The 70781-nt window shown below is 47.7% G+C and overlaps 5 protein-coding genes across 5 annotated transcripts; 2 read left to right on the forward strand and 3 right to left on the reverse strand.

Moving 5' to 3' along the window:
• Positions 1-2580: 2580 nt before the first annotated feature.
• On the forward strand, positions 2581-3123 carry LOC123182314 (histone H4). Its single transcript, XM_044594838.1, has one exon. The coding sequence runs from the start codon at positions 2649-2651 to the stop codon at positions 2958-2960; it is 312 nt and encodes a 103-aa protein (XP_044450773.1). The 5' UTR covers positions 2581-2648; the 3' UTR covers positions 2961-3123.
• Positions 3124-4274: 1151 nt separating this feature from the next.
• Positions 4275-5761, reverse strand: LOC123170683 (uncharacterized protein At4g08330, chloroplastic). The gene is made up of 2 exons (XM_044588491.1): positions 5493-5761; positions 4275-4876 (listed from the first exon to the last, which is right to left on the reverse strand). The coding sequence occupies exons 1-2, from the start codon at positions 5540-5542 to the stop codon at positions 4477-4479; spliced, it is 450 nt and encodes a 149-aa protein (XP_044444426.1). The 5' UTR covers positions 5543-5761; the 3' UTR covers positions 4275-4476.
• A 28823-nt stretch (positions 5762-34584) lies between these two features.
• Positions 34585-37180, forward strand: LOC123182317 (CTD nuclear envelope phosphatase 1 homolog). Its single transcript, XM_044594842.1, has 6 exons — positions 34585-34992; positions 35371-35499; positions 35604-35724; positions 35797-35878; positions 36451-36604; positions 36694-37180. Exons 1-6 carry the CDS (start codon positions 34717-34719, stop codon positions 36826-36828), a joined length of 897 nt encoding a protein of 298 aa, XP_044450777.1. The 5' UTR covers positions 34585-34716; the 3' UTR covers positions 36829-37180.
• Positions 37181-37579: 399 nt separating this feature from the next.
• LOC123182315 (cyclin-dependent kinase 11.1) lies at positions 37580-43011 on the reverse strand. Its single transcript, XM_044594839.1, has 8 exons — positions 42589-43011; positions 41766-42344; positions 41116-41416; positions 40748-41027; positions 40406-40513; positions 39857-40135; positions 39037-39180; positions 37580-38050 (listed from the first exon to the last, which is right to left on the reverse strand). The coding sequence occupies exons 1-8, from the start codon at positions 42845-42847 to the stop codon at positions 37874-37876; spliced, it is 2127 nt and encodes a 708-aa protein (XP_044450774.1). The 5' UTR covers positions 42848-43011; the 3' UTR covers positions 37580-37873.
• A 1868-nt stretch (positions 43012-44879) lies between these two features.
• LOC123182316 (calcium-dependent protein kinase 16) lies at positions 44880-50426 on the reverse strand. Its single transcript, XM_044594841.1, has 7 exons — positions 49591-50426; positions 47871-48014; positions 47641-47793; positions 46554-46669; positions 46277-46444; positions 45423-45653; positions 44880-45328 (listed from the first exon to the last, which is right to left on the reverse strand). The coding sequence occupies exons 1-7, from the start codon at positions 50276-50278 to the stop codon at positions 45179-45181; spliced, it is 1650 nt and encodes a 549-aa protein (XP_044450776.1). The 5' UTR covers positions 50279-50426; the 3' UTR covers positions 44880-45178.
• Positions 50427-70781: the final 20355 nt, after the last annotated feature.

Genomic DNA, 70781 nt, shown 5'->3' on the forward strand with positions numbered 1-70781 from the left:
ATCAACGATCAAGAACGGCCAACCAAGAGAACGCCGTCACCCGTAAGGGAGCCCATGTTTTCTAGTGAAGGCACCAGTTCGGGTCCGAGATGGAACCGTGGAAGAGAGCTAGGTAGCAGGACTTGGCGGAGTACTGTCCGGAGTTAATCCATCGCTATCTCAGCTCTTTGGGCTGGTCGGAGTGATGTACACGACTAAGACGCCGCCATAACCCCACATATTGGACCAAGGCAACTTGGTCAACGACGCCATGAATATCATGGACCCAGGCTCTCCCCCAAGGAGCCCTTGGCACACTGAACGTTCTCTTTGATGTCGCTTCAGGACCCGGTCAAAGATCAAAGGGGCATATTCTGCAATAGACTTCCAAGCGAGCCATGGGTCTGTCCAGAAGTGGCAAGAGTTGTCGTTGCCCAGCAACTAGGAAGTGGAGGCACGAAATATTTGCAATGCCTCCGGATCAGAGGGGAGGTGAAGATGACTCAAGCTCTAGTATTTCTAGCAACCAACAACCAGGAAGTTCATCTTACAGTCAAGGTAGTCGAGCTCTTGTATTTCTCACATACCATGATTTCTTGAAACAAATTGAAGTCTGATGGTTATTTGCTTCACTTAACTCGCTCAAAGCTGACGCCCTCTCTATGTGACTTATAGGAGCTCCTATCATTCACCTACCTGTAGAAGATATGCCCTAGAGGCAATAATAGTTATTATTTATCTCCAAATTTATAACTACAATGATTCTTGAGTCCGCAATAACCACGAGGCTCGAAGGGAAACTCACGTGCATGTGTGGAATAATAAAATAGATAAATAGATTCTTAGTCTCGTCTCTAAGACTAGCTGTGTTCCTTCCAGATGTTGTTCTGGATCGTATATTGGAAGCGACCACTGCGGCGGCGACGACTATCATCAAAAGCGATGAACATGTCCCACCAGTTCGAGACCCCATGGTTGGGGGGGCGTGAGGTTGGTCACTAGAGCCTCCCCAACTAGTCTAGATATGGGCGTGGGAGCAAACTGCGACAATGAAAGGGTAGTCCTTGCCGAAGTGGGTCGCCGTTTATAGCCCCATGCAGAGTGGACATCGTGTGTCTTGCAACCAACCCCTGATGAGCATGTAGGCAGTAAGGATCGTCCCGTGGAGCATGGGTCATGAGAATAACTTGCACTTCGGCTCTGCGTGCGCCTCCCAAATCTTGGTTGAGGAGAACTTGGGGGAAGGAGCCCTGAAACTGAGTTGTGTATGCCGAAGCGGAGGATTAGATGCCGTTGGCGGTCCAGTTCCAGGTGATGGTGTCCTCTTGTTTCAGACTCAACGTAATCTAGGGGAGCAACGTCCAAAGGGCAATTGAACTGGAGTAACTGAGCCGGAGAGTGCAACCGGGCCGCCGACCTGATCCGGTTCTCCTCATAGAACTCCTCCATCGTCCTATGCTTCCTGGTGGCGATCTTGTAAAGCCCGGGAGCCATGGTATGCAGAGACTGTTTTCTCATGAGTCGTCATGCCAAAACGCAAATTTCCCGCTATCACCTAGTGAAATGGTGCTAGCGGCCATTGTTAGCGCCATGTCCGCAAAGGCAACGTAGAACCCGCCCATGGCCGATTAGGGTTGGTCCACTGGAGCTAAGGCCAACATGACCTCAGAGCTTGGCCGATAAGAGTCGGTCCACTGGAGCCAAAGCCGGCGCAAAATGTGAGCTCGGTTGAACCTCTCAAGATCCATGACCCCAAACCCCCCAGAGCCTTAGGCCAGCAGAGCGACCGCTAGTTGACCAGAGAGTGGCCACTGGATGCATCCTCGGAGTCATCGCCACACCAGATGAAGTTGCGAGCTTGTGATTTTCCCAGGTAAGCAGTGGGAGCGCCGTGAGGTGATATGCTACAACTACGGACAATACGGTTTTGGCTAGGGACACCTTCCAGCCCTTCTAGCCAGGCAAGCTGCACGCGGCCTTGTTTAGGAGCGGTTGGAGGTCGGTCCTCCTAAGCCGCCTCGTGTGGAGAGGGAAATGCTTTCACATCTAATATTATTTTATTTTATAAGTTTTGGAAATGTCACACGAAAAGAAAAAAAAGAAAAAAACAGTCTTGGGAAAAAGGAAACATATAAATAAAAAAGAAGTTTGGATCGCCATCACACTCATCAAGAATCACGGTTCATGGAGCATCGTGTTGCTCCAATGTGCCAAGCAGTGAAACTGCACCAAAAAGAGGTTTGGATTGATTCTCCTGCATACCACGTCTCGCGCTGAATTTCAGCCAACCTTCTTCATATCTCCAATCAAAGCACTCGGTCTAAATCCAGAAAGTTGGTTCATAACTTAAAATCAGGAAAGTTCTCACAAAAGGAAGGAAAGCCACAACCCACAGCCAAAAAATTCGAGCTGCCGCCCCACCTCTGACCCGGCCCGCCAAGCCACAGGTCCAAGCTCCCCGCCACGTCATCGATCCGCGGCATCTCTCTCGCGGATCCTCATCTTGACCGTCCACTGCATCCGCATCGAACGGCAGGCACACGCCTCCTCCAACCTCTCTCCCCTTTAAAGCACCCCTCGCCCCTTTCCGCAAATCACATTACCAACCACCACCGCTCCTCCAACCCCACATTAGCTCATCAGCAGCTCGAAGAGGATCGTCGGCGACCATGTCCGGGCGCGGCAAGGGAGGCAAGGGGCTCGGCAAGGGCGGCGCCAAGCGCCACAGGAAGGTGCTGCGCGACAACATCCAGGGCATCACCAAGCCGGCGATCCGGAGGCTCGCTCGGAGGGGCGGCGTGAAGCGCATCTCGGGGCTCATCTACGAGGAGACCCGCGGCGTGCTCAAGATCTTCCTCGAGAACGTCATCCGCGACGCCGTCACCTACACCGAGCACGCCCGCCGCAAGACCGTCACCGCCATGGACGTCGTCTACGCCCTCAAGCGCCAGGGCCGCACCCTCTACGGCTTCGGCGGCTAGGCTCGTCCTCGCCCCCCCTCCTGCAGATCCCCAAAGTTTGATGATACCGCGACTTGTCTAGTTCTCTGTATGCTCTGTAGTTCGAACTGAATCGTGGAACAAAGTTATTCGCATATGTTGCTGGAAATCAAACCCCTGTCTGTGCAAATACCGTGTTTCTGAATTTTGTCTCGCTGGTGGCCTGCTGCATCTCTGTTGTGTGCGATTGCTGTTTCTTCTGTGATGCAAACTTGTGTGCGCTTATGAGCTAGATTTTACCAGTAGACCTTCACGAATTGTACTTGGTTGCGCAAGAATTGTTTATGGCTGAATCATGAACATCCGAATTGGTGTTCCTTCTGTTGTGCAGCGCTGTAATTGAGATGGAATTTGTCTGCATATCATACATCCAGTCTTAGATTGATTTGTTATGCTCAGCAGAGTTGCAGCTGTGCAAAAATTATTCTGAAACTCTCACAGCTACCGATTCATGATGTGGTTACTGTTAACTGCTACTGTAAGTTAATCAGAATCATCATTTCTGCGTTATCTCTCTCGATTTCTAGTTACTCAGAAACCTTTCCAATTGCTTGAACGGTGATTCCATGTGCAGACTTTGCTAGTAATACACATACGCGAAACCCCCTTCTGCAGTGGCAGCAACAACTACATCCTTCAGAGGAATTGGCCGTCTTCATTTTGCTATCTCAAAGGAGGATGTGGATGAGTTTACAGTGACAATGATTCACTGCAAATCCTGCGGAAATCAGTTACCTGATGTGTTCAAGGCCAGTGCTTTAGTATGTCTCATTCACTGTATTCAAACGATTTCCATTTGTGAGGTGTCAACAAAAAGTGAAAAACTGAACAATGAAAACAAAGGAAGGGGTGCAATGATGCATTGGATCTCTTATGAATTACATTTAGATATCCAAACCAGCTCAAATAACGGAGTAATAATCTGTCCTGAGAAGACATGATGCAGATTACAAAACCATCATCCAGTCAGAACAGCGATGTAAAAGGTACACCAAGTTAGATTGATATTGGTATTCACACGAATTAGTGGTCCTTCTTGTTGTTTGGCTTTGAAGTATATTTGTGTATAAAAGAAGTCGTTCTATTAGAACATAAACTGAAGATACATCATTTTGATAGACAATATTCACAGTATCTCAATATATTTTTCCCTTCGACGCCAACAGCTTTGGCCCCCTCCCACATGAACAACTTCAGGAACGCCTTTATGAGACTGAATGCCTGATACAGGGAGATGACTGAATATGGCAAACATGTTGCAAACACGCTGAAGAGATAGACACACAAGCACCGACGTAGACAACAAAAAGACCCTCTCAGTTTGTACTATCAACACAACCAAAATTTGGCACTTTTGTTTAAAGTATACATGTACACAGAGTAGAGCTACAGAGATGGCAAGTTCCCTTGAAAAGCTCCGATTCACAACATCCCAGTCCGGCACAGAGTAGAGCAACCATGCTTTTCAAGGCACACAATACATCAGTTCAGATTGCTGTCATTGAGAGAATGGAACACCGGAGTCGTCGGATGAGGGCTGTAGTGCATTGATCTTGATAACATATTTCTTTCGACTAGACATGCTGCTGACCTCTGAGCTCGCGAGTGTGTCATCTAAGGTATCATACAAGGCAGAGTCCTTGTCGTCATAAGCGTTACCGATATGGCCACTGCACTTGCGGCAGAGCAATCGTGTTCTCTTTCTGAAGAAGCCCCAGGAACGACTCGAGCGGAAGTATGGCGTGCAGCTCACCTCGTCGGTTTGCGTGAACCGGCTCTCGTCGATCGCGAAGAATGAGACGACACCTTTCCTGATCTGCTTCCCGTACTTTGATCCAATGTTGGCCGTGTTCCGTGTGGAGGAGCTCAAATTCAGTGCATAGCCACAGTATCCACAGCTGGCAAGAAGGAACAAACAACACACATCATTGAACTGGACATATAGACGCTTTACAAACCTGAAAGCCATAAACGACAACGCGGTGTTCCCTCTACGCCTTCACAAGTTTAAAATTCAAATTATGTCGTACAGTGCTTATTTATTCGTTTCTAGTCAGTTATCAATGTGTAACTTCATCAGTCAATTTTAATCTGCACCCAAAACATTGCATCCATTTCCTCTTGTGTAATTCTAGTGTTTCTCAGAGATCATGATCTCTTGGAAGAAACAGAGGGCCAATGATAGATGATCCACTTCACTTTGTCGAAACCGGCACGCTCTCTCTATGATCAATCTATTTGGAGTCCCTAGCCAGCAGCCGCCCATAACTAATAACTATAATAAAGAAGCAAAGGATTCAGTATCCATCTGAACCCAGCAACACCGTAACAGTATTCTGAAATTGATCTTGCTGGACAGTAGTACAGACTTCTGACAACAAACACCGCAAGAAGTTACGGCTCCTCCGAGCAAGACCAATCTAGGTTCTGCATCCTATGGTTGTTTGACTCTGGGTTCCTGACCCAAATTAAGCAAGCAGCGGGGAGAGGGCCACCGGAAGGAAGTTGGCGAACCTGTAGGCGACGTCTTTGGCGGAGTAGCAGCCGTCGAGGGCCCTCGCCATGCTCCCCGAGTCCTGGTCGATTTGGGAAAGTGCCCGGGACGGGAGGGAGGGAGGGAGAAGGGAGAAGAGGGGGGCTCTGCTCTTTTGATTGGGGGCTGGCCGGGACGGCGAAGCGGGCAACGGTCTCCGCGGAGGGCAGGCAGGTACGGCGACCGCGCCGCGCTGGTTTTCTTTCTTTTTCTCCTTTTCTTCGTGCCCTTTGGCGCACGTCGTGGCGGGGCGGATGGTGGGTGGATTGATGATGGGGCGTTGCTCTCGCGTCGTTGTTGCCATGCCAGCGCCGTGATTGATTGCTGCCGCGTCTGTGATGCGATCGTGTGAAGGCTGGTGGTGCCTCGTTCGTTGTGTTTGCGTGTTTGCCGAACGTTGCGCCTGTCTCTGTTCAAACTTCAAAATCTTCAGTGGCAGGCAGTGCTTGGTCAATATGGATGTGTTCAGTAGCCCGCATCCGCCCTAATAACTAGGCTCGTACGGGAATAAAGTGTCCTATTTGGTTATCTGGGCTTAGTCCTGGCCATCTCCGGCCCGGCCCTGTCGGCCCACCCAGGCCCGGCCCTAAAATCCAGGGCCTAGGCCCGATGGGCTTGCCCGTGGGCCGGGCTTGGGCCTGAGTTTTGAGCCCACCAGCAGGGCCTGGACGGGCTTGGGCTTGGTATATTGGCATTTTATAAGGAAGAGGCCTAGCCCACGGCCCTAAGCCCTAAGGGCTTTTCAGGGCTTTTTATCAGATGGGCCGGGCTTGGACTTGAAAAGTAGGCCCGATGGTAGGGCCTGGGAGGGCCTGGGCCTCAGTTTTCTGCCATGGGCTTTTTTGGCCCGGCCCAAGCCCGTCCCGGCCCGGCCCATGGCCAGGTATGACTGGGCTGCATCAAATTCTTGCATAGTACGGAACTTAAAGTACTCCTTAGCCTGGCCTGATAGAAACGGCCGAATCGACCGTTTCTAGCGATCCAGGTTGAGGAGATCCATATCGAGGGCACATGGGTGGGTCGAGATGCACGAGGGGATGCAAGGATGCGTACACGATGTACGCGGTTTCTTCTTCTATCTTCAGTAAGCTCCTTCTTAATCCTCTTTCTTCCGCCGCATAGGTGCCTTTGCGGCGGAGGCAGAGTGCCTGAACAGCTCCTACGCCATCAGCAGCACGACGAGGCCGAGCTGACGTAGTAGATCCTGACGCGCTTCGCCTCTAAGCTGGGCATCACGTTCGAGTTCACCGCCGTCGCGTTCGACCCCTTCAGCCCCTCGCCATCCCAAGCCTATCGGCGGTGCCCGATGAGACCGTTGTCATGCACATAACAGTCGACACAGAAACCTGCAGGCCGACGACGGCCTCCCTCCACGCCGTGAAGCAGCTTCAGCCAGCCATCGTCGTGTGCGGCGATCACGGCTGCGACCGCGCCGACCTACGGCTCTCGAGCCACGCGCTCAACATCGTCCGCTCATGCACCGCGCTCAACGACCTGCAGAAGAGCGCGACGACGTAATACATGCCGGTGGCGGCCAGTCCACCACCCTCTTCTGCTGCTGGTTGTTCCCCTTCCCTGCTCGGTATCTATCGACCATTGATGAGCTCCAGGGACTCTGCTCGCCACGGCGGTGGGAGGCTTGCTCGTCGACCCGAAGAGGTCGGCGTTCCACACGTGCAAGCCCGAGGCAGTGGACTGTCGCCTCGACGCCGAGTCCGATGGCGGCGCGACGTACTAGTTCCTTGTGTCCTCGTCATCGTTCATTGCAATCGCCATGGCACTGTGTGTTATGGTTAGCTGTTAAGTCTTAATCATATCCCATGCATGCAACCAAACAACATGCACTAGTATGAGCACAGCCAATGCGAGCAACCAAAACACAACGCGTAGAGGCGTTGCTCTGATGCAGAAAGAGGGGATGCATGCAACCAATCAATATGCAGATGATGTTGTTTTGCCTGCATATGCTTAGCCAGACCCAACTGAGACAAGTATGCAAAAGGGCAAAAAAGATGTAGGTAACCAAACGCATCCCATGTGTGTCCACACGCAGTATGTTGTGCTGCTGCGCTCTGTTTTTTTAGTGATGCTTCAGAGAAACTAGCACCGGTTTCTGCGATAAATCGCGTGTGCACATGCGGCCACGCGAGGTCGTTATCTGCACCACTCGTCCCCACGTGATTCGTGCTAGCGCAATACAACGTTGCCGTATAATCTCCCCTTGGCAGCGTACACCAGCTGGTATAGCGCTCGTATTCGCGTCTGCGCCACAGTAAAGGCCCACATGGCAGCCTGTAGTGACAACGGCTAGCAGCACCAGGCGGGAGCGAGACACGCAGATGCATTTATTGCACGGGACATGGCCATTCGAAGCTGCTCCCCTTCTCCATTCCTCACAGCTTAGCTGGGCTTGCAAATCATGTGTTCGTCCACGTCCCGTAGTAGTTCATGTTGGGGAACGTAGTAATTTCAAAAAATTTCCTACGCACACACACAGGATCATGGTGATGCATAGAAACGAGAGGCGAGAGTGTTGTCCACGTACCCTCGTAGACCAAAAGCGGAAGCATTAGCACAACGCGGTTGATGTAGTCGTACGTCTTCACGATCTGAACGATCCAAGTACCGAACGTACGGCACCTCCGAGTTCAGCACACATTCAGCTCGATGACGTCCCGCGAACTCCGATCCAGCAGAGCTTCACGGGAGAGTTCCGTTAGCACGACGGTGTGGTGACGGTGATGATGTTGCTACCGGCGCAGGGCTTCGCCTAAGCACCGCTACGATATGACCGAGGTGGAATATGGTGGAGGGGGGCACCGCACACGGCTGGAATAGATCAATCGATCAACTTGTGTGTCTAGAGGTGCCCCCTGCCCCCGTATATAAAGGACCAGGGGGAGGAGGCGGCCAGCCAGGAGGAGGGCGCGCCAGGAAGGAGTCCTACTCCCACCGGGAGTAGGACTCCTTCTTTTCCTAGTTGGAGTAGGAGGGGGAAAAGAAGGGAAGGAGAGAGGAGGAAGGAAAGGGGGGCGCCCCCCTCCTTGTCCAATTCGGACTAGAGGGGGAGGGGGCGCGCGGCCTGCCCTAGCCGCCCCTCCTCTTCTCCACTAAGGCCCATCTTGGCCCATTAAACTCCCCGGGGGTTCCGGTAACCCCCCGGTACTCCGGTATATGTTCGAAACTCCCCGAAACCATTCCGGTGTCCGAACATAGTCGTCCAATATATCGATCTTTACGTCTCGACCATTTCGAGACTCCTCGTCATGTCCGTGATCATATCCGGGACTCCGAACTACCTTCGGTACATCAAAACACAAAACTCATAATACCGATCATCATCTAACTTTAAGCGTGCGGACCCTACGGGTTCGAGAACTATGTAGACATGACCGAGACACGTCTCCGGTCAATAACCAATAGCGGAACCTGGATGCTCATATTGGCTCCTACATATTCTACGAAGATCTTTATCGGTCAAACCGCATAACAACATACGTTGTTCCCTTTGTCATCGGTATGTTACTTGCCCGAGATTCGATCGTCGGTATCTCAATACCTAGTTCAATCTTGTTACCGGCAAGTCTCTTTACTCGTTCTGTAATACATCATCCCGCAACTAACTCATTAGTTACAATGCTTGCAAGGCTTATAGTGATGTGCATTACTGAGTGGGCCCAGAGATACCTCTCCGACAATCGGAGTGACAAATCCTAATCTCGAAATACGCCAACCCAACAAGTACCTTTGGAGACACCTGTAGAGCATCTTTATAATCACCCAGTTACGTTGTGACGTTTGGTAGCACACAAAGTGTTCCTCCGGTAAACGGGAGTTGCATAATCTCATAGTCATAGGAACATGTATAAGTCATGAAGAAAGCAATAGCAACATACTAAACGATCAAGTGCTAAGCTAACGGAATGGGTCAAGTCAATCACATCATTCTCCTAATGATGTGATCTCGTTAATCAAATGACAACTCATGTCTATGGCTAGGAAACATAACCATATTTGATCAACGAGCTAGTCTAGTAGAGGCATACTAGTGACACTCTGTTTGTCTATGTATTCACACATGTATTATGTTTCCGGTTAATACAATTCTAGCATGAATAATAAACATTTATCATGATATGAGGAAATAAATAATAACTTTATTATTGTCTCTAGGGCATATTTCCTTCAGTTCAACACCACCTCCATCTCACCACACGAGCAATAAGATGCCTCCACTCCCTCTCACCGACTACGTGCTCTAGTTTGTCTTCGGGACTGAACTAAACCCCGGCATGGGGTAAGTGTTTCTAAATCCTTTCATGCCTTCTTCTCCAGGGCGTGCTAATCTTTCTTCCTGCTGCAACATGGAGGGTGTAGTTTTTGGAAGTGGGAGAACGAGTACATGCAGTACTTCAGCGCGCGGTGGGGACATCTGATTTCGCATGCGCCGGTCCATCGCCAAGTCACACTTCTCGAGCAGAACCAGTCATTCCTAAAGAACATTTCCATGCTGTGCCTCTCAAACTTGATGGTCATGGTCACTATGTTCCTCCACAAGTTCTGAAGTATCATTCCGGCTGCATAGGAAGCGCCGTAGTCATAATACATGTGTTCATCTTCTTCTGCTCAGTGCACTTCATGCATCCCGCGCATGGCCTTGGCCAAGAGCTGCCTCCTTAGAACTACGTAGTTTATCCCCTCTGCGTAGGGACTGCCGTTTTCTTTTTCATATGTTCCACTTTTTGCTGGCCGAGCTGCATGTATCACCCAGTACGTTTAGCTTGCTCATGCAGGCTGCGAGCTGGTCTATCAATAAATTATTTAGCCACCTTTGTGGGCCGACGCCCCTGCTGCAATTAGCCTGTCTCTAATCACAAAACGTGTGCAAATACATCGAGCGTAAATGTGCGTACACCAAACAGCAGTGTATGCCATAAATTGCCCAATTGAAGTCATTGCCCAGCTCCCCTGAACCGAATAACAACACCCAGCATGATTACTTCAATTAACACGCACTGCAGCGGAGCAGTTATGACCCACCCCGGACGGGCGTCCCCCGCGGGCCGAATCGCTAATGGATAAGGCTGTATTCCTACGATGATAAATGCGTGCGGGCCCACACGCGTGAGGGTATAATGGGTGTATTCCCATTTCGTAAGAAATTAACATTGTGCAGTATTGGGCGTTGGGGGCAAGATGCTATATTAGATGCCGATAACGACGCGCTGCGGACGCACAAGATAACGGCAGCGCGTGGCCGCATGTCCTCAAAATTCGCGTCGCGGTTTCTGACTTAAACCAGAACCGATGTTCTGCTTCGGGACGGATAGCCCCACCACGCATGGTGCTAGTCAGCATCAGGACTAATTACCTCAATCAATGTTTAAGGACACGTGGCTCCATTACCGTAGCCCGTCCAGATAAGGTATGCCTTGTTTTCGCTTGGCTTGGTTGCGCGTCATTCTCCATGCAATAATTCTCACGATCAAGTGACCCACGTCACGGGATTGCTCCCTTCGCTATACCATCATAGCGTTAGGGGTGGCATAACCCATTAATTTTTGTATAAGAGATACGGGTGAGAGCTTTATCAAAGGGAAAAAGACAAAGTGATTAGAGATATTAGGTGACTTCAGCATGGGGAGTAGCATCTATGATAATCACCATGTTTTTTCTACGGTCAACCCAGGAGCTGATATGTTTAACACCCCCCCACCCTCCACCCGGGGGTCTTCTAAGCATGCGCCGTTGCAAATAAAGAAGCAACCTCAAGGTGGGCCATACGATGAACTGACGCTCAAAGTCGTTACTTGGGTGCTTAGGGTTGTGCTCGTGCAGGGCAACAATGGCGGCGAAGAGGAGCGACACAGAGGTCAAAAGTGAGGGGAGGCAGTCTGGGGATGAAGAGACGATGCAAAGGAAGGGTAAACGTGAAAAGAGGAATGTGGCGGTGACATTGAGGAGCAAGCTAAGCTTTTGGTGTTGAGATCACGCGCCTACTAGCCAACCACCTCCAACGCCGCCAATAGACCTTAGAACACAAGCGGCGATGCCGATACAAACGAGCAAAGACCAGGGAGGCAATGCGAACCAGCAACAACCCACATCAGAGAGAACCCCTCCCCAGACCAACCCGCGCACATGCCATCTGCCGCACAACACAACTAGCTTCATGAACTTGGCCGCTAAGAGCATCTACAACCAGACCACTCATATTTTCACCAAACGTCCGGGCGAGTAGCCCGGTCACGGCTTGGACACGAGAGAGAAGGGGGAAAGGCACCCAACCGGACACCCACATTGTCCTCATATGTCTAGGATGTCCGCAAATCTCCATATCCACGCCATATCTATATCTATACTGTAATGCCATAGCTGTAATGCCATTGTTCGACCAAAAATCTATACCCACAATTTAATCCCCACAATAGGAAGCAAAAGAACACTTCTCCAGCAGTCAAAGAGTAGCAAATACAATGAGAGTGCAAATACCAGATAGCAATAGCAGAGTGCAGATAGCATCAACCTTTTCTTCTAGGCTGTTTGAATCTTTGGCATTGATTTGGTTAAAAGAAATGGAATAGGGAGTGGAGCGAACAGGTTGATTGAGTGGCAGTTTTTGTTCAACAAATAATTTTATAGGTCCTCGAATATATGTTTTTGGACGCAAGTCCATGTATGTGTTTATTCATTTTCACAAATGCGGCAATGGCCTTTTCTAGTGTCTATAAACTTGTCATGACCAACAGGTGCATAGAGTTTTGTCGTAGCTTTTTCAAAATAAGAATATCGATCTCACATGAAGTGATCTTTGTCTCTTGTAGGATACTGGGATGTGCCTGCAAGTTCATTATGGTCCAAAGGAAGAGCGAATGCAGTGGTTGAAATATTGCCGATGGAGAGCATCGTCGAGGCCGACCATATGTGTCATCGCCATCACTCCTCCACGAGCCAGTGACTCCGACTTCACCAAAACAAACCACTGACGAGCCCGCACTGCAACAATCTGCATGAAGCCTGCATTGACCTATGCCAAACAGTTGGCCACCAAGAGTAACGACGAGACAACTCCGACTTAGATGACAATCAAGTGCAGAAGAAAAATGAAAATCTTGCACCGACAAAGACCTCACGAAGACCAGTGAACACCCGTCATCATTGTTGCCCATGCCCCACAAAGGCAGCTCTGACTGCATGATGAAAGAGACCATGAGGAGACCAGACAGACACGCCGGAAAGAGCCAACTACCAAGACCCTGCCACGACCCTACACCACACGCCACCAACATCGTCACCAAACAAGTCACCATACCGAAAGGTAGGAGAGCCGTCAACCTCACAACCATGCGAAACAAGCTGTCGCAGATCCACAATGCCCACCGGCTCCAATACTATGCCTTTAAGAAGGGAGCGATACAAAGCATCACCATCGTCCGCTTGACATGAGCTAGGGTTTCCCCAAGAGCCGAGGGAAGGGGGAAGGCAAGCTCACAACTATGCCCCCAATAGGAAAACGGTGCCCACAGGTGTTATCATCACCGACTCCTACCACAACCGGAGCAGGGCACTTGCCCCAAGCAGATCATCCACTCCACTTCCCAGTGAAGGCCAATGGACCCTGCAACCCGTCACTAGCCTGCTCTCCACACCAGTGTTGGGGAACGCAGTAATTTCAAAAAAATTCCTACGCACACGCAAGATCATGGTGATGCATAGCAACAAGAGGGGAGAGTGTTGTCTACGTACCCTCGTAGACCGTAAGCGGAAGCGTTATGACAACGCGGTTGATGTAGTCATATGTCTTCACGATCGACCGATCCTAGCACCGAAGGTACGACACCTCCGCGATCTGCACACGTTCAGTTCGGTGACGTCCCACGAACTCACGATCCAGTAGTGTGTCGAGGGAGAGCTTCGCTAGCACGACGGCGTGATGACGGTGATGATGAAGCTACCGGCGCAGGGCTTCGCCTAAGCACTACGACGATATGACCGAGGTGGATTATGGTGGAGGGGGGCACCGCACACGGCTAAGAGATCAATGATCAACTTGTGTGTCTATGGGGTGCCCCCTCCCCCGTATATAAAGGAGTGGAGGAGGGGGAGGGTCGGCCCTCCTATGGCGCGCCCCATGGGGAGTCCTACTCCCACCGGGAGTAGGATTCCCCCCTTCCCTAGTTGGACTAGGAGTGGAAGGAAGGGGGAGGAAGGAGGAAGGAAGGGGGGGGGGGGCGGCCCCCTCCCAATTCAGATTGGGCTTGGGGGGCGCGCCCCCTCCTTTGCTCCATTCTCCTCTCTCCCACTATGGCCCAATAAGGCATGTATACCTCCCGGGGGGTTCCGGTAACCTCCCGGCACTCTGGTTTTCTCCGAAATCACCCAGAACACTTCCGGTGTCCGAATATAGCCGTCCAATATATCGATCTTTATGTCTCGACCATTTCGAGACTCCTAGTCATGTTCGTGATCATATCCGGGACTCCGAACTACCTTCAATACATCAAAGCACATAAACTCATAATACCGATCGTCACAGAACGTTAAGCGTGCGGACCCTACGGGTTTGAGAACTATGTAGACATGACCGAGACACGTCTCCGGTCAATAATCAATAGCGGAACCTGGATGCTCATATTGGCTCCCACATATTCTACGAAGATCTTTATCGGTCAAACGCATAACAACATACGTTGTTCCCTTTGTCATCGGTATGTTACTTGCTCGAGATTCGATCGTCGGTATCTCAATACCTAGTTCAACCTCATTACCGGCAAGTCTCTTTACTCGTTCCGTAATGAATCATCCCGCAACTAACTCATTAGTTTCATTGCTTGCAAGGCTTATAGTGATGTGCATTACCGAGAGGGCCCAGAGATACCTCTCTGACAATCGAAGTGACAAATCCTAATCTTGATCTATGCCAACTCAACAAGTACCATCGGAGACACCTGTAGAGCACCTTTATGATAACCCAGTTACGTTGTGACGTTTGGTAGCACACAAAGTGTTCCTCTGGTATTCGGGAATTGCATAATCTCATAGTCATAGGAACATGTGTAAGTTATGAAGAAAGCAATAGCAACAAACTAAACGATCATAGTGCTAAGCTAAAGGATGGGTCATGTCAATCACATCATTCTCTAATGATGTGATCCCGTTCATCAAATGACAACTCATGTCAATGGCTAGGAAACTTAACCATCTTTGATCAACGAGCTAGTAAGTAGAGGCATACTAGTGACATTCTGTTTGTCTATGTATTCACACATGTACTAAGTTTCCGGTTAATTCAATTCTAGCATGAATAATAAACATTTATCATGATATAAGGAAATAAATAATAACTTTATTATTGCCTCTAGGGCATATTTCCTTCAACCAGGCCTAGGGACATTCGGTCACCGTCGCCGCATCACAGCCACCGCACCTCGCGAAGCAGGCGGACAAGGCCACAACAGATACCCCGAAGGCCGCCCGAATCCGGCCATGCTTGGCCAGATCCGGCAACCACCAACCTCCCCACTGGCACAAACAAAGCATCCGCGCTGCCCAGCCGAGTAGAGCTGGAGACCTAGCCGGGGAGCATTGAGACCGGAGTGCCACCAGGCCCAGCAACCGCACTGCCGCGTGGCCACAACAGTTGCCAACCACCAAAAGGTAGGCCATTGCCTGAGATCCAGAGAGCTTCCCATGTTGCAATGGCTCAGGAGAGCCCCACCGCGGTCGTCCGTTGCACGGGCTTAGTCCAACCCCGTCATTTGGCGGCGGGGAGAGGAGGCGGAGGAGAGAGGGGTGGAGCCAGTTGGAAGGCTCTGCCCGAGCCACTCGGAGGCGGCGTGGGGACAAGAGGAACGGGAAATCAAACATAGTTTTTTTTCGAGAGTACGCTAAGGGTGTACCATATTTTTATAGAAGAAAGAAAGACAATTTACAAGAAGATCGCGCGCACTGCGAACAGGGCTCGATCGAATACCGACACCAACACCTACAGCTAAACTAAGGCTACTCTCTCGCTAACTGATCTAAGCCTCCAGCACCAGCCTTCCTCGAGTCCTTAGTTTCTGCGATGATGTGCCCCTTCAGTTGCGTGGGGGACAGCTGCTGAGCGGTCCTACCTAACACCCTGGCATTCCGCTGCTTCCAACGTGACCAGGTTGTCACCATGAATAGGGAGTCAAATCCTCTTCTCTCCCTCCCGTGAAGGGTGTCCCTTCCTAAGGGGTCAGACAAGGAGCTAGGTTCTAAGGGATTTGTTAGAGATACTCTTATCCAAAACTATGACAAGCCCAAGCTGCTCGAGGACGATGCGGGTCTGCCTCTTCGCCGGGCGAGACTCAATGGTCACCGGCGGCCCGATGAACTCCGCATCCGCCTGCGTCTTAATCTCCAGGAAGTTGAGCTCGGGTCGCGGTCGGCCGAGCCTCCACAAGGCAATGCCATAGACACACGCGACCACCTCCGCCGTCTCAAACGTGTAGAGCCAATACAACCGACTGTCACATTGAAACTCAACACTGAAGCGGCTAGATGGCCGCGCCCGAATGCCGCGGTAGTCAGACTAGGCCTTCACGAGTTTCAGCAGCATCGTCCGTGGTGGCGGCCGAATTTGGTGGTGCGGCGCGACAACAGTAGCGGTCTGGCCCAGCGACGATGAAGTAGGAAGATGCGGTGGCAAGACGGTAGCGGTGTGCTACCTCTTGAGCATGCGTTGGTTTTCCCTTGAAGAGGAAAGGGTGATGCAGCAAAGTAGCGTAAGTATTTCCCTCAACTTTTGAGAACCAAGGTATCAATCCAGTAGGAGACTACACGCAAATTGCCTATTACCTGCACAAACAATCAAGAACCTTGCAACCAACGCGATAAAGGGGTTGTCAATCCCTTCACGGTCACTCGCAAAAGTGAGATCTAATAAAGATGGTAAAGTAAATATTTTTGGTATTTTTGTTGTATAGATTGGAAAGTAAAGATTGCAAAATAGTAAACGAGATGCGATGTATATAAAAGAGATGTAATATAATAGGAAAGAGACACGGGGGCCATAGGTTTCACTAGTGGCTTCTCTCAAGATAGCATGTATTACGGTGGGTGAACAAATTACTGCCGAGCAATTGATAGAAAAGCGCATAGTTATGAGAATATCTAGACAATGATCATGAACATAGGCATCACGTCCGTGTCAAGTAGACCGAAACAATTCTGCATCTACTACTATTACTCCACACATCGACCGCTATCCAGCATGCATCTAGAGTATTAAGTTCATAAGAACAGAGTAACACATTAAGCAAGATGACATGATGTAGAGGGATAAACTCAAGCAATATGATATAAACCCCATCTTTTTATCCTCGATGGCAACAATACAATACATGCTTTGCTGCCCCTGCTGTCACTGGGAAAGGACACCGCAACATTGAACCCAAAAGCTAAGCACTTCTCCCATTGCAAGAAAGATCAATCTAGTAGGCCAAACTAAACCGATAATTCGAAGAGACTTGCAAAGATATCAAATCATGCATATAAGAATTCAGAGAAGAACCAAATATTATTCATAGATAAACTTGATCATAAATCCACAATTCATCGGATCTCGGCAAACACACCGCAAAAAGATACTACATCGAATAGATCTCCAAGAACATCGAGGAGAACTTTGTATTGAGAATCAAAGAGAGAGAAGAAGCCATCTAGCCAATAACTATGGACCCGAAGGTCTGTGGTAAACTACTCACACATCATCAGAGAGGCTATGGTGCTGATGTAGAAGCCCTGAAAGATCGTGGATGTCGCCTAGAGGGGGGGTGAATAGGCGCTTTAAAATAATTACGGTTTAGGCTTGAACAAATGCGGAATAAACCTAGCGGTTAATTTGAGAAGCACAAAACCTACAACAACTAGGCTCACCTATGTGCACCAACAACTTATGCTAAGCAAGATAAACAACTAAGTGATAGCAAGATATATGACAAGAAACAATATGGCTATCACAAAGTAAAGTGCATAAGTAAAGGGTTCGGGTAAGAGATAACCGAGACACGCGGAGACGCCGATGTATCCCGAAGTTCACACCCTTGCGGATGCTAATCTCCGTTTGGAGCGGTGTGGAGGCACAATGCTCCCCAAGAAGCCACTAGGGCCACCGTAATCTCCTCACGCCCTCGCACAATGCAAGATGCCGTGATTCCACTAAGGGACCCTTGAGGGCGGTCACCGAACCCGTACAAATGGCAACCCTTGGGGGCGGTCATCGAACCCATACACTTTGGCAACCCTTGGGGGCGGTCACCGGAACCCGTCAAATTGCTTGGGGCGATCTCCACAACCTAATTGGAGACCCCGACGCTTGCCCGGAGCTTTACACCACAATGATTGAGCTCCGGACACCACCAACCGTCTAGGGCGCCCAAGCACCCAAGAGGAACAAGCTCAAGGGCACCAAGCACCCAAGAGTAATAAGCTTCTCAACTTGTAACTTCCACGTATCACCGTGGAGAACTCAAACCGATGCACCAAATGCAATGGAAAGGGCACACGGAGTGCCCAAGTCCTTCTCTCTCAAATCCCACCGAAGCAACTAATGCTAGGGAGGAAAATGAGAGGAAGAACAAGAAGGAGAACACCAAGAACTCCAAGATCTAGATCCAAGGGGTTCCCCTCACATAGAGGAGAAAGTGATTGGTAGAAATGTGGATCTAGATCTCCTCTCTCTTTTCCCTAAAAAACTAGCAAGAATCCATGGAGGGATTGAGAGTTAGCAAGCTCGAAGAAGGTCAACAATGGGGGAAGAACACGAGCTCAAAGGATTAGGTTCATTGGGGAAGAAGACCCCCTTATATAGTGGGGGAAGAAATCCAGCCGTTACCCCCACTTCAGCCCCACAGAGAGCGGTACTACCGCTCGGCCAGCGGTACTACCGCTTGGCCCTATAAGCGGTACTACCGCTCCCCCTCGCGGTACTGCCGCTGGGCCCAGAGCGGTACTACCGCGGTGGCAGGGCGGTACTACCGCAAACGAGCGGTACTACGGCCCCCACTGCCGCGGCTAGTACCGTAAAACCCGACACGAAAAAGACCCCTCGAATCGAGGCGGTACTAGCACGAGACCGCAGCGGTACTACGGCTGGGGGCTACCAGTGGTACTACCGCTCTAGAGTAGTACTACCGCTTGTAGCACTCAAGTGGTACTACCGCTCCGGCCCGCGGTACTACCGCTAGGAAACCAAAACTGCCATAACTTCTGCATATGAGCTCCGAATTGAGCAAACTCAAGCTTGTTGGATTGAGGAAGACAAGTAGCATCAAGGTTATAGTAAGAAGAGGCAGGGGAGGTATGCCAACAAATAGAGGAGTGAAACCTCCAACCGAGAAGAACCGACATAACCTCCAACATCGAAAACATCATAGAAGATGTGAGTGAACTCCGTTTTCGATGAACTCGAGCTTGTCATCAAGATGACCATAAGCTCCAAAACTCACATAGAGAAGAACCAAACAAGAACCAAGAAAGATGATGCAAGGATGCAATGGTTTGAGCTCTCTACGAATGATACGATCAAGCTACTCATCGAGAGCCCCCCTTGATAGTACGGCAATCGATCCTATAACCCGGTCTCCCAACAACCATCATGAGACCGGTAAAATAGAAAACCTATCAAGGGCAAACCTTTGCCTTGCACATGGCCCACTTGAGCTAGATGATGACGATCTTGACTCCCTCAAGTTGGACCACCTTTCTTGGTTGCGTTGGCTCGATGAAGACTAGTTGATTGCTCCCCCATACTCCACTATGGGTGAGCCACTCTTCCGCACATCTTCACAAGTCCATTGTCACCACAATGGACGGCAAGCTTCAAGCATTTGATCTCTTCATGATGCTTCACTTGAACTTGCACACCGCAACATCTTCACAAGTCCATTGTCACCACAATGGATGGCAAGCTTCAAGCATTTGATCTCTTCATGATGCTTCACTTGAACTTGCACACCGCAACCTAACCCCACAAAGAACTCTCACGAAGAACATGGGTTAGTACACAAAGCGTAATTGACAATTCTTACCACACCATGGGATCGCTTGATCCCTCTCGGTACATCTTCTACGCTTTGTGAGTTGATCAAGTTGATTCACTCTTGACTTAGTCTTGATCAACCATGAATCTTTTCAACTCTCTTCATTTGGATGATGTCTTGAAGATATACATGAATGATCACACAATCTTCTTCTCCAAGACATGCTTGCAATAAGCTCAACTCTCACATGACCAATCTTTGGATAATTCCTTAATAACACCTTGGTCACCACATAAACTCCTTGAAACCAACACATGAACTTCAAGAAATGCCTATGGACAAATCCTTCAAATATAACTCAAGGCAACCATTAGTCCATAGAGATTGTCATCAATTACCAAAACCAAACATGGGGGCACCGCATGTTCTTTCAAGTCCTCCGTGATCGATTCCCCCTCCGGCGGAGCGCCGGAAAAGGCCCCAAGATGGGATCTCACGGGTACAGAAGGTTGCGGCGGTGGAAAATTGGTTTCGTGGCTCCCCCTGATGTTTTTTAGGGTATAAGAGTATATATAGGCGGAAGAAATAGGTCGGTGGAGCTCCGTGGGGCCCATGAGGGTGGGGGCGCGCCCTCCTGCCTCGTGACCACCTCGCGGTGTTCCAGACTTCAACTCCAAGTCTTCTGGATTGCGTTTGTTCCAAGAAAGATCCTCACGAAGGTTTCGTTCCGTTTGCTATTCCTTTTCTGCAAAACACTGAAATATGCAAAAAACAGAAACTGGCACTGGGCCTTTGGTTAATAGGTTAGTCCCAAAAATAATATAAAAGAGCATATTAAAACCCATTAAACATCCAAAACATATAATATAATAGCATGGAACAATAAAAAATTATAGATATGTTGGAGACGTATCACGGTGCGGCCGATTGGAGGAAGGGAACGACGGATCCGAGCGGCGGTGTGGTACGTCAACGATGGCGATGGCCGGATCCGGCCAGATTCGGTGGGGCACCGGCGCCGTGGGAGGGTTTGCGGCGTCGGGAGGCTGCGGCAAAATTTCGCATGTGACGGTGGGGCATGCACGCAACTGGCTTTTGGTTTGTTTGGGTTTGTGGCAGCAGCCCACGTGCCGCATACGCACACGGCGCTGCCGCTTTTTTGTCTACCCAAAAAACTATTTGCAACCAATTGTAACAAAGACATTTCTTTTGTTCAAAAGTCCAATAAAACGGTTATGCCCTGGAATAATAGAGTTGTTGTTGGATATGCTCTTACACCATCCAAGTAGTACATCACTACCCAAAGGTTCAGGCCGGATTGTAGGAACTAGCTAGGAAGTGGGTGATACGTTTTTGTATTTCTATGAGAAGAAATACGGCACCCATGATTCCCAGTAGTAAGTCGTCGGCATATCATGCGTAACAAATCCTTATTAATAAGGAATGGCTTTTAAAAGGGGCCAGACCTCTCTCTAACCTCCCTCCGGTCCTTTTTACTCTGCACATTAGATTTCTGTCAAGTCAAACTTTATAAAGTTTGACCAAATTTATGTTAAAGAATACACACATCTACAATACCAAATATATACTATGAAACTACATTTCATAATGAATCTAACAATATTGATTTGACTGTGAATATTGGTATTTTTTCCTATAAGCTTGGTCAAAGTAGAGATAATTTGACTTCGGACAAAACTTATATGCGAACTAAAAAGGACTGGAGGGAGTATGCCTATGAGGTAAGTTTCTAACATCGTGAACCAGATCATCACACTCGTCAAGGTCAGAACGAAGTCTTGTCTGAAAAGAAACGTTACAATAAGCATCAACTTCTTTAACAATGCAGTTTTTGCTAGAATTTTGTCTATTATGGGCCAACCCAATAGCAGTTTTAGAAATTCCTAATAAATCCTAGAGGCCCACGCAGCTCATTCATGCAAGGCAAGAGGTGGAACTAAAGTTTAGTCCCACATTGCTAGTTTAGAGGGAGTTGGACCTCTTTATAAGGGAGGTTCTTTCCCCACATGTATGAGCATGAGAACAAGAGGGACATCCACGTGCGCTCCTCCTCCGCCGCCCGCCTCGCCACGCCTCGGCACGACGCGCCGCGCCGCGGGTTGCGGGAATGAGCCGAGCCGATGTCTAAATTTTTGCCACGCACGACGGGTATACGAAAGGTCACACGGAAGCTGAAAAGTTTTTCGATAGTGGAGTTTGAATGCGAACGGTGCAGCCCTTCGGCTGCTAGCTGTTCGCTTCATCTTCGTCTCTTCATTTCACCTTTCGTCGCTGCCCTCTCACCTCCTTCTCTCGCGCCTATAAAAGGGAGGTCGCTCCTCTCAGAGAGACGCACCAGACCTTCTCCTTCCTCTCGCCACCGGTTCCAATCTCTGAGCTGCTGCTGTCTTCCTCATCCCGGCTTGCGGCGTGCACCGCGAGTCGGGACAGTAGGCCTCCGAAATCGCACCTCTTTGAGTCCTGTACGGGAGAAGGGTGATAAGGTTTTTGGGGAGCGCTCCGCGCGACTACTGACTTCTTCATCACGGACTCCGACGGCTACTTCCCCGACGACGAATTCTTCCGCGACGTCGACAACCTCATCAACGACATGGCTGGAGAGGATGTCGACCCCAAGTCTAGTGCTTCTGCTGCTGTCCCGTACGTGTTCTTCCTCTTTCTATTAGAAGTCCTGCCACAGTTCTTTGCTCTAGCCTCTGCCCTACATATGTTAGGTTCTACTTCATATATGCAACTTCATCTAGTGTCTGTTCTAGATGTGTTTAGCTCAAGTTCATATATGCAGATGCTATTTACCTTCTCTCTGTCAGATTGCATGACTTGCTTTATCTCTGCTATATTAGTCATGCTTTATTCAGCATTTCCGTTAATAAAATCATTCGGTAAATTGCTCATATTTCCAACAATCCAAAAACCTTATTATAGGCAATTCACCCCAAGTGGTTTTGCTGCTTCCATGAGACCTCCTATGTTTGAGGGTATCCACTATAAGAGGTGGTGCGTGAGAGCAGTCTTATGGTTTCAAACCATGAGTTGCTATGACGCCACTCTTGGCAAACCTGAAGGAGAGCTTGATGCTCAACAGGCACAAGCTTTTCAGAAAATGGATACTCTGTTTAAGGCTGCTCTCTTGAGTGTTCTTGGTGAGAACATAGTTGATGCTTATGCGTCAATTGATAATGGAAAAGATATGTGGGATGCACTTGAGGCCAAGTTTGGGGTCTCAGATGCTGGCACTGAGCTGTACATCATGGAGCAGTTCTATGATTACAGGATGACTGAAGAGCGCTCCGTGGTTGAGCAAGCTCATGAGATACAGTCATATGCTAGAGAACTTGAGCACTTCAGTTGTATGCTACCGGACAAGTTTGTTGCCGGAGGTATCATCACTAAGCTTCCTCCTTCGTGGAGGAACTTTGCTACCTTACTGAAGCATAAGAGACAAGAGTTTTCCGTCCCGGATCTCATTGGCACTCTTGATGTGGAAGAAAAGGCGAGAGCAAAGGACACACGTGCTCGAGGTATTGAGGGAGGATCTAGTGCCATTGTGGTACAAAAGCAGAACTTCCAACCCCACAAGTTGAAGAACAAGGGCAAGTTTGATGGTAAAGCAAAGTTTGATGGGAAGAACAAGGCTGTCCAGCACAAGAACTTCAAGAAGAAGAATGACAAGAAGAAAGGTGTCTGTCATGTGTGTGGGGATCCTGATCATTGGGCTCCTAGTTTCCCTAATCGCTATGACAAGCGTCATCCTGGGAAAGGCGGAAAGACCGCTAATGTTGTCATTGGAGACACTGACATGAAGGATGTTGGGTATGGTATATTTCCCACTATTCTTTCAGTATGTCATTCTCCTGATTGGTTGATTGACACGGGTGCTAATGTGCATGTATGCGGTGATATTTCCATGTTTTCGTCTTATCAGACCGCAGGGACTTCAACCGTGCTGATGGGCAACGGTTCAAGTGCTTTTGTTCGTGGTGTTGGCACGGTCGATCTGAAGTTTACTTCGGGGAAGATCGTGCAGCTGAAGAACGTGCATTATGTCCCCTCCGTCAATAAAAATCTTGTTAGCGGATCTCTTCTGTGTAGAGATGGCTACAAGCTTGTCTTTGAGTCGAATAAATTTATAATATCCAAGTATGGAACCTTTGTTGGTAAAGGCTATGAGTCAGGAGGCCTGTTTCGTTTATCCTTATCAGACGTTTGCAATAAAGTTGTTAATCATATTTGCAACAATAGTGAATCAAATGTGTGGCATTCACGTCTTTGTCATGTTAACTTTGGTTGCATGTCGCGACTAGCGAAGTTGAACTTAATCCCTAGTTTCACCACTGTCAAGGGATCCAAGTGTCAAGTGTGTGTGCAAGCTAAGCAACCTCGTAAGTCTCATGTGACTGCGGAAACGAGAAATCTTGCACCACTAGAACTCATACATTCAGATCTATGTGAAATGAATGGTGTTTTGACAAAAGGTGGAAAGAAATATTTCATGACGTTAATTGACGACTCCACTAGATACTGCCGTGTGTATCTTCTGAAATCTAAGGATGAGGCTTTGAACTTTTTCAAGATCTATAAAGCTGAAGTGGAAAACCAACTTGATCGGAAAATCAAGAGGCTTAGGTCCGACCGTGGTGGAGAGTATTTTTCCAATGAATTTGATGCTTTTTGTGCGGAACATGGTATAATCCATGAGAGGACGCCTCCCTATTCACCTCAGTCAAATGGGGTGGCCGAAAGAAAGAACCGTACTCTAACTGATTTGGTTAACGCCATGTTAGACACATCGGGTCTCTCCAAGGCATGGTGGGGGGAGGCGATATTGACGGCATGTTATGTCCTAAACCGAGTTCCCACAAAGAACAAAGAGATAACTCCATTCGAGGAATGGGAGAAGAAAAGGTTAAAACTCTCTTATCTACGAACATGGGGTTGTTTGGCGAAAGTCAATGTTCCAATTCCAAAGAAGCGGAAGCTTGGACCAAAGACTATGGATTGTGTTTTCTTGGGATATGCTTTTCATAGCATTGGCTATAGATTCTTGGTTGTAAGATCTGAGGTACCTGACATGCATGTCGGTACGATCATGGAGTCGAATGATGCGACTTTCTTTGAAGATATCTTTCCCATGAAGGATATGGCTACCTCATCTAATCAGGAGATGCCTAGTTCATCGAATCAGGAACCAGTTACAATTACCAAACCTACAATTTCGATGGAACACTTTGAAAGTCCTGTGGAGGAGAACAATGAAGTTCCTACTAGGAGCAAGAGACAAAGGACTGCAAAATCCTTTGGTGATGATTTTCTTGTGTATCTCATAGATGACACTCCCAGTTCTATTTCAGAGGCCTATGCATCTGAAGATGCTGACTACTGGAAGGAAGCGGTTCGTAGCGAGATGGATTCCATCTTGGCGAATGAAACTTGGGAGATAACTGATCGTCCTTATGGGTGCAAACCTATAGGATGCAAATGGGTATTCAAGAAGAAACTTAGGCCTGATGGTACTATTGAAAAGTACAAGGCTCGGCTCGTGGCTAAGGGTTATACCCAAAAGGAAGGTGAAGACTTCTTTGATACTTACTCACCTGTGGCTCGACTGACCACTATTCGAGTTCTACTTTCACTAGCTGCCTCACATGATCTTCTCGTTCATCAAATGGATGTTAAGACTGCTTTCCTAAATGGAGAGTTGGACGAGGAAATTTATATGGAACAACCAGATGGGTTTGTAATAGATGGTCAGGAAGGGAAAGTGTGCAAGTTGCTGAAGTCTTTGTATGGACTCAAGCAAGCACCCAAACAGTGGCATGAGAAGTTTGAAAGAACTTTAACAGCTGCAGGCTTTGTTGTGAACAAAGCTGACAAATGTGTGTACTATCGCCATGGTGGGGGCGAGGGAGTTATCCTTTGCTTGTATGTTGACGACATACTAATTTTCGGAACAAATCTGAATGTCATCAAGGAGGTCAAGGATTTCCTATCTCGTTGTTTTGAGATGAAGGATTTAGGAGTGGCTGATGTCATTCTGAACATCAAGTTGTTGAGAGACTATGATGGTGGGATTACATTGCTTCAATCTCACTATGTGGAAAAGATCTTGAGTCGCTTTGGCTATAGTGACCGCAAGCCCTCTCCAACACCATATGATGTGAGTGTGTTACTTCGAAGGAATCAAAGAATTGCTAGAGATCAATTGAAGTATTCTCAGATCATTGGCTCGCTTATGTACTTAGCCAGTGCTACAAGACCTGACATCTCTTTTGCTGTTAGCAAACTGAGTCGGTTTGTCTCAAAACTAGGAGATGTGCATTGGAAAGCTCTAGAGAGAGTTTTGCGTTATTTGAAAGGCACTGCAAATTATGGAATTCACTACACTGGGCACCCAAAGGTGCTTGAAGGGTATAGTGACTCAAACTGGATCTCAGATGCTGATGAGATAAAGGCCACGAGCGGATATGTATTCACTCATGGAGGTTGCGCTATTTCTTGGAAGTCTTGCAAGCAGACCATCTTAACGAGGTCAACAATGGAAGCAGAAATCACAACACTAGATACAGCTACGGTCGAAGCAGATTGGCTTCGCCGGCTCTTGAATGACTTGCCGGTTGTTGAGAAACCTGTATCGGGTATCCTTATGAACTGCGACAATCAAACTGTGATCACGAAAGTGAGCAGCTCAAAGGATAACATGAAGTCATCAAGACACGTTCAGAGAAAGTTAAAGTCTGTCAGGAAAATGAGAAACTCCGGAGTTATTGCATTGGATTATATCCAAACGTCTAAAAATCTGGCAGATCCTTTTACTAAGGGTCTATCACATAATGTGATAGATAATGCATCAAGGAAGATGGGTATGAGACCCACAATATGAGCTGTTCACAGTGGTAACCTATTCTTTGTGATCTGAGATCCCGTGAATTAGATGTGGAAGACAAGTTGTTGGTCAACTGAGAGGAGAGTATCCTTACTATTAACAATACCACTCCATGAAGATGCAATACTCTTCTAATCTGCATGGCAGGTTGATGTATATCTTAATGTGTTCTAAGTGGCTCTTTTAAGCAAAGATGTTGTCCCACAGAACATCTTTTGAAGAACACACCTATATGAGTCTGATTGTTAAACGTCGCAATCTATGAGAGTAGGGTTCTCTCTAATAAACTCATGAAAGGTCTCGGAGTATGACGCATAAGCTCCACCCGCGGGGAAGACCCACGGTAGCCATGTATCGGTCAAGGCTTTATGTGAAGCTAGATTCGCAGAAAACTTGCAGTTCAAGGCCCAGTCCACTGTTTAAGTTGCTTACTAGTGTAGCATAGAGTTCTAGGTGGAAGTTCAACTTAACAGTCTCCACTGCAGTACCGGTATATAAAACAGTGTCTTGGAACCAAAGGCAAATTTTGTGTGCCTTTGGGATCTGGTGGGGGATTGCTGGAATTTTGTCTATTATGGGCCAGCCCAATAGCAGTTTCAGAAATTCCTAATAAATCCTAGAGGCCCACACAGCCCATTCGTGCAAGGCAAGAGGTGGAACTAAAGTCCCACATTGCTAGTTTAGAGGGAGTTGGACCTCTTTATAAGGGAGGTTCTTTCCCCACATGTATGAGCATGAGAACAAGACCTCGTCACGACGTGCCACGCCGCGGGTTGCGGGAATGAGCCGAGCCGATGTCTAAATTTTTGCCACGCACAACGGGTATACGAAAGGTCACACAGAAGCTGAAAAGTTTTTACGATAGTGGAGTTTGAATGCGAACGGTGCAGCCCTTCGGCTGCTAGCTGTTCGCTTCATCTTCGTCTCTTCATTTCACCTTCCGTCGCTGCCCTCTCACCTCCTTCTCTCGCGCCTATAAAAGGGAGGTCGCTCCTCTCAGAGAGAGGCACCAGAACTTCTCCTTCCTCTCGCCACCGGTTCCAATCTCTGAGCTGCTGCTGTCTTCCTCATCCCGGCTTGCGGCGTGCACCGCGAGTTGGGACAGTAGGCCTCCGAAATCGCACCTCTTTGAGTCCTGTACGGGAGAAGGGTGATAAGGTTTTTGGGGAGCGCTCCGCGCGACTACTGACTTCTTCATCACGGACTCCGACGGCTACTTCCCCGACGACGACTTCTTCCGCGACGTCGACAACCTCATCAACGACATGGCTGGAGAGGATGTCGACCCCAAGTCCAGTGCTTCTGCTGCTGCTGTCCCGTACGTGTTCTTCCTCTTTCTATTAGAAGTCCTGCCACAGTTCTTTGCTCTAGTCTCTGCCCTACATATGTTAGGTTCTACTTCATATATGCAACTTCATCTAGTGTCTGTTCTAGATGTGTTTAGCTCAAGTTCATATATGCAGATGCTATTTACCTTCTCTCTGTCAGATTGCATGACTTGCTTTATCTCTGCTATATTAGTCATGCTTTATTTAGTATTTCCGTTAATAAAATCATTCGGTAAATTGCTCATATTTCCAACAGTTTTGACCGTGACAAATACTAGTACGTAGTACAAGAAAGAGTAGGAAATTGAAGTTTCAAGGGGGCACCATTAAGCCAAGGACCATCCAGAAGCTTCAGCCTTCACTTCAAGCACCGATCTCTTCTAAATGCGGGGGAGGACAATGTCGCAGCAGGAGTCCTGAGTCAGGAGCTCATCAATGAAATAGCCCGTGAGCATGAATTCTTCGTCGCTGATCCTCTCCCTGATCTCGCGGTGGTCGTTGGAGAGCGGCTCGAGGTACCGGCGAACGTCGGCGCCGGCGCCGGTGAGGCGCAGGTAGAAGGCCCCGAGAGCTCGAAGGTACCTGTGCTCCTCGTTGCTGATGAACCCGACGACGGTCTCCCTGTCGGGCTGCATCTGGAGCATCTTGAGGGCGAGGCACAGGAAGGGGGTCGGCCTGCTGCGACCGTAGGTGCCGCTGACGTGGTCGAGCTCCACGGTCCTGCCGACGAGGGTCTCCGCAGTGAGGCCGAAGCACCGCTCCCTCCAGTAGCTGCTCCGGTAGATGCTGGACCGCACGGTCTTCTCCACCAGCCACTGCAGGTTCGCGGCGATGCGGCGGCGGAGCTCCACGGCCCAGTCGACGGGCGTCTCCGCCGTGAGGCCGGAGAACTGCTCCTCCGTCTCGCTCTCGCTCTCGTAGATGTTGGACCACTTGAGCTTCACCACCAGGGGTTGCGGCTGTGGGTTCGCGCTGTAGGAGACCACGAACCGCGGGGCCGTGCTGTTCGCCATCGTCTCCGGTCGGTTCTCTGCCATCGGCGGCCGAGGCGGCGGGAGTGGGTTTAAGATTGGGATTGGGATTGGGGTTTGCAGGCGATACCCTGGTAGACTACTATTTATAATAGACAGGCCAACCCCGCGGGAGCTTTTGAACCGACCTCGGCACGACCACGAAGTTTTTTGAGACAATTTTAGAACACAAGTTTTTTTAGCATTTTTTTAGCAATAAACTAGGCTTTATTCAATCGTTGGTATTGCTACCAGTATTACAGAAGTATCATGTGGTAGCCCCGACCAAATATGGCGGCCATGATCTAACTTTACAGCATGCCTAGCTAGTTTATGAGGCTCGAAATTCGAGGCTCTAGATTCAAACTTAAAACAGCAAGAATTAAAAGAAGATTGCCATGCAATAATCTCTTTTATGACTGCACCATAGTTTCCGCCTGAATTATCTTTAATATGCTTCACCACCTCTTGACAGTCCGACGCAATCATGAGGTTCTGGAGCCCCAGATCTTCCGCTAGCGATAATCCTTCTCTGCATGCCATAGCTTCGAGAGTAGGCGGATCAACCAGCCCTCTAATAACAAGCACCGAGGACCCCAGGTATTGTCCGTTATTGTTCCTGCACACCGCAACAGCTGCACCAACTCCACGAAAAACAGCAGCGTCAACATTGATCTTAGCAGAATCACCAGTGGCCGGAATCCATTTCCTTGGTGCTGCAGTAACTGGGATGTTCATACGGCTCGGTATTGGATTCTTCTCCTCCTCCAACTCTGATATGAAATGAGTGATGAACATGTATGTGGATAAAGGGCTTTGATTCAGCCCTTCATGGATCAGCTTCCGCCTCGCCCACCATATGGCCCATAGGGTAACTGCTACCTTGGTAAACTTGTCATGTGGAAGTTGTTCGATCATAGTAAATAACCATTTCTTTGCATCATTTTCAGTGTTACTCCGCAGATCATCAATTAGGTCCTGATCCACCAATGACCAAACACGCCGTGCAGCAGTACACTCAAGCAAACTATGCTTCCAAGAGTCCGGAGTTCCACAAATGGCACAAGAGCTGCTTGTGGTCATGTTTCGATGCATTCTGACGTTTTCCGTTGGGATAGATTGACGTGCAAGTCGCCACAAAAAAACTCTGATTTTAGCAGGAACCGTAGTTTTCCATAGCCGTTTCCAATCCGACTTCTCCTCCTAGCGGTTTGACGCACCTGGGCATGAATCCAGCCAATCTTCACGCCTCCTCTTAGTTTCAACAATCATACGATAACACGACCGTACACTGAACACGCCAGATTTCTCAAACATCCAAGACCAGTAGTCCTCCACATTCCTTTGACAAATCGGGATTTAAAAAATTGCTTGTGCATCAAAAGGCAGAAAGACCCGTTTCACTAACTCCATGTTCCAGCGGGCATTACCTGAATCAATAAGTTCAGCAACCATCTACGGCGGGTCAGGCACTCTAGCAACTAGAGGCCTCATTAACTCAGACCGAGGGATCCAGTTAGTGTTCCATATTTCCGTCGATGATCCATCACCGATTCGCCTGATTAGACCCTGGTTCATGATATCCCTTCCTTCCAGAATAGATCTCCAAATCTGAGATGGATGACTCCCAATATTGGCTTCAAGAATCGAGTAATTTGGGAAATACACAGCTTTTAAAATACGAGCGCTAAGGGACTCTGGGGAGACCAAGATCCTCCATGATTGCCGAGCCAATAGAGCCAAATTAAAGAGCTCAAAGTCACGGAAACCAAGGCCGCCCATATACCTCGGCATTGTCATACTGTCCCATGACATCCAGTAGGGTTTCCTCTTCCCTTGTTTGCTTCCCCACCAAAAGGCCCTTATAGCTGAGGTTAACTTCTCACATAACCCTCTTGGCAGTTTGAAGCATGACATTGAAAAGACCAGGATGGCTTGTGCTACGGACTTGATGAGCACATCCTTTCCTGCAGCCGAGAGGGTCTTCTCCATCCAACATCTTATTTTGTTCCATAACCGATCAATAAGGTACTTGAAAGCTCCGTTCTTGGATGAGCCCACATCCGTTGGCAACCCCAAGTATTTCTCGCTAAGTTGTTCATTGGGAACTTGCAAGATTTGTTTTACCTGTTCTCGAACTGTTCTGGACATCCCTTACTGAAAAAGCATGATGATTTTCCCGGTTCACTCTTTGGCCCGAAGCCCTAGCATAGGTTTCCAATAAAAGAGACACTTCTTCCGCCCCTTTCGAATTTGCTTTAAAAAACAATAGGCTGTCATCTGCAAACAACAAGTGGTTTATCGGCGGAGCCGTTGAAGCCACTTTGATTCCTCCTAGATTAGATGACTGAACTCGAGATTTTAAGAGGCACGAAAGGCCCTCTACTGCCAGCAAAAACAAATAGGGTGAAATAGGATCCCCTTGGCGGATACCACGCGAAGGGTTGAACTCTTCTAATTTTTCTCCATTAAACATGACTGAGAAGGAGACAGATGAGACCATCCCCATAACAATATCAACCCAATTCCGACTGAACCCAAGCTTCAACATGATAGCTCTGAGGTAGTCCCACTCGACACGGTCATAGGCCTTCATCATATCCAGTTTTAGTGCACAAGACCGGTGGATCTGAGCTTTATTTCTCTTCATAAAATGAAGGCATTCGTAAGCTGCAATGATATTGTCAGTAATCAATCTGCCCGGAACAAAAGCCGACTGCTCCTCTGAGATGATCTCCGGCAATATTAGCTTCAAGCGATTAGCTATCACTTTTGATGCAACCTTATACAGTACATTACACAAACTAATTGGCCGGAATTGTGTAAGCAAAGTAGGGTTTTTTACCTTCGGGATTAGAACTAGCACTGTATTGCTGATTTCCTTAGCACTCTCCGTACCCGATACAATACCTAGCACCACTCGGGCTACCTCTTCACCGCAGACCTCCCAATGATGTTGAAAGAAATGAGCGGGAAATCCATCGGGGACAGGAGCCTTTGTCGGTGCCATTTGAAATAACGCGATTTTTACCTCTTCAGCAGTGTACGGTGCATTCAACTGTTCATTCATCTGGGCGGTTACCTTTACTGGTACTGTATTCAGCACCTCCTCCATATCATGGACCCCTTCTGACGTGTAAAGATTACTATAGAAAGAGTTTACCATATCTTTCATAGTTTGTATGTCCTCCGTCGAGTTGCCATCCTCTTGCACCAGCAACTTAATCAGGTTTTTTCTTCTACGCATACTCGCCTGTAGATGAAAAAAGCGGGTATTCTTATCTCCCGCACGTAGCCATTCAACTCTAGCCCGCTGCCTCCACATTAATTCTTCTCTATGATAAAGCTCAATCAGATTTTCCTTGATCTTTAGCTCTCTGTGAGAGGGACCAACCCTCCCTGGCACACCTTGCAAAATTTCCAGCTCGCGCTTTAGGGTTCTGATTTGTTTACGTACGCTCCCGAACGTAGTCTTGTCCCATGCAGATAATGACAGGGCCAACGCCGCCAACTTTTCCTTGATTTCCGCCACGGAGCTGCATGCCGGCGAGCCCCCCCCCAATCATTAGCTACCTTTGTGTGCAGTTGGTCATGTAATTCCCACATCGTCTCGTACCGGAATACATGTTGTCGCTGTCTCACCCCAGCCTCGCCGTGCGGGTGTAAAATAATGGGCACATGATCCGATGATCCTGCCGTCAGGTGGTCTACTCGCGCCCTTGGAAACTGCGCAGTCCAAGCACTGCAAGCGAGTGCTCTATCCAGCCTGACTCTAGTATATGAGCCTCCTGCAACCTTATGCTCAAAAGTCCATGGAATTCCTGTATACCCCAGATCAAGCAAAGCACAGTCATCAACAACTGATCTGAAAGAAGCAATCTGGCTCTGGCTTCTCTGTCCCACTCCATCATGCTCTCCCGCATGCAGTACTTCGTTGAAATCGCCTATCAGGAGCCATGGTAAGGGAGACATTCCTGCGACACTCCGAATAGTGTCCCACGTATTTTGCCTTGATGCAAACTATGCTTCTTCATAGACACAGGTTAGCCTCCAAGGGTTTGGACCTGATTCATCGATTAGTGCATCAATGTGATACCTAGAGTAACCATCAACTTTCAACTTTATTTCATTATTCCAAAACACGCCTAAACCTCCACTTCTACCAGAACTGCTTACAGCAAAACTATTATCATAACCGAAAGAAGATTTCAAATTCTCGACACGTACCCTGTCTAGTTGGGTTTCCACTATACAAAGTATTGCCGGGGTAAACTGCTTTGCAAGGTCGCAAAGCTCACGAACTGTCGCAGGTCTACCCACCCCACGACAGTTCCAACACAATATACTCATTGTGCCCTGCGGAGGCCGCTCTGGGTCTCCACGATGGGCGCTTCTTTGGTCTTGTCGGTGAGGTTTTTCTTTGGCAAACCCTTGTCAGTAAGGGCAACCTTGGCTCTCTTCTGCTCTTGTCGCGATGTAGGGCTTGGAGGGACTATTGGAGGTGCCGGCAGCATGAGAGCATTGGCCGACGCCCCTTTCGCAAGATTTCTGTCTCCTGTATTGCCCGCCAACGATCTCTTCCTAGCTGATTCAGCATCCTCCATGAGAGCATCCACATCCTCTTCTCCTGCATGTTGCTGTGGCTGCTGGGACATGCCTCTGCCAGCGCCAAATCCAGCACCGCCCCTTGGTGCACCACGACCGAAGCCGCCTCTGCGAGCTCGTCCTTCTCCCGGACCCCTTCCAGCACCTCGGAACCAGTTTGCACCCAGCTCCTTGAAAACTAGGGCCTTTGGGGGATGGATCCCGTCCCCATGCTCCTTGAATTGGTGACCAAGATGGCCACACACTGCACACCAGTCAGGAAGGCGTTCATACTTCACCAGAAAAATCTGTCGCTTGTTTTCTTTGACAATTGATTTAGCATTCTTCAGGGGCTTATTGACATCGATCTTGACTCTAACCCTGTAAAAGTTTCCTTCAAAGTCGTGAGACTTGGGTTCCACGAACACCACCTCACCAATCTTCCCTGCCATGGCCTTCAACATGGGACAAAATCCATCAGGAAGATCGTGAATCTGTGCCCATATCTCCAGGGTGTCAAGTTTGATTTGGGACGGTTTTGTGAACCCATCATACGGTGCAATGATCACCGCAAAACCCTTGAAATTCCACGGTCCATCTTGCATAACTCTGTCCCAATCTCCCAAGCACGAGAACTGCAGGGTGTATAAGTTTTCTTCAAGGGGTCTAATCTTTACTCTTGTGCCAGATCCCACGCAGCTCTCATTGTCTTGAAGAACCAGTATTGACTGTAGGATTTCGCAGTATGAACCCTAGCCAGAGCCATCCAACGGAGCGACTCTGGTGGAGGGGGTTCTTGTTCCTCGAAGACCACATCATCCAGATTGTTCTCTTGGAGGCCAAGCCTCTCCATCAATTCTGCCACATCATTGGAGTCTACAGTCTTCGACCCCGAAGCTTTGTCCGCCATCTCTGAAAACCCTAACCCGATGGAGAAAGACGATCGGGCTGTTGAGGAATCCCTAGATCGCCTCGCGCATCCAGCAACCGTGGTTACCGCAGGGAGACCCCTGAGCAACACACCGGCGGTAAGGACGGGGGAGACGGCAGGGGAGTAGCGATCTCGACGTGCAGGCTATCGCCGCCGTGAGTAGGAGAAACCCTAACGAGAGGGGATTGCTCAATCTCAACTGCTCCAGTTTTTTTTTAGCAATGAACACAAGTTTTTTGTAGAACACAAGTGGACTAATATTACTGGGCTGTCTTGTTAACTGGGCGTCCTGTCACAAATTTCACCGTACCTCCTCGCCCACGACCGACGACCGGCGCGCCCTTATGACCTCCCCTCCACTTCGCTCCTCCCGCCCGGTCTCCGCCTCCGCGTCCACCCCAGCATTATCTCATAGCCCCCGTCTCCGGCGACCGCGGGCATGGCGGCGGCGACCGAGGTATACTCGCCGACGCCGGCGGCGCCGCACCGGGAGCAGGCGGCGTGGTGGGCGGTGGTGGGGTGGCTCGGGCTCCTCCTGCAGGTCCTTCTCCGGGTCATCCGCGGCGCGCCCTCCTCCCTGGCGAAGCTCCTCAGGTCCCTCGGCCTCCGCCACCCCCTCCTCTCCGCCGCCCCCGCGGTGGCCTTCGTGCAGCTCCCCTCCAAGGCCCCCGCCGACGACTTGCCGCCCCTGTCTCCGCCGCCTGGGCGGCTCACGGTACGGACCCATGTGTTGCCGCGCGAAAGGATAGTAGTCTGCTATGATAGGGATCACCGTGGTGGTCGGGGTTTATATGAGGCTAGTGGTTAACTGCAGCTAAACCAGCTGTGGTTCTAGAACTGGATTGCTGTGTGCAGGCAGGAGTGTTGAGCAACAGAGCAAGGTTCATTCTGAGCATGATTTCTTAGGCATGGCTAACAGAATAACACTATGTCTATCTTAATTAAGCAGAATTGTAGGCTATGAATGTTTGTTTATTAGTAGTTGTTTTACAAATCAAGTCCTTTTTTCTTTTTGCGAATGATATCAAGTCTTCTTGGGCGAGCTTCCTTTCTGACTGCATAACACATCACTATTTTGGGGTTGTATCTTCAGGTAGTGTTGGACTTGGATGAAACATTAGTCTGTGCATACGAGTCATCGAGCCTTCCTGCCACCGTGCGCACCCAGGCGGTCGAAGCAGGGTTGCATTGCTTTGACATGGAGGGCATATCATCCGACAAGGCAAGCATGTGGCCATCTTTCCCCCCTTTCCCTATGATATTGTTGTTAAGTTCTCACTTTCTCAAGAAGGTACTTATGGGAATTTCTATTTCTTGGTGTAAAAGGATGCCAAAGGCAGACAGAGGGTGAATCATGTAACTGTCTTTGAGCGTCCTGGTTTGCACGAGTTTTTGCAGAAAACTAGTGAATTTGCCGATCTTATACTCTTCACCGCTGGTTTGGAAGGTTTGTCCTGTCGAACATTCATACTGCTCTCCATCAAGAGCCCAGTATCTAACTGATCTGCGCTTCCCCCAGGATATGCAAAGCCTTTGGTTGACAGGATAGATGCTCACAATAGGTTCTGTCGCCGTCTCTACAGACCATCAACTGTTACTACGTAAGTTGGTCATTAACATCTCTATAAGCTGTAAATAATGGACACTTTGTTCCTGATTGAGGATAATTCTCGTGCTCGCTGAAATAGTGAAGTGCGACCCTGATTGATTTTAGTGGGAGGCCTTTGCAAGTAGTAACTTAAATATCACAAGTGCTTGTACAAGGTACACCATAACACTGTGGCATTCCATTCATGCTAGTGGAATTTTTGCATTTCTTTTGATTTGGTGTCATCTACAACTTTTATCCACATTTATTATTAATTTATTATGTTGTGCAAATTGGAGGTACACCACCAGTATGTGCATATCCAAGATTGAAACCATGCCTCTTTTTTTTCAGAAACGATTGGAAACCATATCTTCTTTTTGAATCAGTTTCTTAGAAAAATGCCACCAAGGGTTAGTCCTGGTTGGTAGAGTTTTCTTCTTTCTTGTAGAATAGATTGAAACCAGATCTATGGGGACACATTGGCAGTGGATCCTAGTCTGTTCATGCTCCTGTTTATCAAGCTTTCTGCTGCATTAGTTGAGCTGGTTCAGTTTTCTAATACTGGCATGCTCCCAATTTCAGGGAATATAGAGACCATGTGAAGGATCTTTCTTGTTTGTCCAAAGATTTCCGTAGAATTGTGCTTGTCGATAACAATCCATATAGTTTCCTACTACAGCCATTGAATGGGATACCGTGCCTTACGTTTTCAGCTGGACAGCCCATGGATGATCAGGTAAAGTGGCACTGTTGATAAAATCTTTCTTTGGTTCTAAACTTAAACTATCCAGTGTTATTGATCCAATTATGTTCGAAATATTTTAGCTTATGAGAGTGATATTTCCGCTTCTCAAGCGCCTCTCTCTCCAAAATGATGTGAGACCGGCATTGCATGACGCGTTTCACATGCCAGAGTGGTTCCAAAGAAACGGGATCCCACAAATTGACCGGGCAATGTAAGTTTTGCAGCAACTCTGCAACTGAATTGGATTAGTTGGTGAAAGCTCAAAAGCTTGCTGTTCTTCTGGAGGGTATACTTGTACAGTTATATTCGTTTAGGTCCTTCCATACGAGCCATTGTTCAACATGGAGTAACCCTGCCCGCAGAGAAGAAAGATGTAATATAGCTCTGACAGACTTTTTTTCTGTAATGAAGCTTAATTTATCATTGTATAGCACTTTTTGGTTGCTGAAAGCTCAGACAACCTTGCTGATGGTTTTACGTGTACGAGGGAGTAAAGATCTGCAAAGCATGATCAGGGTTCTACATCAGTGATTAATTTATCGTTGTATAGCACTTTTTGGATGCTGACGAAAGACGCTTGGTGAAGTTACAATGCCTCTCATTCCGCTTTTACATAGAGTAACTTCTAATTTATTGCAGAACTCACATCACATGTCTGTAAACCTTCTCCTGTGTGCTTGAGTAGCTGAGTTCAGTCGTTATCCTGCTTCTGCCCAGCCTTTCAGGAGCTTAGCGGCACTGCGACAAAGAATCAGTAGCATGGCAACTAAGCCTGCGCCTATTGAAACTTGAACTCAACCATTGGGTTTACATTTTGATTAATTAGGTGAAATGATGATAAGGGATATATTTTTGGAGCTTTTGCTATTTAATTCAATTTTGAACTGAATATCAAAACCTTCCAAGGACACACATACCCCCAATCCAAACAATCTTCCAGTGCTAAAGATAGGGCCCAGGACTGCCTAAACCAAACTTGAATTTGCTATATTATGAATTAGAAGTACATCAGATCAGAGTAGTATTTTAAAAAGCTCCATCAGAGTAAACGCCAGCTGTACAGGCAGGAACCTTTTCTCATATTTACATGCATGAGCAGGTATGTATTCACCTAGCAAAGCAGGCCAAGGATTGCCTGGCAAAAAAAGCCACACGAACAAAAACCCCAGTTGCAAAAGGAAGAAAAAAACATGTCGTTTCATGAGCTGAGGAACTGCGAAAATGTCCCCTCCATGTGAAGAACGGTCTTTGATTGGCAGCTCAACGATACTTGTGTGAAAACCATCGGTGCCGCAACGCTTCCCTGGCTGTTGGTCTCTTTCTGTGGTTGATTTGCAGCAGGCAGGACAGGAAATCAACAAACTTGGAGTCGGAGCATCGCAAGTGGCGCCGCAAGGAGGATTTCTCTGGTATCAAATACTCCAGCTGACCCGTCTCCTAGAATAGGAAGAGAAATGGAGTTGGAAAAACGAATGCATGTTCTAAATGACACTTGTGTGGTGATCAAAGTTTAAAAAACACTAGGCATTCATTGCGCTTTTTGTCACTGCCTTGCGCTTTTCTGACCAAAGTGCAAACTTAAGCACAATTATGTGCACATTAAGCGCTAGGCGTTTTGGTATCACCTAGAGCATAGGCACGCCTTTTTTTAACTATGGTGGTGATACCGGTGGAAGTGCCATAGAACAGCTGAAATCCTTATGGAAAGATCTTTGCAGTGATGACAAAGAAGTTTCTTTCTCAAGATTATGTACAGGGATGGCGTTCACCAAATTGGCATACTCAATGTACCTGAGGGAACCAGATCCCAAAGAATAAAAACCAACCAACATGGGTACCCTTGAACAGCTGCAAACCATATCCCTTGCACAAAACACATTGGCCAACTACTAAAACACAATTCCTCCAGTAACAGAAGGCAACAGTTTTTCCAACTAGTGTCTTGTTGGTAATGTTACTTGTGGAAAGTATTTCAGTTGTTGACTTCATTTCTTCACAACTCAAGATGTTGTACAGGGTATAATATTTTTTAAGTGTGCGGCACAACAAAATTTAAAATAAAACTGCACTGTAAATAATCTTCTATGGCAGCATACTTGTGCACAATACTGTCATTTGCATTTACCATGCCAAGCATGTGGGACACAAAGAGGTCCCTAAGACAGAGACTGGTCTTCTTTCAAATGATATGCAGAAACCCAAGGATTACAATGAAAAACAGCACCCAATTTTGCTTCAACTTAAGTGTGCATGCAAACTAAATTAGGCTCATATTATGTCATGCACATCGCCATCAAACAAAGACTGGAAAAAGGTAACAAAATAATATTGGTTTTCTTAAACACACTTGGAAGTATGTGTGATGGGAACTTATGATATTTGGAAAGACAGGCACAAACTGAAAAAAGTAAACAAGCATGTACCTCGTTCTTGTGGAAAAGGTCGTACTCTTCTGTAAAGTACTTCGGAGTCTCCTGTCCCAACGCAAGCATCTGCATGTCAATTGGGCCAATTGTTCCAATCATCCGAGCAAGAATTGTTGACACCGATTCATTAGGAAAGAGCACCTGTAACATGTAGCCAGCATCCTCAGTCTCTACTTCTCTAGAAATAGAAGAACATGGCTATTAGATCAGATAGATGTAATTCTACCAGTACCAGACATCACATTAACTCCTCAACTTTACTCTGGAGGGTGCGCTAATGCTCTGGTTTTATTTTTCTAGTGTTTTGAACAAAGATTCTAGACACATTATCTTCAGTTCATACCAGATCAAACAGGTAGTTCTGTCGTATGTGCAATGTTACTAGAAGGTTCTTCTTTGCTTACATTGTACTCCCTCCGTAGTGATCTAAACGGTCTTATATTTGTTTACAGAGGGAGTAGTATTCTGCAGAAATATACGGTCATGCGCTTTTGAATTCACTCTCCTGTTCAATTTAAGACCAAAAAACAGATCCTACTCAACTTGTGAAGGGCGGAAGAGCTATAGCATTCAAGCATGTTGCAGACTTGCAGTCTTGGAATGGAGTGGTTAAACAAGCACCAAAGACTAGCCCCAACAGGACCAAAAAAATCGAGATTGAAGAGGACAAATATCCATTTAGTTGTAGATAAACTCTGGTGTATATTTGGCTGTGATTGGCTTAAACCGCAGTAGATAAAATGTATGTTGATGCGCCTCACATATGTCATGCAAACCAAACAGAAATGGAAATTTGTAAGTCAACATGTAAACTTACTTCACCAGAGTACAGTTCAGCAAATATACATCCAAGAGACCAAATGTCAATCCTCTGGTCATATGGAAGACCCAAAATAATCTCAGGAGCACGGTAAGAACGTGACTGGACATATAGGCTTAAGTTATCTGTCAAGAAGCAACTGCTTCCAAGATCAATAACCTTGACTTCACATCTGCTGTAGCTCTTCATAAGGATGTTCTCTGGTTTCAGGTCACAGTGAACTATATTTAAATCATGCAAATACACCAAAGCTTCTAAGCACTGTCGAGCTATAGCCTGAAAATGAAGGGAAGGTCTCCTGTTTCAGTAGGTATTTTTATATTTTCAAGAAATAAACTAATTATGCTTAAAGTACATTCCAGACTTCGCAAAAATATCACACAGAGAAATGCGGAACAAAAGAACCGCAACATAGATATGGTGCTACTAATTGCAAGTAATGACATCATTAATAAAATCAGAAGATACACAATAAGGTTACATAGAGTGCTTTGGTAGCAGAACAGAAGGAGATACTCTCAGAAAAAAGAAGTAATAATCAGATACCTGTATTCTGGGCAATGAAAAGTAGACCTCGTCACTGGACTCCTGGTTATACTTTTGAAATTCATATAGATTTGCCCGTAGCAACTCGGTGACAATGAAAAGATGTTCCTGTTGATTGTTTCAGCTGTCAGCATTATGCGACATCAAAAATGAAAAAAAAATGCTGGGATTAATATTTAACAGGCCAATAACTGAAGCACACATCTTGCATAAAAAGAACAGCTCATAAGTGTTAAGATTTGGAAGAATATGATATTTTTTTCTTTTTTGAAAGCAATTTGACTCTTCATTGTAAGGTATGGTGTAAAAGCAAGCCAACGGTTTGTATCCCCATATCAATACCTGATAGTAGAAAAAATCATATAGGCGCAATATATGATGTGCATCTGCCGGATCATGTTTATTTACAAACTTAAGGAGCTTTATCTCATCCAAACTCTGATCAAAGAAATCCTTGTCATTTTTAATTATTTTAAGGCAGACATCCATTCCTGTGCGAAGATCATGTGCCTGTACGACCCTGCTGAATGCAGCGGAACCGAGATATTCAGTGATGCGATATCTTCCGGCAACAACTGAATCTACCACAATAGGAAAATCTTTGTTTTCCTCAAAGCCAGTCCTGCAGGGAAATCCTATCACATGAGCATACAAGTATATCCAAATAATTATTTGGCAGAAATAAATAGAAAAGGTATTGGATAGTGAACCTGTTCTTCCGGTGGAAAATCCTCAGCTCAAATTCCTCATATTCTTGATGAAAAACAGAGCTTGCAAGATCAATCGCCGTTTTCGGACCTTCATCGATATTATGAGCAGCATTTTGAACATTTGTATCCGCTGGCCCGAAGTCCTCCATCCCATAAATATCTTCAGGAATACTAATCTCAGGAAAAGGGTGCACGCTGTAACTATCCTTTAGAAATTCCTTGTCATCGACAATTTTGTCATCTGTTATAAGGTCAATATCCAGTTCATCTTTTACTCTGAAGTCATGGTTAAACCTATGGTCTGAAAGAGATAAATAAAGTCAGAATGGAACCAACTAGTACACAAGCAAAAATAAATAAATTCACTTCATGTGAGGACAACGAATTTTGGAATTACAAAGGTACGCAAATCTGGATCAACCAGAAAAACTACATCAGATCAACCAGCAAAATTACATCACAATTCAAGTTTGTTCTGGGTTCGTAATTCAAGCATATACCAATGTTCTAGAATTGCGACAGTCAGGTGCTAGTACAAAATATAATCTCTTCAGAAAACAATCCAATCACAGAGTGAATCGTTCCAAGCTTGTTAGAGCGAAGCATGACAAATGATCCTGAGGAATATGGAAGAGGGCAGAAGCACTTACTGTTAGCAGCATTTGCGTCTTCAGACAAGTACGGACTGAGCATCTGAAGCTCCTTCTCCAGCGCACTGAGATCAAACTCCTTGTCATCTCCACTCCTGGAATCCACTAACGGACCGCCCTTGAGTGTGGCATCGTCATTCACATTGCGCCTGAACTGGTGCGCGTCCGCACCGCACTCATCAAGCACCTCCGTCAGGTCGTCCATGATCTGATACCTCCCGTACACAGCAGACCAAGAATCCCTCACAAACTCCCGACCATTCTTGTGATCCATTTCCCCGTGGCAGCAACTGCAGGGCGGTTTCGTATACGCCTCTGCATTGCCCTTGCTGCGGTCGTGGCGTCGGCCGCTGTCGTCGCCAATCTCGCCGACGTCGGGGTCAACAATGAACTTGTCCTCCTCGTCGCCGTCGCCGCTCTTGCCACTGGTCTCCGGCTCGCGGTGGAACAGGTGGTCGTCGTAGAGCCAGTTCTCGCCGAAGAAGAGGTCGGTGGTGTCGTACTCGCGCGCCGTGCCGAACTCCGACGCCTCCGACGGCGCGCGTGGCGGCGACCACACCCCGTACGGATTCAGCAGCCCTGATCTCCAAGCGAAACAGCCAAACGAAAACAGAAGCGACAAAATTCGGATCAGAATTCGAGCAAAAGCACACGCGCGAGCTTGAAGCATATGCGTCTCTCGTTGACGCGCAGAGATCGAGATTCACAGCGTCAGTCAGTGAGTCAATCACACGCCCCGGTCGCTCTCGGGAGGCCGGCCGCGCGCGCCGATGGCCAGGAGGGTTCAACACACCGGGGAAAAACTAATGGACCGGGAGTGTACCTGAAGGCGTGGAGGTCGTGCTGAGGAAGGCGTCGGAGGAGGAGCTGGAGGCGGGGCTCGCGAGCGCGGCCCCGGCCCCGCCGGAGGCGGAGTAGGAGGCGCCGAGCCGCAGCGGCGGGAGCCGGGGGTCGTCGGAGTCGGCGGATTCGTCCCCTCGCCTCCCCGCGAGGACGCCGTGCCGCAGCGCGAGGCCGTGGCCGGCGTCGGCGGGGAACCCCAGCCCCACGACGCCGACGGCCTCCTCCGCGCCACGCGCCATGGCCAGCGAATCACTCGTGCGCCCGCCGCTGACCCTGCGCCGCCACGGCCACCATTTGAAGCGAAGCGGGGCGAGGCGAGCGGGTACCGCGGCACGCGACGCAACTGCGACGAGAGAGAGACCGAGAGCGAGAGCAAAGCACTAGCGGGAGCGAGGCCGCACGGGATCCAACCAACGCGCCCGCACACGACAGCGCCTTCTCGGGGCTGACGCGCGGGGCCCGCGGGCCAGCGTGTCGATGTCGGCGTCGGCCCGGGGCCGCTGTCGAGGGGCGCCCGCGGTGGGTGGTCTGGTGCGCGCGCGCGGCAGGATGATGGAGCGATCCGACGTGGAGGGAGCGGGGCCGTCATTATTGTCAGTCGCTGTTGCGCTGGACGCCGCCCCCGCTCCCCGCCCCGCTGGGGGATCCGGATCCTCTGCGGCGCGCGGCGCTCGTGACGGACACGGCGGATCGGCCGATCTACCACTCCTACCAGGTACTACTACCAGCGTCCAGCGGCAACGACGTCAGATCTATCTGCCTGCCGTGGTAGGGCAGGTCGGCCTTCCCTTCGCACCTTTCCCGAACCCCGCGGCCCTACTATTGGAACCGCACCTGCTCCGGCTTTAGCGAGCAGCTGAGGGCATAATTGCGTCCTCGCCGGGCCGGGCCGGAGCGGCCGTGCGATCGTGCACTGGCTGGTTACTGAATGGATCAATGAATGATGCTGCTGCTTAATTGCGTGATGTTCTGGACTCTGGTTTGGTAGATGAGCGTTATGGGCTAGCTCGCAGTGGGGCGTGTGGGTTTTGTGCGATCGAAGAAAGGAAAAGGCTACAGTAGAGGACTGGTTGACAGTGCGTCTGCGACTTGTTTTGTTCACCACCTGAAAAACCTGCTTCTTTTTTTAATCTCGTCTGGTTAGGCGTACCATCCAGTAAAAACGACGTCGCACTGGAGACCTCCTTGTCATGGTAGTTCGGGGAACGACTATCTATGGGAGTAGGGTAAAAACAAAAGAAAAGTGCTCAAAGTTAGTGCTCTACCTCGTAAAAGCAAAAGATTGCGTTCGTGCTGTTTGTACGCTTAATGATTGCTTACAGCGAGTCATCACAGATGTGATCTTAATTGACGACCGCTGGAAAAGCGATTTATAAATAAGAAGACCGTCCCAGCGAGCAGTTCATGTTCTCTTCAAGGTCTGGTGATAACGCCAGTAAATACTGGCCTCATTTATGTTCCTTTTTTTCATTAGTAGTGAAAGGGGAGCAAAGCTTGGTCTGGCTTTATTAGGTGACTTGAACACTCCCATCTCCAGCCTCCAGGCATGCGGCTACTACTACACTCCTTAAGCAGATTATGTATGCTCAAATCACTACAAACTGATTAAAGTTTGGGGAACACTGTTTTTGAGCTCGACAGACCTGCACCTATTACATCTCCACTGGTCCAGCCCGCCTTTAATATGTTCTCTAATCTTTATTAGTTTGGACTTTGGAATGATAAAGCTGATAATTCGCTGTCTAAACAAGCCGCTTCCTCTTTTGATTTTCTTCTCCGCTCGAAAACGGCGGTAGCTGAAGCTTAAGTGTAAAGGCAACATGATTAGTCAGCGAAATGGGAGGAATGCCACACAATCTCCAATGATTTCGGAAGCAATGGCCCCAAGAGCAGTTGGGTTTAAAGTTTAAACCCACGAACAATAAGTGGACCGCTACAAGTACTACATGAGACCAGGCAAACTCTCAAAATTATACTGTGACGACAAACTGCAGGTTACCCTGATCCCGTCTTGGCACGTAGCCGAAACTTTCAGTACCAGACAGCAACACAGCAGCGTACCCACAGACAATCTGGTGCACTCCTACTGCAAATAGAACGGCACACATAGGGTAGCACTATACAAAAAAGTTGCGGCTACCTGGCGCCCTCTTGTCCTCTTCCCTTGGCGATATGCTGTTTTGGTACAGTTGAAAGCAAGGCTGCACTAACAGTCAGTGGCCTACTCGGCATATCTAGCTCTTAACCACCAATACAGTACACACGATTCCATCAAGCCAACAAAGTGTATCTGAGGGGGAAACAACAAAATATTGTACAACACTTAGCATCAGGTACAGCAAAAGGAGATATCATCAGGCAGGAGCAGTTGGTGCATCATTCGGTGCGTGCTCCTCACCTCAGCGATACCGGGAAAGCTACTTACACGAGTAAGCCAATCAGGGGGGGAGCCTATCTAATTAAATTTCCGCCAAAATAATCATCAGAGAAGGAAAGAGGGTCTATGCTTAGTGGGCCAACGGCCGGACTTACGTGACCGGAATAAGAGCATCAGCTGCAAGCCTGTGATTTCACTCATTTCCCATCTTTACAGATCCATCCTTGATAAGCCTTATGCTTAGGCTATTGAATCGTCCTCTCGAATAATGCCGTGAAGCCTTCCGCCAGTCTGTGCCGGTTTTCATCATTGCTACAAACTCTTCGAAGCTAATTTTGCCATCCTGCAGAAACAATCAAAGCAGATGTTAAGTATCGTGAGGGATACATTCTGAAGGTTGTACCCTCCTTTTGGCAAAAGTGCAAATGAACCTCCACCTTGTCGGTGTCAACTTCTTGCAATATGTCCTTCACCACTTCTGTGATATCTACCGCCCCATCCTCCGCCAGGGCCTCCTGAAGCTCCTCAGGCTCAATAAAACCATCGCCATCCTTATCGAAAAACAGGAAGGCCCGCCGAAGGTGCTCATCATTTGCCATCCTTTGTAGATGAAGTGAGACAGCCAAAAATTCACCATAATCTAGTGCTCCTCTACCATTTGTATCCACCTAACATCCAACCAACAAAGATCAGATATGCAAATCTTCAACATTTTGTTCTTGTAAATACTAGAGGACACTACACAAGTCAAGCCATTTGGACTACTTAATTCTCAAGTTGACTCTCACATCACAAGCAATAGTGGTATACTCTTCTTATGGACCTTATGCGACCCCCCCAAAAAAGATGGTAAATGATAAAGAATTAGCAGGTACACTGAGCTCTATATGTTCAACCTGTATAAATCAGAACTTCAGAAAAATGTTAGCCATGAGGCTCTAGATCTTATCTATCATAAACAACATATGAAGTGAGTAGAATAGAAATGTCCTTATTGGAAATGAAAGTAGAAGTTGATTATATCTTGTATCCCTTATTGCTAATTTTCAAGGTCCCAAGAACTAAACTAGTTCAAAAAGGGACCACAATTTACAATACTTCTACCCATCTGGTACAGAAAACATGTCAATATATTTTACTGCAGTTCTGGTTGATCGAGCAATAGAAGAGCTATCTATCATACATAACTTTTTGCAGAAATAATGTCATTCAGTTTGGACTGATCAAGGATAGGCTAAGTTAATCTAACTGAACAGTTTAACAAGCAAGGAAAATCCTGTACATTACTTACAGCTTCTATTAACATTTGCACTTCAGATTCTGCAAGGTGAGAACCAAATTTTGCAATCCCGCTCTTCAACTCTTCATATGAGACTATACCGTCATTATCAGTATCCATCACTTTGAACATCTCCTTTATGTCCTCAACTTCTTCAGCCGACAAGTGGTCAGCAATAACCTAGTCAAATAAATTTCCTCAGTACAACATATTTTCGATGTAAATTTGAGAAAATATATTCAGTATCAGAGGACACAAAATTCAATTTATGGGAAAACGAAATTCAAACCCTTAGAGCTCTTCTTTTAAATCTATTCATCCTTGAAAATTGTTTCAGCCTTGACTTTACGATGTCTCCAAGAGGAACATTTGGAGCTTTCTTTGCATTTTGAAGCCATGTATGCTCTGTGACAACAGAAATCAAGAATCTATGAATATCAAACTATCTGGAAAAAAGAATTAAGAAAAACAGGATGCACAGTAACATAAGGTCGATTAATTGTGTGGATAACTGGTGGGTAGTATGGGAAACTTCGATAGCCGGTTCAATAGGCATCCACGATTGTAAGAAGGAACGCATGTAGCTTAAATGTTAGAACATGAAGCAGCAAAATTAAGAAATTAGGCTTCGTCTATTTTGCTAAAATATTAAGCACATACTAACTCAGTAGAGTGCAAAATCAATATTATGCTGTCCATGTCTTGAATAATCGACAAGCTTCTTTTTTTTTTTTAGCACACGCTCCATGTAATTGCCATCTGGTGCTTGCAACTGTGTTTCATGCCAGACATCAACGGTGTATCTCCAGATTACAGCAACATTTAAAATCTACTTCCTCAATCCTCATTTTATTCTCGGCGCCTTCGCCCAACAGATTTCTACTTATGTTTACTTTTGGATTCAGCATTGCTCAGTATATTTCATCCAGCTTACAGAAGTCAATAATATGCTACCAGAAAATATAGCGAGGCAACTACTAGAGCAAGGATTCAAAGTGGATCCTGCATAACTTTTACTACAAGTGTTAGGCAGTGGGTCCTTCAAATTGATCTGAGTATTAGATCCAATGGGACAACAGATTTACCGCATAGCCAAAATAAATTACATGACATGACATCAGGATATGGTTGGTAGATACTTATGTGCAAAAATGGAGAACTATTCAAAACAAGGCAGACTGGTCCAGTGATCTTCTAGCTATCAGATTACACACTGCCATTGAAAAACAAAACATGAAAGGGGGGACAGGCTGAAGTTTAAAGCAGTACCAAACAGTAGGAACTTACGCAAATTTGATGTTTCGTGAACTTTGAGGATATTGAAACTAACATAACACAGTGCCTGTTTGAAAGCACTACCACTATGTACATCTTACCAAGAACTTGCTTTGCCGTAAGCCTGATTTTCGGGTCAGGCTGAAGCATCTGCCGAACTAGATCTTTAGCATTATCAGAAACATGGGGCCAGGGTTCTCTCTTAAAATCTATATTTCCGCGAAGGATAGCTTGTGCCACTCCTTGTTCAGTCTCTGCAATATAGCATGGTAAGACCGCGTGAAAGCAAAGCTGAAGGATAAAAGGTTCTCACAAAGATAAGGCAAAGTACCAGCCCAAAATGGAGGAACACCGCATAACAATATATACAAGATAACGCCAGCACTCCAAATGTCTATTTCAGGTCCATAGTTTCTCTTCAGCACTTCAGGAGCCATATAGTAGGGACTTCCCACAATTTCAGAGAACTTCTCACCTAAACAATTGCATAATGCCATCATATTATGTACGGTACAAAATGTTTAAACATATATGTGTAATAGACATTTCACAGGGAATAATTAAAGGCGTGCGACAGATAGCAAAGTAAATCATCGAAGTTCCAGTTGACTAGAATTACAAACATAAAAAGTGATATTTGAGGGCTTTCTTGACATAAAGAGGCATTACAAATCCAACAGCGTCGTATAAGGAAAGGTACGTTACACATTTTCAGATGGCTTATCTATTAGTACATTCTTCCTACAAGGACAGTGCTGCAAGGACACGTGTTTTCAAGCCTATAAAGATGCTATGTTGATTAATACCAAAGGCCAGATTGGCAATAAGATGTGTTGCCTAAAAACATTTGGGATGCCTATAATCAATAGTGAACAAATCAACAAGAAACAGATAGACCACTTTCTTTTTGTGAAGCAAGTTAAATGTATCAAGCTACGGCAACGGCAAGATATAAGTTCATAAGTTACAACTGTTTGGTGGCTCCATACATACATCAAAATCAATTGGAGCCAATTCTTAGTGATTGAAACAAACAAACAAACCAAGTAAGCAAGATCAATATGGCAACAAAGACTAGGTGCTTGTAAGTATTGATGGCATGAAGGACAAGTGACACACGAGCAAGGGTGAGAATTCCACAATAAACTCAATAAGGTTCAAGCTGTGGGATGTGAAATGTTTCATAACAGGAAATCAACAAGAGAAATATGGTGTAGAACCGAGCATAGATTTACAGCACATTAATGATTCAAGTAGTTCAAGACTTAATTACTTTTTCAACAAGAGGGTATAAGAGATATGGAACAGAAATGGACAAATGGTGCCTATTGAGTGAGAGCAAGCAATATAAAGGGGCACAACTGTGTGAAACTGTTATCAGTATTGTTTCAAAGTTTACTGTGGCATATTTTTCATGATCAGTATGACTTCTTATAAATAATAACACAATACTACTGCCGCCAAATGAGCTGCTTATACATAACGATAAGTCAACTAACAGCTACGTATAGATGATGATAGGCCACCTGATGCCTTACTATTTCCCAAAATAATTGAGCTCAGGTCGAACATGGTATCAGCATTCAGATACCAAGACTTGGTATGGAGTATGGACTACAAGCAAAACGACATTGTGCACTATTTTTGGCAACAGCAATGTGCCGTCTGATTCCCAAATCCTAAAAATAGCAGTCACCCATGAACCAGCAAGTCAACCTAGCACCTAAGATTCCAGTATCTGGACTAGCAGCACAATCTGCAAGAGCCGACTATATCAAGAGACATACTACCGAGTACTGACATACCACCAACTTGCTGCGAAAGAAAGAATACATCTAAAAAGTCCTACCAAAAGAGAACCACCAAAATCTAGTTCTAGTCAGATTACGCAAGCACGGAAATAGCACTCAGCTACAGTACCGAGCACTACCAAAAATTCCACCCAGAAACCGCCACCAACCCACGGATCACGCGCTTAGGCAGAGAAAAAAAAATCGTCCAAAAGTGCAGCGACCAGTTCGTCCAAATCACGGTGGATCTCGGCGGCTCACCGGGCTTGAAGAAGATGGAGAGGCCGAAGTCGATGGCCTTGAGCGGGGAGTTCTCCTTCTTGTTGGCGAAGAGGAAGTTCTCGGGCTTGAGGTCGCGGTGGATGACGCCGTGGTGGTGGCAGAGCTGCACGACCTCGACGATGGTGCGCGTGACGGCGGCGGCGGCGCGCTCCGTGTAGTGGCCCCGCGCGACGATGCGGTCGAAGAGCTCCCCGCCCTCGCAGAGCTCCATGACGAGGTGCACGGCGCCGTCGTCCTCGCAGGCCTCCCGCAGCGTGACGATGCTGGCGCTGCGGGGCAGGTGGCGCATGATGGCCACCTCCCGGCGCACGTCCTCCACGTCGACGGGCGTGCGCAGCTTGCGCTTGGAGATGGACTTGCAGGCGAGCAGCTCCTTGGATCCCCGGTCCATGCACAGGTACGTGACCCCGAACTCGCCCCGCCCCAGCTCCCGGTCCAGCGCGTACTTGTCGTCGATCCCGCCGCTCACGTCGCGGCCCTCCTCCCCGAGCACCGAGAGGCGCTTCTTCTCCCCGGCTCCGGCGGCGCCGCCCCCGCCTCCGCCTCCCCCCGCGCCGCCGCCGTTCCGCGCCTGGTGGGGCTTCTTCTTCCCGGCGGAGGCGGGGAAGTGCGACGACGAGACGTCCTCCCGCGCCGCGGCCGCCGGGGAGCGGCAGCAGTTGCCCATGGCCGCGCGAGATCGGGGGTGGGGCCGCTAGGGTTCGTACGGCATTGGGCGCCGCGCGGGTGCGGGAGAGGGGAGGAGGACGGGTCGAGGAGGAGAGAGAGATGAACTGACTGCTGTGCCGAGGGACAGAGAAGGGAGCAGCTAGCTAGAGATGTAGAGGCAGAGCAGTAGTAGTCTTTGGAGTAGTAGAGAGAGACGAGACCTGTGTCGTCGGGTAACGGTATGGAGGAGCCGTGGGGGACGGGGCGCGGGGGACGCGTAGCCGCGGGGGCGGTGGTGGGGAGGACAAGGGTGGGGAACATTCCCACATGTGATGATGGTTTGGTGAGCCCGATGGGTCGCTGGGCGGCGGGCCCGAGGGCGGGGTCGGGGCCTCTGCGGGGAGTTCGGGGGTGGCGGGGCCCACGGTCGTCGGCAGTTTGACCGCACTCCCCTACCGGGATTTCATCTCGACGGCCGTGGGCAGAGGAATCTGGCGAGATGAGAACCAGGCCCCGATTTCATTGTTTAGAGACGAACCAAACCGACGCGCGCTTTATCCCTTTTTTATTCGTTTGGGTCGGCCAGACGAGTACGCGTCCGTATTTTAATATGGATCGGTTTGACTGTCTAACGAGGAGGCCGACCCAAATATACCAGCATGAAAAAAACAACTCACACGAAATAAACATAAAAATAAACATAATTAAACATAAGTGGCCGGTCAAACGCCGGCCAAAGTCTACTTAAATATAATTAAACATTAAATAAAATATTAAAAAAGTTTGCGCCCGTCTGCTGCCGTCCCGCACGCTGCCCTAGACGTCGTCAGCCTTGCCCTTGACGTCGACGTCACCGTCGTCGGTGAGGTCGATGAAGACCGGAGCAGGGCTAGCCCACCTGAACGCCGCCTGGTACGCTGCCAGGGCAGCCTCCTCCGGCGTCTGCTGGGGCGGCGGCATTGCGGCCAGCCGCGCGCTCCTCCTCCTCCTCCTCCTTGAGCCGGAGCGCCTTCATGTCACGTTGGAGCATGGCCTCGTAGCGCATCTGCTCCTCGCCGTCGGCCTGCTCCTGGCGGAGCCAGTGCTCCTTCCATCGCTCGAGGTGAGCCGCCTCCTGCGCCGGTGTCGCGGCGAAGTGGACAGGAGGCGCGCTCACCCACTCGCGGTACTGGCCCGTCCACGAGTAGGCCTCCTCCGGCCAAGTTGGTGGATGCGGGGAGCGCTTCCCCGTCGGCTCCGGCTCTGCTTGGGCTGGACGGGCGGCGACGGTGGCGGTGGCGGCACGAACAGCGGGGTGTGGACGGAGTCCCCCGCCGCCGACAGGGCAAGGGCTTGCTCCAGCCCGTCCCAGTGCGCGTCCTCCACGAGGCGGCTAGCCTCCAGCGCGTGCTGCAGGGCCTCCTCGAGGGCGGCTTGGTACTCCGCCTCCGCCTCCATGTCCTCCGGCTCTACCTGCGGGGGCGGCGGTGGGAACGGCGGCGGGACGGCGTCGACACCCATGCGCCGTTGCTCCTCGCATTCGAGGGCGAACCACGCCTCCCAGTTGGGAGAGTCGGCGGCGTACTCTGGCAGCCGACGTTGCTCCGGCATGAGCAGCACGCGGTGCCTGCGCACCTCGTCGTCGTGCGCCCGCTGGCTAAGCGGAACCGTCGGCACCGGGATCCGCTGCGGATCCAGATGCCAATGGTGCGGCAGCGTGACGTCGGGGTACGGCAGCGGCTGCCTGTACTCCCAGTGCCACCGCGCTTGGTGCACCGGGATGTGCAGGCGCCGACGACCAGGGCGGAAACGCGGCGCCGCCGGAGGAGGAGGGGGAAGGGGAGCACGGGAGGACGAGGCGCCGGGGGTGCCCTTGCCATTGCTAGTGCCGAAGAGGCCCATGGGCGCGCTAGGGTTTGCGGTCGCCGGCGAGGAAGCAAAAGGAGTGGTGGGGGGCCAGATGTGGACGGGAGAAGTGGATGAGGCCGGCCCCGCCACACGCGTGCTTAAAAAAAGACGCTTCCACTGGCTGACGCGTGGGCCCGCTGTCAGTGGTCGTCATAAATAAGACGACCGGTGGCGGTTGGGTGGCCTACAGGTGGGGACGCGTCGGACGGCGAGGAGACGCGCGGCGCGTCCGCGCCGACGCATTCCAGGCGTAATTTTAGGTCGGAAATGGGTCGACGCGGACGCCAGACGGACGCGATTTGAGTTTGGGTCGGCACGTTGGGTCTCCATTTTTGTGTGCACCGACCCAAATGAACGCAGGCGGACGAAATGGGTCGCCGAGTTGCTCTTAGTGAATTGTAATCTGGTGAAAGATGCTGTCAGAAAGTTTTCTTAAAACCTGGTGTTACGCGATTGCATCAGCCCGTGTATCAAGGAATCCGGATATAATCTGCAACTAGGCGTTAATTAAAGGGAAAATTTGAAGACGAGATGCTGAATGTTATACTAACAATGTGGATGCTGGTTAGTACCTTTTGTTGCATTATCGATGACAGTGGAATCGGCCTCTGTGCCGCTCGGAAAAAATAAATCTTGAACGCGGGAATGAAAAACACTCAACTAAATAAACAGAAATACTGCCGCCAAAAAAACAGAAATACAAATAGTCAAATACAAATACAGAAAAACAAAGGAGACGAATAGACTGCACATAAAAGATGAATTTTGTTGTAGGAGTGTTGTGATGTAAAAGGTAAAAGCTCCCCGCAAAAAAAGGTAAAAGCTATGTCAAACGGTTTCTTTCATCCAACATTGAACCTATATTTTACTATCATGATGATAACAGAACAACAGAGTACAAAATATTCATATCTCCTTGCCTTCGCCAGTTCTTAGCCCTCTCTCTCCCTTTAGAGCGCATGTATTGTCGTCGGTTGTTGTCGTGTAATTGTCACGGCAGATGTCCTAGTGTGAGGACTTAGTCGCGAGGCCAACGCATCTATGCAGTAGCTTGAGAGGGGTTGGGCGGAATCGAGAGACGCAACACAAGACAAGGATTTAGACAGCTTCGGGCCCCCGGGAAATATCATCCGGTAATAACCCTACATGCTGTTTGTGGCTAGGTCTCATTATGATCATGAGTGAGTCGCCGGCTTGACCGGCTCTTTGTGTCTAGCCCTAGAGATTGTTTCTTGTTCCTTCCCCCCCTTTTGGGGAGCCCTGCCCCTCCTTATATAAGTTGAAGGGGCGGGTTACATGACTAGTCCTAGTAGGTTTAGGATTACTTTATTACAAGTGGGGTCCTAGTCTTGCTCCCTTCGGTGGAGAATATTCCTTATGCCTTTCCGCTTAAGCCGGCCCACCATAACGTGAGCCGGCCTTCTGGGCCTTGGGCCTAGTCTTCTATCTGACCCGCCGTCGGGGCCATTCGTGAGTCGTGAGGCTCGTGAGTCGTCAGTCCTCCGGCGGGTCATCGGTGAAGCGCCAAGTCCGGTCGGGTCATACTTCCGGCCGGGTCATACCGAGGGGTATATCCCCGACATTAGCCCCCAGTTTAATTTGGATTTATCCATGTTAAACTGATCCTGTAAAACAAACACAAGAACAAACTTGACAAGTTGTGCTCCGGGTTAAATATTCTTGTAAGCCGGCACCTGATCATCCTTAAGTCCTTGACATTTTCTCCTGAAAAATCCGGGTCAATAGGCCAGCTTCATAATCCATTTACTGACATTGGCTCTTGTAAAGAAATATTATAAGAAATAATCCATTTGAGTCGGCCTTCAATGCTCTGATTTGACAAAAATATTGGTCTTGAACTATTCAACTGATATTCGGCCGGCTTAAAGATGTAGATCTTGCCGATTTATGACTGCCAAAATTGTCGGGTTATAAACAAATGATACCGGGTCATGATTGTTGCAGACACCGGGTTAATCCGGTCTTCTCCAAACTGAGAATTTGAAGATTTTTTCTCCCTTATATGCATATCACCTGTAGCCCCCAAGTGCCGGGTTGTCATGCTTGCATCAACCTGGGACTTGTAATTGCCTTATGCCCATGAAAACTTCAACCAGTGTAGCCCCCAAGGGTCGGGTCATTATGCAATAATAAGCAGGGACTTCGTAGATATAACCATGTAAACTTGAATTTTTGACAGGAGCAATTGGTAGCCCCCAAGGGCCGGCTTAGTAAGATAATACTGAGCTGGGACTTTGTATATAATTTATTGATAATAACATCATATAATATAATCTCCACCATGGGGCTTGAACCCACGTCCACAAGGTTAAGAGCTTTGTACTCTACCAACTGAATAGTGGACCGTTCAATATAACGGATTAATGCTTGTGTACCTTGAACTTTTGACAGGGCCAATTGGTAGCCCCCAAGGGCCGGCTCATTTAGAATGTGATGAATCGGGTCTTTAATAAGTTGAGCAAAAAATGACTTTGCATTAGCCCCCAAGTGCCATGGTACATGCTGGCAGTGACATGGGACTTGCATATTCGATGTAATATCAATTTGAATAATGTAGCCCCCAAGTGCCGGGTCGTAAGCCTGCAGCGACTCGGGACTATTCTTTCCATTGTAGAATAAATCATATCCATTGATAAAATAATAGCCATTGCGCCAAAGCGACTTTGAATACCTCATCTGTTGATAATCAAATCCGGAGTTTAAATATCCGGCGGCTTATAGCCTTTGAGAAAAACAAGAATTGATAACCCTTTTGAGACACCAATTTCAATCTTTCATGATGGGCTTGAACTTAATCATTTATGTAAGTCATAGCTCTGTAAATCCTGCAGAGTTTAAACAACATATGCCCTGGCGACTTAACGTCAAAAGCCAGGTCGGGTAACCACCCAAATGTAGTCTTATCCTGCACACAAGTAGATCACAAGATCCTTGGCGGTTTACCGCAGGGTGGGTCGTAATATCTCACATATAACCACTGTGATATTGAATTTGTACTGCCGGTTTACATGACCTGTGCAGTAAGGGTGATAACCCAATCCTTAGAAGCCAAACCTTCCAAGTATTAATATTGTCATATGCTGGCGACTTGTTCATCAAAAGCCAGGGCGGGTTAATAGAAACCATATATATATATATATATATATATATATATATATATGCTTCAGATATGAGCAAAAAGTCTCAAAACCCAAAAGATTGTGTTCAAAAAACTTAATCCAGACAAAAAGAAAATCAAGGCTTCTGATTCGAATACGATCAGTAAACCGTTCCAAAGGGGTTAAGTTAGGATTCGAATACAATCATGTAGCCCCCAGTGGCTTTGGCGTTGCCGATCAAGAGGGTACCGACAGCTATGTTCTCTTTGGTTCGAATACAACCTATGTTTGAACAGGAAGCCCCCAAATGACCTTGAGAGTTGTTTAACGACGCTGATTCGAATACGATCCACGTCGGACCCAAAAGGGGTTGGGCTATGATTCGAATACGATCAAGAAGCCCCCTAGTGAGTTTGGCAGTGTGCCGATCAAAAGGGTACCGACAGCTATGTTCTCTTTGGTTCGAATACGACCTATGTTTGAACAGGAAGCCCCCTAGTGATCATGAGAATATTTAACAACTCTGATTCGAATACGATCTGGGTCACACCAAAAGGGTTAAGCTAAATTCGAATACGATCAGCTCCCAATGGTCATTAAAGCAGGGTACCTATGTTTGAGTTGTGCTTTGTAACAGACTCTCTCTAGTCCCTTTAACTTTTTCCTGAGAACTCGAACTTTGCGAGAGATAAATTCTTTTTGAACCGGAAATTCTTAAACCGGATACCGAAAGTTTCAAAGTTTTTGTAATAGACAAATTCACCTTGAAGCGGATTTTGAACCGGACTTGAGAGCTTCAAAGCTTTGTGGCAGATAAATTTCCCTTGAACCAGATTTTAAACCGGATACTAAGAGCTTCAGTACCTTGTGGGAGATGTCAAGTCTCTTGAGCCGGATTTAAACCGGAATCCTTCTTTTTAAGCCGGAAATTTTTCTGACGGCCTTTAAATTTTCACCAATATGGCGGTAGCCTCCGGAACCGGGTTATTTTTCCCTCCAATGACCCGGAGTTCTTTGAATGCATTGAAACCGACCAATGCTGCCGAGTCATATCATTGTAGCCCCCGAGTCTCAAGACGACTCGAGGAGTTGGCTTTGAGATTCTCCATATTGACCATAGCATAAGGCGTATATCATTGGTGTTGATATCGCGATGTGAATCCACAGAAGGTTGAGGTGACTACGGCGGGTTTATAAATGATCCCGTATGAGCCGTGTCAGCAACTCGGCCAATGGTTCCTTCCAACTGGCTGTTTGAAGTTTAACCGAACTGTAGTGGCGGCGACTTGTGCGCCTGCCCATTGAGCCATCCAGTGCAGACGACGGTTGATAATACATGATAATTTGCCTCCAATTTGTTGGAAGAAAACCGGGCTTCCCAAGCAGTGACTTGCTCATACTCAATAAACAGCTCATGCAGACAGGTGCGGCCCGGTGTATTGATGTAGACCAGGCCGCGAGAGACGGACGGTAAAGATGACCACAACTTCTGAGGCGGCACAGACAGATGAACCGGCCGTGGCGTTGTAAGCCAGTGCGGACGGATAAGGTAGCCGCATCGACACATATATTCGTCAAGCATCTTGGTACAACCATTGCTCTTGGAATGAACAACTGTCCTGCATAAACAATATTGCAGACCAAGGCAAAGATAAACTGCTCTTTGACAAAAATAATATGTGTTTAAGAAAATATATTTTAGATGGATATCACCTGATGTGCTAGGCCGGAAATTATCCGCCGTGGAGTTGATGGTTACCACAGTGATGCTAAAATTAATCACGGCCGAGTTAACCGTAGGAGCAGACAGATGAGTCGGCCCGGCGTTGTAAGCCGGTGCTGCCGAGCAAGTTGTCCTCCACGTTGTAAGCCGGCGCGTGAACCGGCCACGAGGGCGGACAGACGAGTCGTTCGTGGCGTTGTAAGGCGGTGCGGACGGGCGAGTCAGCCGGTACATTGACGTAAACCGGACTGCGACACCCTGTCCGTGAAGCCGCGCGATACAGCCGAACGTGCGTCCGCGGTATAACACCACCCCTTTTTCTTTTAATAGTTGCCCTGCGTAAAAATATTACAGGCCAGAGTAATTGTTGTCGGATGAATTAACATGTACTGATAAAATACATAGAAAGGATAGCACCTGGTATTTTTTGCCGGATGCTGGCGCTGGATAATGCATAGTGCTGTTTTTGTTTTTCACAAAAGAGTTGATTGGTTCTGTGTCTTCTAGTGCCTGAACTCTCCACATAACCCGGCCGGTACTTTTTGAGCCGGAATTTCTGGAACAAGAACTTCTTGATAATCCGGCCGGAACTTTTGATAATCCGAAACGTTTGAACCGGAACCTCTTGATAATCCGGCCGGAACTTTGATAATCCGGAATTTTTAAACCGGAACCTCTTGATAATCCGGCCGGAACTTTTTTTTCTAGGTTAGAACTCTTTGTTGATTCGGACGGAACCTTTCGGTGATTCGGCTGGAGCCCTTTGATGATTCGGATAGAACTTTTCGTCGAGGCAATCGAAACGTTTTGGTGATTCAGACGGAACCTTGCATTTAGGCGGTCAGAACTTTCCAATGATCCGGCCGGAACTTTTCGACAAACCGGCGGAACCTTTCGATGAGCCTGACGGAACTTTTTCGGTGAGCCGGCTGGAACTCTCCGACGAACCGACCGGAACTTCTTCATTGAGCCGGACGGAGCCTCTCGATCCCTGGGATAGCGCCCTCCAAGAACTCAACACCACCGTGCGCAGGCCCCACGGTGGGCGCCAACTGTCGTGGAATTGTCACGGCAGATGTCCTAGTGTGAGGACTTAGTCGCGAGGCCAACGCATCTATGCAGTAGCTTGAGAGGGGTTGGGCGGAATCGAGAGGCGCAACACAAGACAAGGATTTAGACAGCTTCGGGCCCCGGGAAATATCATCCGGTAATAACCCTACATGCTGTTTGTGGCTAGGTCTCATTATGATCATGAGTGAGTCGCCGGCTTGGCCGGCTCTTTGTGCCTAGCCCTAGAGATTGTTTCTTGTTCCTTCCCCCCCTTTGGGGAGCCCTGCCCCTCCTTATATAAGTTGAAGGGGCGGGTTACATGACTAGTCCTAGTAGGATTAGGATTACTTTATTACAAGTGGAGTCCTAGTCTTGCTCCCTTTGGTGGAGAATATTCCTTATGCCTTTCCGCTTAAGCCAGCCCACCATAACGTGAGCCGGCCTTCTGGGCCTTGGGCCTAGTCTTCTATCTGACCCGCCGTCGGGGCCATCCGTGAGTCGTCAGGCTCGTGAGTCGTCAGTCCTCCGGCGGGTCATCGGTGAAGCGCCAAGTCCGGCCGGGTCATACCGAGGGGTATATCCCCGACAGTTGTGGCACTCTTTTCTCCCATGGATCTATGTCTCCTTCCCGCCATCACATTCAGCGACCTCGGGGTACGACCATCTTATCCTCCTCTCCTGTATACCTCCTCTCAGCTCGACGGTGGCGGCGGCCTCACGTGCAAGCCTACTGACCTCCTCCTCTGGATGAAGTGGCTAGCTCAGCCTCGATGGCAACAAGTTTGCCTCATTGACGGCGCCGAGCTCTCATCTTTAGGTCGCGGCGCAATGTCTGCGTGTGGCAAGGGTAACCATGGAGGCAACGAGGTGTTGTAGCAAGACTATGAATACGTGTGTAGGCACGTACAAGGTTGTGGGCTCTTGTGATCAAAAGTTGTATCATCAATAACTCGCTATATTGGCCTAATCACCATAATAACTGCCAATATAGTGGTAAACACACAGATTGACACTCTAACAGAGTCGTCATATGCATTACGATGCCAAAATTTAGGGAGCTTACTCAAAAAATGACCTTATAGCCTCCAAACATGGAGGTTGTGAAGGCTTCATTTGAAGCTCGCTCAAAAGCCGACCGCCAGCGCAGGAGGGAAGTTTCATCTTCTTCCTCTTCATGCCACGGCCGGTTTTTGAGGCACCATGTGGCCCGTACACGCACCACTGCACACAAATAATCATCGACGAGGGGGTGACTGCTAACCACTCGCCATATTAATGGTGCATTTGCCCCCTTTTCTTGTGGCGGTCCATCGGATGGACGCCACGCGACATCATCTCCTTGTTGTCCCACACTATAAAAGACCGACAATGAGACGTCCTCGTCACCAAAACCATAGTCGTCGTCTCCTCCCCTAGCCAGCTCCATGCGACACACGTAGCCAATTGGTTAAATGGGCTGGTGGACGAGAATCTCCGACCCCATATGCCGCACACCACCGCAGTGAACTCCCCATATATGCCCATCGCCCCCGCCGACCCCTCGTGTTGTGCATCCTTGTCCCCATCGAGTCGGAGCCAGAGCCCAAGGACCTAACGAGGGTCGTGCTTTGGCCCTTCAAGATACACACGTTGCTGCAAATATGGACACATCCGTGAGCACTATGGTCCCGCAACCAATAATGAGTAGGAGCAGTTGTAAGTGCATCTAGTGCCCACTTTATGGTTTTGGAGTATTGGAGACAAATGAGTTAAGGGACTAATGTGTTTGTGAGAATACATAGGAGAAAAGTCCCTGAAGATTTGGTTTAACCAAGAAATACGACCCATAAAAATGTATGTTTATATTGAAGAAATTGGTGCGCCCCTTTGAAGAAATTGAAGTGACGAATTGGAACGTGAAAACTTTGTTTTCATAGTTTCTTTCAGTTTATATTGAGTCACAGGGAACACCGTACTGTTAAAGGGGGTTGATTGCGGCTAGAACCACGACTGTATTTCCCCAAAGAGGAAGGGATGATGCAACACAGCAATGGTAGGTATTTTCTCAGTGATGAGACCAAGGTTATCGAACCAGTAGGAGAACCACGCAACACTACGTAAACAGTACCTTGATACGTCTCCAACGTATCTACTTTTCCTAACGCTTTTCCTCTTGTTTTGGACTCTAATTTGCATGATTTGAATGAAACTAACCCCGGACTGACACTGTTTTCAGCAATGGTAGGTATTTTCCTCAGTGATGCGACCAAGGTTATTGAATCAGTAGGAGAACCACGCCACACTACGTAAACAGTACCTTGATACGTCTCCAACGTATCTAATTTTCCTAACGCTTTTCATCTTGTTTTGGACTCTAATTTGCATGATTTGAATGAAACTAACCCCGGACTGACACTGTTTTCAGCAGAACTACTATGGTGTTGTTTTTGTGCAGAAATAAAAGTTCTCGGAATGGAACGAAACTTTGCGAGGATTTTTTATATCAATAAAGAGAATTTCTGGAGCCAAGAACCACCAGAGGAGGGGCACCTGGGTGGGCACAACCCACCAGGGTGCGCCCCCTCCAGGTGCGCCCCCCTCCAGGTGCGCCCAGGTGGGTTGTCCCCACCTGGTGGCCCCGCAGACCCTGAAATCGATGCTATAAAATCCTATTTTCGGAGAAAAAAATCTGGGAGAAAGAATTATTGCGTTCCACGAGACGGAGCCGCCGTCACCTCCTGTTCTTCATCGGGAGGCCAGATCTGGAGTCCGTTTGGGGCTCCGGAGAGGGGGATCTTCGTTCTTCGTCATCACCAACCCTTCTCCATCGCTAATTCCATGATGCTCCCAACCGGGAGTGAGTGATTCCTTCGTAGGCTCGCTGGTTGGTGAGGAGTTGGATGAGGTTCATCATGTAATCGAGTTAGTTTTGTTAGGGCTTGATCCCTAGTATCCACTATGTTCTGAGATTGATGTTGCTATGACTTTGCCATGCTTAATGCTTGTCACTTTGGGCCCGGGTGCCATGATTTCAGATCTGAACTGTTTATGTTATCACCATTATATCTATGTTCTAGATCCGATCTTGCAAGTTATAGTCACCGACTACGTGTTATGATCCGGCAACCCCGGAGTGACAATAGTCGGGACCACTCCTAGTGATGACCGTAGTTTGAGGAGTTCATGTATTCACCGTGTGTTAATGCTTTGTTCTGGTTCTCTATTAAAAGGAGGCATTAATATCTCTTAGTTTCCAATTGGACCCCGCTGCCACGGGAGGGTAGGACAAAAGATGTCATGCAAGTTCTTTCCATAAGCACGTATGACTATTTACGGAATACATGCCTACATTATATTTATGAACTGGAGCTAGTGTCATATCGCCCTAGGTTATGACTGTCACATGATGAATATCATCCAACGAATCATCAATCCAATGCCTACGAATTTATCTTATATTGTTCGTGCCAAGTTACTACTGAAATCGTTAATGTTGCACTTGTTACAAAACTACTGCTATCACTGTTACCGTTACTGTTGCTGCTGCTACTATTATCCAAACTATCATACTAGTTTGCTACTAATCACTTTGCTGTAGATAATTAATCTCCAGGTGTGGTTGAATTGACAACTCAGCTACTAATACTTACAAATATTCTTTGGCTCCCCTTGTGTTGAATCTATGAATTTGGGTTGAATACTCTACCCTCGAAAACTGTTGCGATCCCCTATACTTGTGGGTTATCAAGACCTTTTTCTGGCGCCGTTGCCGGGGAGCATAGCTATATTTGTTGAGTCACTTGGGATTACTATCAATTTATCACTATGAAGAATCTGAAGGATGCTAAGACTAAGATTTTTCCCTCTAAGACGAGGGGAGGTAAGGAACTGCCATCTAGCTCTGCTTTAGATTCACCTTCTGTTATAAGTAAACTTGCAATACCACCACATGCTATTAATCCTGATATGTCGCAAGTTATTGATGATGCTACTTCTCCTATGAATGATGCTTATGATGATGCTAGTACCTTGCATGATGATGATGTGCCACTAGGTGAATTTCTTGATGAACAAATTGCTAGAGTAAGACAACATGATATTGTTGAAACTGATGATGAGCTTGAAACTGAAAATCTTGAAACACCTACTAGAACTAGCCCTCCTAGATATGAAATGCCTAAGGTACCGGAAGGTTATGTTATGAATGAGGAGACAACTAGAGATATTCTTGCTTGTAAGGATAGAGATGATCTAGAGAAATTATTATGCAAGTATAAAGAAAAATCTCTGAATGCTAGAATGCAATATGATCCTAAGTTTGCTATTTCACCCATCTTTATTGATGATAAGGATTATGAATTCTCTATCGACCCAGAGTTAATTATTTTGGTTGAATCTGATCCTTTCCATGGTTATGAAACTGAAACTGTTGTGGCACATCTTACTAAGTTGAATGACATAGCCACCCTTTTTACTCATGATGAGAAAACTCGCTATTACTATATTCTCAAATTATTTCTGTTCTCATTAAAGAGTGATGCTAAAGCTTGGTACAATGCTCTTACTCCTGGTTGTGTGCGTAGTCCCCAGGATATGATTTATTACTTCTGTGAAAAATATTTCCCTGCCCATAAGAAACAAGCTGCCTTACAGGAAATATATAACTCTGTGCAAATTAAAGAAGAGAGTCTCCCACAAGCTTGGGGGAGGCTTTGCCAACTGCTTAATGCTTTGCCTAATCATCCTCTTAAGAAAAATGAAATACTTGATATCTTCTATAATGGACTAACCGATGCTTCTAGGGATTTCCTAGATAGTTGTGCTGGTTGTGTTTTCAGGGAATGGACTATTGGGCAAGCTGAAGAATTATTGAATAACATATTGAAAAATTATGATGATTGGACTCTTCTTGAACCACCGCCTAAACCCACTCCGAAGAAGAGGGGTATCTTATATCTCAGTCCTGAAGATATGCAAGAGGCAAAGAAATCTATGAAGGAAAAATGTATTAAAGCTGAGGATGTTAAAAATTTACCTCCTATTGAAGAAACACATGGCTTAATACACCACCACCACCTAAGGTGGTAGAGGTAAATTCTCTAATGAAATTCAATGGTAATGATAATCCTCACGATATGCACCCTAGCCAATGCCTTTATGAGTTCAAGAATTACATTAGAAAACAAGATCACTTCAATGCAAATGTTATGAAACAATTGAAATACAATTCTGATATGATTGCTCGCTTGAGTGACTTGTTATTTAGAATCTCAAATGATGCTAGGGGTGTGGGAAAGCATGCTTCTATGGTTCAAACTCAGTTAGAACATGTTGCTAAATCTCAAAGAGAGTTACTAGATGAAATGAATAATAACATACATGACTTTGCTGTTAGAGTAGCAACTAGAGGAGGTAAAATGACTCAGGAACCACTTTATCCCGAGGGACATCCAAAAAGAATTGAACAAGACTCTTGAAGATCTAACACTGATGCACGTAGTCCTTCTAAAAAGAAAAAGAAGAAGAAAATGATAGGACTTTCCGTGCCTCTAGTGAACCTGAAGTGGAAAAACCTCCTGATAATGATAATGAAGTATATATCTCTGATGCTGAAACTCAACCTGGTAGTGAACACTCACCTTCTAATAATGGAAAAGATAATGCTGAGGTTCATGAAGACACTCAAATAGATAATAAAGAACCAGAAAATGATGTTGAGATAGAACTAGCAGTTGATCTTGATAACCCACAACCCAAGAATACACGATATGATAAAAGAGACTTTATTGCTAGAAAACACGATAAAGAAAGAGAACCGTGGGTTCAAAAACCTATGCCTTCCACCTAAGTCAACTAAAAAGAAAGATGATGAGGAATTTGAACGCTTTGCTGAAATGCTGAGGCCAGTCTTTTTTTGTACTCGCTTGACTGATATCTTGAAAATGCCTCCTTGTGCAAAGTATATGTGTAACACCCCGCATGTAACTTGCCATATTTGTAACTCCGACTCTTGTCATTTCTGGCTATGTGATATGTTTTTCCCTCCGTTGTTGGGTTTTGTCTTTCGTTTTGTATTTTGTCATGTCATGCATTTTCATATCATGTCATCATGCGCATTACTTTTGCATATGTGTTCGTCTCTTGCATCCGAGCATTTTTCCCCGTTGTCCGTTTTCCAATCCGGCGCTCCTATCTCCTCCGGTGCACCCCTCTAGTTTTCTTTCGTGTGCGTGTGTCAAACTTTCTCGGAATGGACCGAGGCTTGTCATGTGGTCTTAATATACCACCCGGAGACTACCGGTCAAGTTTCGTTCCCTTCGGAGGTCGTTTGGTACTCCAACGGTTAACCGGGCCTCCGCAATGTCCATTTGAGTATCCAGCAAAAACCCCCTCCAAAACCAGCCCAAAGCCCACCAAACTCTCTTCCATGCTCTAGGTCGTTCGATCACGATCGTGTGGGCGAAAACCGCACCTCATTTGGAGTCTCCTAGCTCCCTCTACCTATTTATATGTGGGCATCCCGAAAACGAAATCGCAGTCTCCCGTAACCCTAAATCGCCTTTCCGCGGGCGGACGTGTCCAGCCGCCGCCGGACAAAACGCGCCGCCGCTCCCGGCCAGTGGCATCGCGCCACGTCACCCCCGCCGCCGTCTCCGCCGCGCCAGGCCCGCCGGGCCCGGATCGGGCCCGCGGGGCCCATCTCCGCCGCCGCGCGCCCGCGAGCGCGCCCGCGCCTCACCGCGCGCCCGCTGCCGCCGGCCATCGCCGCCTCGTCCCGCGCGCCTGCCCCGCCGCCCGTGCGCTCGCCGCCGCCGCCCGTGCGCTCGCCGCCGCCGGTTGCCGCGCCTCCGCCCCGCAGCTCCGCCGGCTCCGCCGCCTCCTCTCCCGTCGCCGGAGTCGCCGCGCGCCGCCTCCTCCTCGCCGCGGCTCCCCGCCGGCCGGCGCCGCCCCGCCGCGGTCGGCCCCGCCGTCCTCCTCCCTCGCCGCCGGCAACTTCCCTCGGCCCCGCCTCGGTCCTCGCGCGTCAGATCCGATCGGTATTGCCCGTTGACTTCCCGAGTCCCCGTTTATTTTTCTAAGTGTTGGAAAAATTCTCAGTATCTTGCTCTGTTCCCGATGCGATAACTTTTTGCATGTAGCTCCGATTCGCGCGTGTAATATGTCAAATTGTTCGCCTCCTAATTCTCTACATTTTGTTTAATTGCACCATGTTCATTAGAGGTCATCTTGATGCCCAAATCTTCGTTGGAAGAGGGCTAGTTGCTGTTAATCTCTGGTTCTTATCAGAACTTGGAGATTTGTCATTTTTGTATCATTTAATCTGTGCATCTTTTGAGCATGAGCTCTACATGTGTTTTTAAGTATGCCATGCCATCTTTCCAGTGGTATAGCCCATGTATTTTTTGGGTCTTTGTGGTGACTAGAACAAGCATGCAAAGTAGGTCCCATAATAATTCTGATTTCAGGGACTTAGTGATTTCTGTAAGTCTTTGTCTGCTGTAATTTTGTTGCCATGTAAACTTGATGCTACAGAGAGATCCATGCATATTTTGGAGATGTTAAGTAAGGATGTTTTGTAGCTATAGTTGTAATGGATCCATTCCTGCAATTGTTTGCAATTTTAGAGTGCTATAGCATGACTCAATCTTGCTCTACTTTTGCTAAAATATTTCTGGCAGATTCTTAACATGACATGCATTTTTGCCAAGCTTATTGTAGTTGATCCATACATGCTATGTAATTGTTCTTGCCATGGATAGCTTCATAAACATGCCATCTTGCTGTAGGTATGCTTGGTTTTTCATGAATTGCTCTGTAGTGAGTGCATCAAGCTCACAAAGAGGCCTACATATTAATATTTCTGCCATGCTCTGTTTTCTGCCAAGTCTGAAACCTGATAACGAAACTTGCTATGTTTACATGCTTGCCATCATATCCTCTGGTCCTTTTTGGCTGATGGTTATTAAGGGACTTTTGTCATGTGCATTTAGTAGAACACTACCATGCCTTGTTTTGCTATGTTAAGTTCCTGTAGCATGTTGATTTCGTGCTCTGAACATTGCTACCTGATGCTGATTTCTGCCATGTCCAGTTTTTCACTAAGTCTGTGAACCTGTAATCTTTTGCACTTTTTCCATGCTTGTTTGAGCTTGATATGTTGTGAACTAGCCGTAGCTCAGTGTTCATCTTTTGTCAAGCATCTCCTGTAGATTACTGCCATGTGCTTTGTTGCTATGTTGGGGTGCTGTAGCATTGCTACTTGTTGCATTTTAAGTGCTATCTTGCTGTTTATCGCAGATTAGTGTCATTCTTGTTTTGCTTGCCATTTGCAAACCGTGCATCCGATTCCGGTGATCTTTATATCGATTTCGACCGAAATCATCTCATCTTTCCAGTGGCATGCTTGGTTTGCCAAGTTACTGCCATGTTCATCATTTTCCTTCCGGAGCACGCATATGCATCGCATATCATAATCTGCATATCATACATGTCTTGCATCATGTTGCTTGCGCATTTCCTCGTTGTTGATTGTGGTTCCATTTGTTTGTATTCTTGTCTTGGGTAGAGCCGGGAGCCGAGTTCGTGAACGAGGAACCTGTCGAGTACACTTACGAGGATCAAGCTTTCGACAACTCTGAGAATCTTGCAGGCAAGATGACCACCCCTCGAAATCACTTCTATCTTTGCTATGCTAGTTGTTCGCTCTATTGCCATGCTCGCTACCTATCACTTGCTATATCATGTCTCCTATTTCAGCCATGTCAGCCCCTAACCATCCTTTCCTAGCAAACCGTTGTTTGGCTATGTTACCGCTTTTGCTCAGCCCCTCTTATAGCGTTGCTAGTTGCAGGTGAAGTTGAAGTTTGTTCCATGTTGGAACATGGATATGTTGGGATATCACAATATCTCTTATTTAATTAATGCATCTATATATTTTGGTAAAGGGTGGAAGGCTCGGCCTTATGCCTGGTGATTTGTTCCACTCTTGCCGCCCTAGTACTGTTATACCGGGATTATGTTCCTTGAGTTTGCGTTCCTTACACGGTCGGGTGATTTATGGGACCCCCTTGACAGTTCGCCTTGAATAAAACTCCTCCAGCATGGCCCAACCTTGGTTTTACCAGTTGCTACCTAAGCCTTTTCCCCCGGGTTTTCGCGAGCCCGAGGGTCATCTTATTTTAACCCCCCCGGGCCAGTGCTCCTTCGAGTGTTGGTCCAAACTGAGCAGACAGCGGGGCCACCTCCTGGAAACTCGAGGTCTGGTTTTACTCGTAGGATGTCTCATCCGGTGTGCCCTGAGAACGAGATATGTGCAGCTCCTATCGGGATTTGTCGGCACATTCGGGTGGCTTTGCTGGTCTTGTTTTACCATTGTCGAGATGTCTTGTAAACCGGGATTCCGAGACTGATCGGGTCTTTCCGGGAGAAGGTTTATCCTTCGTTGACCGTGAGAGCTTATGATGGGCTAAGTTGGGACACCCCTGCAGGGTATTATCTTTCGAAAGCCGTGCCCGCGGTTATGAGGTAGATGGGAATTTGTTAATGTCCGGTTGTAGATAACTTGTCACTTGACCCAATTAAAATACACCAAGTGCGTGTGTAGCCGTGATGGTCTCTTCTCGGCGGAATCCGGGAAGTGAACACGGTATGTGTTATGTTTGACGTAAGTAGGTGTTCAGGACCTCTTCTTGGTCATTGCTAGATGACGTCCGTTCCTTTGCTTCTCTTCTCGCTCTCATTTGCGCAAGTTAGCCACCGTATATGTTTTGCCGCTGCAGCTCCACCTCTTTGCACCTCTTGTCCTACAAGCTTAAATAGTCTTGATCTCGCGGGTGTGAGATTGCTGAGTCCCCGTGACTCACAGATACTTCCAAAACCAGTTGCAGGTGCCGACGATGCCAGTGCAGATGATGGCGTCGATCTCAAGTGGGAGTTCGACGAGGAACGTGGTCGTTACTATGTGTCTTTCCTGATGATCAGTAGTGGTGCCCAGTTGGGACGATCGGGGATCTAGCATTTGGGGTTGTCTTATTTTCATCTGGATTTTGACCGTAGTCGGTCTATATGATTGTATTTTGGATGATGTATGAATGATATTTATGTATTGTGTGAAGTGGCGATTGTAAGCCAACTCTTTATCCCATTCTTGTTCATTACATGGGATTGTGTGAAGATGACCCTTCTTGCGACAAAACCACTATGCGGTTATGCCTCTAAGTCGTGCCCCGACACGTGGGAGATATAGCCGCATCATGGGCGTTACAAGTTGGTAATCAGAGCCATCCCCGACTTAGGAGCCCCCTGCTTGATCGAATCGCTGACGTTGTTGAGTCTAGAATAAAAAAAGTTTTGAGTCTTAGGATTATATATATCGGAGAGTAGGATTCTTTTTACTCCTCAGTCCCTTCGTCGCTCTGGTGAGGTCTCCTGACGTAGAAGTTTTGACTATTCTCTCCTCAAGTTTCACTAAAATTTTTTTTAGGATCACGCGGGTATCTTGAAATCGTTCCGATCGATTTGTGACGAGAACATTGTTCTTGGTGCCTCCTGTCATTTAGGGGTTGTGGCAGTGTCCCGGGGAGTTGAGCTCCGAGGTGTTGTCGTCACAATTTTATCGTTGCAGTTCTGGAATACCTGAGTTTCGCCGACATCGAAATCTCTTTTATGCAGTTGTTGGTGAGATCACCTCGACGCCACCCAGTACTGGGGCGGGAGTTCGGGAGTATTGCCATAACTTGTATAACGGATGTTTTTCGAAGGTTGAGGTAAACGATTTCCGAAGGTTTCTTGGTTATGTGTTGACGGATGGATACAGCTGGATCTAGGGATTGTTAGTTTGGGTGATATATTTTGTGTCCCCTGTATCCCCTACACCAGATTGCATAACCAGAAAGTTTCGGGAGTTTATAAGTGGGAATTCTAGTAGCCTTAGGATTTTTTTCCGACAGACGCATGATATGAGATTGGGGTTCGACGTCTAGTGGTCCGCCTGTATACGGTTGATTTTACAGTGGTCTCGTTGTGTCTTAAAGAGTCCATGGCTTTGCCGACTCGGGGACGCTTCGTATGTCATGTGCACAGCCTTGTACATGATGGTGCTGTACGATTGAGCCCATGTGGGCCCCACCACGAAAACTTCGGACGAAATATCTATCATATGTTTGTTCCGGCTTATTTTGCAAGCCAATACTTTGTTTTATTTTGTATTGTGGTATTCGAGTTGCTTCGAATTCATATGTTCATTCCATATCTTTTTCAAGTGGCTTCTCAACTTATGGAAGTGTGATGGTTTACTACGGAATCATTCGTTCATCTTCGTTCGAATGTTTATTGTGAAGACTATATGTTGCAATTTCTGTCCGTTGATTCTACTTATCTTTTGTCTATCGAGATGCTAACGGATGTCACCCTCTTCAGGATGGCTCCGCCAACGCGTCAGAATCCGGATCGCAACGAAGGGAGTCAAGCGAACCCTCCGCCACCACCTCCACCTCCGGAGGCATGGCAAGCAATCATGGCAGCCACCAACGCCAATGCTCAGATGATTCTGCAACTCTTGCAAGAACGTTCTCAAGGGCAAGGCAATCAAGGCAATCAAGGTCAAGGCAACAATCAGTTTCACTTTGCCATTCTCAACCAGTTTCTCGCAAATCAGCCCAAGTCTTTCAGCTACTGTGCCGAGGCCACGGATGCCGATGATTGGCTCGTGGACATCAACAAGCATTTTGAATGTAGCAATGTCAGAACTGAGGACTTTGTCAAGTTCGCTTCTTTCCAACTCAAGGACCAAGCTGCTGATTGGTTTCAGCAATACAAAGATTCCAGAGGAGGTCGTGTGATCACTTGGACTGACTTCTGTCGGGACTTCAAAGCGCACCACATTCCACAAAGTGTTGTTGAGAGCAAGCGTGAGGAGTTCCGCAATCTCAAGCAAGGAAACATGTCTGTGTATCAATACAACATTCAGTTTCAGAAACTTGCTCGCTTCGCTAAACAAGACGTTCCTGATGAGAAGAGCATGATCTATCACTTCAGAGGTGGCCTTAAAGAGGATCTACAGTTAGCTCTCGTTCTTGTTGAGCCTACTCAGTTTGATCAATTCTACAATATGGCACTGAAGCAAGAGGCGGCCCAGCTCAAGTGTGAGGCTTCTAAGAAGAGAGTCAGAGACGCAGTTCAGTCTTCTTCTTCCTCACTTGTGTCAGCTAAGCAACAGAAGTTCTGGTTGCCCTCCTCCTCCGTTTCGTCAGCCTTACCAGCAGAAGAACAAAGGTGGCCATAGTTCTTCCAACTCTTCCAACTCTGGCTATCAGAACAAGTCTCAGAATCAAGCTCCAAAGTCCAATGCTCCTTATCACCGTCCACTCTCAGAGGTGACTTGCAACAAATGTCAGCAGAAAGGTCACTATGCTAACAAGTGCTTCAACCAGAGGCGTCTTCCTCCTCCTCCTCCTGTCAGATCTTCCAGCAATGCAGTGGTCAAGCATAATCCAAAGTCTGCTAAGGTGAACATGATGAATGCAGCCCAAGCGGAGGAATCTACTGATGTGATAATGGGTAATCTCTCAGTTAATGATATTCCTGCAAAAGTTCTTTTTGATACTGGTGCATCGCATTCTTTCTTGTCATACCCATTTGCATCGAAGCACAATGTTGACACAGAGATTTTATCCAAAGTTCTGCAAGTTGTTTCTCCGGGAAAGCTTTTGTCGTCTAGTTTGGTTGCTCCCGATATTTCCATCAAGATGGGTGACTATAAATTT

This window comes from Triticum aestivum, chromosome 1D, assembly GCF_018294505.1.
Source record: "Triticum aestivum cultivar Chinese Spring chromosome 1D, IWGSC CS RefSeq v2.1, whole genome shotgun sequence".
NCBI classification, from domain to species: Eukaryota; Viridiplantae; Streptophyta; class Magnoliopsida; order Poales; family Poaceae; genus Triticum; species Triticum aestivum.

Coding starts and splice junctions, on each gene's coding strand:
- LOC123182315 (XM_044594839.1), bottom strand. CDS start 42,847: ATGGCGCGTGGCGCGGAGGAGGCCGTCGGCGTCGTGGGGCTGGGGTTC. Junction 40,136..40,405: donor TTTCATTGCCCAGAATACAG/GTATCTGATTAT, acceptor CTTCATTTTCAG/GCTATAGCTCGACAGTGCTT. Junction 39,181..39,856: donor CTGAACTGTACTCTGGTGAA/GTAAGTTTACAT, acceptor TACATGTTACAG/GTGCTCTTTCCTAATGAATC.
- LOC123170683 (XM_044588491.1), bottom strand. CDS start 5,542: ATGGCGAGGGCCCTCGACGGCTGCTACTCCGCCAAAGACGTCGCCTAC. Junction 4,877..5,492: donor GCCAAAGACGTCGCCTACAG/GTTCGCCAACTT, acceptor CCTTCTTGCCAG/CTGTGGATACTGTGGCTATG.
- LOC123182314 (XM_044594838.1), top strand. CDS start 2,649: ATGTCCGGGCGCGGCAAGGGAGGCAAGGGGCTCGGCAAGGGCGGCGCC.
- LOC123182316 (XM_044594841.1), bottom strand. CDS start 50,278: ATGGGCAACTGCTGCCGCTCCCCGGCGGCCGCGGCGCGGGAGGACGTC. Junction 48,015..49,590: donor CTCCATCTTCTTCAAGCCCG/GTGAGCCGCCGA, acceptor GCAATTGTTTAG/GTGAGAAGTTCTCTGAAATT. Junction 46,670..47,640: donor TACGGCAAAGCAAGTTCTTG/GTAAGATGTACA, acceptor CTGTTGTCACAG/AGCATACATGGCTTCAAAAT.
- LOC123182317 (XM_044594842.1), top strand. CDS start 34,717: ATGGCGGCGGCGACCGAGGTATACTCGCCGACGCCGGCGGCGCCGCAC. Junction 34,993..35,370: donor CGCCGCCTGGGCGGCTCACG/GTACGGACCCAT, acceptor TTGTATCTTCAG/GTAGTGTTGGACTTGGATGA. Junction 35,500..35,603: donor AGGGCATATCATCCGACAAG/GCAAGCATGTGG, acceptor TTGGTGTAAAAG/GATGCCAAAGGCAGACAGAG.